Source organism: Scomber japonicus, chromosome 2 (assembly GCF_027409825.1).
Source record: "Scomber japonicus isolate fScoJap1 chromosome 2, fScoJap1.pri, whole genome shotgun sequence".
In the NCBI taxonomy this organism is placed as follows: Eukaryota; Metazoa; Chordata; class Actinopteri; order Scombriformes; family Scombridae; genus Scomber; species Scomber japonicus.
The window spans coordinates 29,206,252-29,277,467 of record NC_070579.1 but is presented as its reverse complement, the minus strand read 5'-3'; the positions used below and the strand labels follow the sequence as shown (position 1 = coordinate 29,277,467).

General features: G+C 38.9%; 6 protein-coding genes and 1 long non-coding RNA gene across 7 annotated transcripts in view; 1 reads left to right on the top strand and 6 right to left on the bottom strand.

The window, feature by feature from the left end:
* crtac1a (cartilage acidic protein 1a) overlaps positions 1–4,219 on the bottom strand; it is a 5,856-nt gene extending 1,637 nt beyond the window's left edge. Inside the window, exons 1-11 of the mRNA XM_053332777.1 lie at positions 4,193–4,219; positions 2,373–2,578; positions 2,069–2,265; positions 1,808–1,944; positions 1,531–1,687; positions 1,314–1,448; positions 828–964; positions 616–752; positions 393–475; positions 113–213; positions 1–23 (exon numbers count right to left, since the gene is read on the bottom strand). The exon at positions 1–23 is cut by the window's left edge and continues 146 nt beyond it. Coding sequence (XP_053188752.1) covers positions 1–23; positions 113–213; positions 393–475; positions 616–752; positions 828–964; positions 1,314–1,448; positions 1,531–1,687; positions 1,808–1,944; positions 2,069–2,265; positions 2,373–2,569 — 1,304 coding nt within the window. The 5' untranslated portion in view covers positions 2,570–2,578; positions 4,193–4,219. The remainder of the gene's footprint in view (positions 24–112; positions 214–392; positions 476–615; positions 753–827; positions 965–1,313; positions 1,449–1,530; positions 1,688–1,807; positions 1,945–2,068; positions 2,266–2,372; positions 2,579–4,192) is intronic.
* r3hcc1l (R3H domain and coiled-coil containing 1-like) lies at positions 3,530–8,108 on the top strand. The gene is made up of 8 exons (XM_053332788.1): positions 3,530–3,754; positions 4,244–4,726; positions 5,184–5,371; positions 5,535–5,605; positions 5,911–6,006; positions 6,106–6,246; positions 6,855–7,911; positions 7,942–8,108. Exons 2-7 carry the CDS (start codon positions 4,268–4,270, stop codon positions 6,905–6,907), a joined length of 1,008 nt encoding a protein of 335 aa, XP_053188763.1. The 5' UTR covers positions 3,530–3,754; positions 4,244–4,267; the 3' UTR covers positions 6,908–7,911; positions 7,942–8,108.
* A 3,954-nt stretch (positions 8,109–12,062) lies between these two features.
* LOC128370439 (lysyl oxidase homolog 4-like) lies at positions 12,063–30,486 on the bottom strand. Its single transcript, XM_053330967.1, has 14 exons — positions 30,219–30,486; positions 29,497–30,119; positions 28,584–28,795; positions 22,474–22,512; positions 22,150–22,357; positions 21,025–21,205; positions 19,332–19,486; positions 19,002–19,169; positions 18,282–18,444; positions 17,952–18,195; positions 16,899–17,014; positions 16,376–16,512; positions 12,248–12,359; positions 12,063–12,133 (listed from the first exon to the last, which is right to left on the bottom strand). The coding sequence occupies exons 1-14, from the start codon at positions 30,484–30,486 to the stop codon at positions 12,063–12,065; spliced, it is 2,697 nt and encodes an 898-aa protein (XP_053186942.1).
* A 13,165-nt stretch (positions 30,487–43,651) lies between these two features.
* On the bottom strand, positions 43,652–46,427 carry tekt4 (tektin 4). The gene is made up of 7 exons (XM_053332109.1): positions 45,894–46,427; positions 45,006–45,076; positions 44,733–44,876; positions 44,515–44,601; positions 44,269–44,404; positions 44,027–44,181; positions 43,652–43,865 (listed from the first exon to the last, which is right to left on the bottom strand). Exons 1-7 carry the CDS (start codon positions 46,425–46,427, stop codon positions 43,652–43,654), a joined length of 1,341 nt encoding a protein of 446 aa, XP_053188084.1.
* Positions 46,428–58,433: 12,006 nt separating this feature from the next.
* Positions 58,434–62,536, bottom strand: LOC128366305 (polymeric immunoglobulin receptor-like). The gene is made up of 6 exons (XM_053326991.1): positions 62,448–62,536; positions 62,103–62,161; positions 61,801–61,890; positions 61,630–61,686; positions 59,379–59,705; positions 58,434–58,799 (listed from the first exon to the last, which is right to left on the bottom strand). The coding sequence occupies exons 1-6, from the start codon at positions 62,534–62,536 to the stop codon at positions 58,459–58,461; spliced, it is 963 nt and encodes a 320-aa protein (XP_053182966.1). The 3' UTR covers positions 58,434–58,458.
* A 1,874-nt stretch (positions 62,537–64,410) lies between these two features.
* Positions 64,411–65,445, bottom strand: LOC128371737 (uncharacterized). The gene is made up of 3 exons (XR_008322819.1): positions 65,361–65,445; positions 65,199–65,260; positions 64,411–64,931 (listed from the first exon to the last, which is right to left on the bottom strand). It is a non-coding gene; the product is annotated as an uncharacterized LOC128371737 (long non-coding RNA).
* Positions 65,446–65,609: 164 nt separating this feature from the next.
* Positions 65,610–68,808, bottom strand: LOC128366294 (polymeric immunoglobulin receptor-like). Its single transcript, XM_053326980.1, has 6 exons — positions 68,772–68,808; positions 68,124–68,450; positions 67,191–67,511; positions 66,642–66,962; positions 66,149–66,469; positions 65,610–65,758 (listed from the first exon to the last, which is right to left on the bottom strand). The coding sequence occupies exons 1-6, from the start codon at positions 68,806–68,808 to the stop codon at positions 65,610–65,612; spliced, it is 1,476 nt and encodes a 491-aa protein (XP_053182955.1).
* Positions 68,809–71,216: the final 2,408 nt, after the last annotated feature.

Below are 71,216 nucleotides of genomic sequence, written 5' to 3'. Positions count from 1 at the left end.
CGCAGCCAGTTATTGGACGAGCCCTGCAAACACGGGTGACAGGTTACGTTGTGGATAGTCAGAGGTTGTTTATCATCAACAAACACACACGTATGTAAGCACATGCGCACACCTGCGTGACCTTGAAGACAGAGATCGGCTGCTGGGCGCTCTCGCCGTGAGCCAACAGCAGGTCCAGCTGTCCGTCCCCATCCAAGTCTGTCACAGTGCCACCTGTTCAAAACAGGCAGAGAGCTTCACTGCACTGACCTACATAAGAGCTGTGTCACTGTAAATCTCATCCAAATACAGAGGCAGCTCAACATCAGAATATTTTGTTAAGATTACAACATTTTGACAATGAAATTGATGAAAATATGTACTCCAAAGTCTTCTAGTCTGAGATATCTGACCTGTTCCTCTTCCTTGTGGCTCTGCAGCATCTCCCACATTAAGCTCCTGGATCACAGGGTCTGCATCAGCTCTCCTCGACACCCTGCAATCAAACACATAAGATTCTTTTTAAAAAACTGATAATGTACTCAATAATCCAGGATATGTGCTTCTTACAGTTATTGCTTATATGTAGGATGTCTCTCTTTTGAGTTTGGGTTCACATAATAATTGAAATCTCACCTGAACAGCCTGTTGGGGGCGTTGCCTCTGTAGGCAATATTGTTGAAAAACACCTCCAGCTCCTTGTCATTATCAAAGTCTGCAGCGATGACCGTGCGAATAGGGGAGGGGGTGGCAAATCCTCCAGTAGCAATATTCTGCACATGATAACATAGTGTCAGGCTTGATCAAATCTCATCATTTACAGACATTTACTTGTTCTCTTTACTTACCCGGAATTTAAAGTCGCTGCCCTGCAGGAAAAGTCTGTGTGGGCCATTCCAGTTGCCGTAGACGATGTCCGTCTTTCCATCACCATTGAAGTCAGCTAGTGCTATTCCTCTGCCATGCTGGTATCGGTCCTCCACACCTTTACAGGTTAACACAGTATTGAAGTAATAACGCTGCTGGAGCTGGAATACTGTATACTGTTTTCAGATATGATGTCTTTTCAAGTAAAATACACAACAGCTGTACTTATGCACACTATATATGGGCATTCAGTACAGTGGACTAAAAAAATCCTTTGTTTAAAGAAATGTTAGCTGTATTTCTGTACTTAAACAAAATAAAAAATAGAATTTTTGCTATAAAATATATTAGATAAAAAGGACACACTTTGACAGGCATACAGTTATCTTGTATAATAATTGCACTGAAATGCTACTGTTAAAAAAAATCTATACCTGCTTTCAGCTTCTTTCCTTTCTAATTCTCACCTGCCTTTCTGGCCATATCAACAAAAGTCCCATCTCCATTGTTCTTAAACAGGAAGTTGGGTCCGTTCTCATTGTCACAGAACACATCCGATCTTGACTGGCTTAGGATTGGTCCAACCACCACGCCACGGCCGCCTGCACAACAACCAAAGTTTGAATGCAGGAGCCAATTTGGCCAACTCCAAAACATCACAAGCTTTATTTTTCTCTAACTGACCAGTGTACTTGTTCACTCCAGCTTCAGCAGCTACGTCAGACAGAGCAATGATGCCCTTGGTCAAATCACTGCCAGCCTCATCCATTTCTAAGAGGGCGTGGGGGCCGATGTTGCCACTGGCATAGTTGGCCACGTAGATGGAGTAGCGGCCAGTTCCCTGCAGAGAAACAACACGCAAAAGAGTCACAGACGGAATTGACAGAATTATCAAAGAAAGGCAAAATAAAGAGGCTGAGGTGTGGAGAACCAAGCCATCAGACAAAGTGGGTATACTGACCTTTCTGTCGACACATGCCACAGAGCGTCCTGCCATGCGATTAGCAACGCCACGACGCACATTGAGCTCGTCACTGAGCAGATCCTCAAATCGGCCATTACGAAACTTGAAGAGCTTGTCTGAGTAAGTTGCCCGTCCTGCAAAAAAAAGAAAGATGGAATAAAAAATAAATAAATGAGGATGCAAAATCATTCATCTACCTGAAATTACCTGCTGGGGTCATGCAATTTGTATTTCTGAGGACAGATCATAAGTATTTACCAGAGTAGGCATTGTTTGTGTTGAGGAAGTAGATCTCCTCACGTCCGTCTCCATCCACATCACAGGCAGTAACTCCAATGGCGTTCCCTGCTCGGTCCCTCAGTGCATAGTATGGAGAGTTACTGTCATCAATAGCAATGTTTACCAGCCTGTTCTGGGTGCGGTCATACTTCAAAACCAGGTTGGGGCCGTCATACCTGATGGAGGACAACACAGGTTTATTTTGATAACACATTTTCATATAGCAGCTCCTACAAAGTGTAATGAACATGGAGATGTTACATTGATATATTTATACACTCACCCTGCCACCACCACTTCTAGGTCGCCGTCACCATCCACATCAGTTACCGCCATCCCATAATTGAGCTGTGTTGGATTGTGAAGGCCATCAGGTGGAAGCATAGTCTGTGTTACATCCTGAAGCATGGGGTCAGAGTTCTGAGCATGGGATTGATGCCAGAGTCCGACCAGCAGGAGCAACAGACCTGAACCCCACATCGCTCTAACCTGGTGGCACACAGGGCATTAAGTGTTTGTCTTCACAGTTCATGAGAATGTTCTTATATAGTCATGACATGTTAGAGAGCATGCATGCACATTACTTGAGCATTTTATCTCACAGTGCTGACTCAACCTCCACCATGAGTAATATGTAAAAGGAAGCTCCACCAATTTAATTGTGTCAACATTACAGGTCAGTACAACAATACTTATGCAGAACCTTCGAAATTGACAATGATAATGGTGTTCACATACAGATGATGAACATAAAATATACAAGAAATCATAACACTATGCAGAAATATAGAGGTAGAAGTTGAGAAAAGTCCAAAAAACAACGACAATCTGTGGAGAGTTAAGATTTTAAGTTTGATATTATCTGCAAAAACAGAGAAAAGAGATCATATTTGGATACCTACCTGACAATGTATATTTTTGCAGCTACAGTACAGTAGAGCGCATAAAAAGAAGGGTCTTTTCTGTATAACCGATTCCTTCTGGTTTCATTGTTAAAATGATGCATGATATTATCATTTGCTCCACAAAGTCATTCATGTACAATATAATGCATACTCTTTTACCCATGCATAAAGCCTATTTCTCATCTCCGCCTGCTCCTAAACAGAATCGGTCACATGCAAGGGATTTAATACCGTCTTACCTGACAGCTGTGTTAGTATGCAAATGATCCGACTTGGTTGCAGTCATGTGTGTGCCATCTGCATCCTTATTATATCATTTAAGACCTTACACAACGTTTTTTTTTTTTTACACAACGTTTTAAATTTTACGAAACAGCTTGTGTAACGTGAAGGCCACTTGGCCAATCAGCGACGAGCTGTCGTTGTGTTGGCCAATGGCTGATCTGTGTTTCTGTGCACGTGGATGTAAGTCGCTGAAGTGGGTTGTGTTTGTAGGAGCAGCTAGGTAAACACAGCACAGCTATAACACATAAATAATATTCTCAAGCGAAAGCACATTAATTATTTGTGTCGAAATACTAATCCTGACCCATTAAGACGATGTATATTCTGCTAAAAAACGAACTGGACGTGAAAACAAACCTACAGTAGTTTTGCCGCAGAGCCTCTAAAGAACACCAACTCCCAGAGTGCTTTGCGTTTGTCCGAATCCTGCGTCAGTAGTGCGACGAAAATCTGCTGCTAAACAAACCAAATACGGGTAAGCTGAAAGAGTGACATTTATTCTATATGTGTGGTTAAAAACTAGTCTCAGTGAAAATAAATAAAACAGAATTACATTTTGATGCAAGCCGGTGTCAACTTTAGGTTTGTGTCCTCAATAAATAATGTTTACGGCTTCAGCGAGAGGAAGCTAACTGTGGCTTAGCTAACCGTTATATATTAAATGCTTCTCTTAGAGTAATTGACTAGTTTAAGACGTTGGAATAAAAATGCAACGATGATGTCATTAAAATGATTCACGACTTTTTTGGAAATGTATTAATGTTTAAGAAATATTGAATACTCTATATCAGAATCACTATCATCTTTATAGGCCAAGTATGTTATGTTTTTAGTGGCCCTCAACGTGCTTTCACTAAATAACAACACAGCAGTCTTCAGAAATATACACAAATGGTACAAAGCTGTGGCGTACTTATTTTTATTCCTTTGCCTTTTCTCCTGTTTCCTTTCCTTGTTGGTCCAGGTGTTTTAATTACATCTCTTAATAATGGAGTCGGAACAGCCAAAGGAAGACTGCACCACTGCGCAGCCTTCATCCACACCTGCTTCTCAGTCGAAGAAACCAAGTCAGGCTCTGTATGTGCCCAAACAACGACTTCCTGCCTCCAAAGACAAAGCGCAGACTCAGGGAGAAGTTAAACCAAGACCTAGGCCTCGCTACACAGACAAGGCACGAAAGAATGCCAAAAACAAGAAGGACAAGGCTGGAGCCGGGGGAAAGACAGCACCTATTGAAGGAGAACATGGGAGTGAGGTACAGAACGGTGAAAGCAATCCTGATGTGAAGGAAGAGAGGCTACAGGATACAGAGGTGGGGAGTAATGAGCAGCCTGACTCAACCAGTGGGGTGGCGGCGTCCTCTCCTGAGGAAAAGGAGGAAGAGGAGAGTTGGGACACCTTGTTCAATGATGAGGGGGATTGTCTTGAGCCACACCTGCTTGAGGAGGTGAGAAATCAGACTAAGTTTGGATGAAAGGAACAAAAAAAACAATGTAGCAGTATAGACAGCTAAGCTGAAACTGTGCTTGCATCAGCTGCTTCATTCATGGTTCTTCATTGGTGGCTTATTCAACTACTGCTTGGCTACCAGCTGACCTGAGATATTTAATCATACTGTAAACTGTCACAGGTGTGCAGGGTAGCCTGTAACACCTCACAGGCCTCATTATAACTCTGATATACTAATGCCTATGTTCTTTACTGCTCCACCACCCCGACCACCTCCTGAGCTTTTGGTATTGTTGACTTATGTGTGTGTCAGGATGCAAGTCTTCAATATGGAGGTCATCTTTGACTGAGCTTTGACACCTAAAAGCAGAAATATAAATCAGACTCTATCTTTTTCTTTTTAGTTTAAATTCTTTATTTACTCATCTGCTCACATTCCCTCCTCACTCCTCCAGCTGGCTCTGAAAGAAGGAGGAAAAAAGAAGTCCATCCAGGAAGCCAGATTTGATTACTACAACATGGACCAAGATGACGATGAGGACATCGACCTCACAGACGACGAACTCTCTCACATCGTAGAGATCTATGATTTTCCTACTGAGTTTAAGACCGAGGATCTTGTCAAACTGTTTCAGTGCTACCAGTAGGTGAAATTCAAAGTACTACTTACTTTATTTTAAAATCTCATAGTTCAAATCCATTAATATCTTTCCGGTTTCTTGTAACCCTTTTATATTAAGATCTTTAAGTATAAGTTTTATTTACCTTCATTCTTTCAGTAACCTTTTCTTCTTTTATATTTTCAGACAGAGAGGGTTTGACATTCAGTGGATTGATGACAAACATGCCCTGGGTCTCTTCTCAAGTCCCATACCAGGTTAGTGAAATGCTGCTCCATATAAAAGGCTGTTGAGGGGGGGCTTATAATATTCTTTCCCTTGTCATAATGTGAAGAAACCTGTTTTAATAAAGAGGATCAGAGGACCTTTAGTAGTCTGTAACCTCTGACTGAGAAACTCAACATTATAAGTATGCACTGACTGCTGAGGTATTATATGATATTATAAGTTGTTTCTTTTACTTTGTCTGAGGGAAACACATTCTTCCACATAATCTTACACAATTGATTTTTTCATTGTATAAAAAATATCAAACGACCTGTTGTTTCTTTTCCCTTTTCAGCCCGTGAGGCTCTGAGGTCCAAACATCCCCTCATGAAGTTGCGACCACTATCCAAATCCTCCCCTGCCGTAAAGGCCAAAGCCCGTAGCTGCTCAGGTACAAGTTGGCCGTCTTCTTGGTTTTCTATTTGTTTGTCTTCTTTATTTCACACATATTTGAGGACTAATATTATCTTAATCCACCGTCCATCCCAAGACTACCTCCTGCCTGCTAAGGAGAGACCTCAGACGAGTGCAGCACTGGCTCGCCAGCTTGTGATCGGTGCCCTCGGTGTAAAGAGCAACGTGACAAAGGAGCAGCGGGAGGCAGAGAGGAAGAAGCTCCAGGAAGCAAGAGGTAGAGATGAGCTGTGGTCAATAGAACATTTTAGCCCTCATTTGACAGTCTCTTTGCCTCAGTGCTTGCGTCATAAGCTTTTCACCACAAGAGGTAGCTGTTGTCATACTTTATAAGGAAACTGCAGTTGAAAGTGTAGTTGCAAGTTGATGCCAAGAGAAGTTGCTCTCCGTCCATTCCTGTGTAGATAATAACAGGTCTATAATCAGTACAGCAGCCATTTCCCCTCACAGATGGAACATAAGTATATAAGCACAGAAAACCACAAATGGCCGTCCACTGAATAGCTAGTCAGGAAGTCAGAGCCTTGAGTATAGTGAGCTAAAAAAAGCTTCTTTTGTTCTTAGCATGATGCACTGCTGTGCTCGTCATTTAAGATCACAACACCAGAGTAAATGTCAGTGCAGACGTGCATCTTGTGCTGAACATTGTGTCCTTGGACTGGATGCCACGTTTGGTCATATCCACGGTCTGCCACAGCTCCTCAGACTCCTGCATGTGGCAGACGGTGATATAAATTTAGAGCAACAAATCATAAAATGTTGTTTAGTTAAGGGCTTTTGCTGATTGATATATGATGAACTGTCTGTCTCTGTAATTTCTTTCAGAAAATAAGCGCCTGGCAGTCAAACAGAAGGAGGATGCTTGGGAGGGGAAGTGACTGGACAGAATACTACACCCCCCCTACTGTTGTTTGGTTTTATTTTTTTTGGATTCCTTGATTCAGCAGAGGCTAAAACCTTCTATTACCTCTTCACACTCGATAAATACTGTCCTTCTCCTGCTCTGTTTTTCTTAAGCAGACACTCCTTCCTACCACCATACTTCCCAGAAATGGATTCCCACCACTTTCTCCTTCTTTCGGACACAACAGTCCTTCACCAACTGCTACCGAACATTTAATCCTCTTCTGTCTGTTAGCCTGTAGTGTTACATCACATGAGAGCGCCCACCTCTGTTCCTTAACCTTTATCTTCATATTTAATTTGTGCAGGGTGTGAAACACAATAGACTCACGTACTGTGATATCTCTAATATTGTAACGACGGCTGAGCCTAATCATGTTTAAAGGATAACTAATTAAATTATGTTATTCATTTTTGTCTTTAAATGGACATTTTATGTTTGTAAAGATGATCCAAATAAGTCTACCTGTAAATGTGAGGGTTAAATTCAGTCTTCTGAAATAGTACATTGTTAAGAGTATGTTGACAGTTGTATTAAAAGTTGTCATTTTAAAAAACGCAGTGTTGCTTACAGGCAGTTTGAGACTCGTTTCAGTAAATGGATTCCAACAGGGCGCGTCTTATTAAACTTCTTCTAAAAACCTTCGAGTCAGTTCAGTTTCCAGCTCACACCCATTGAAAGGCCTCTACTCAGCAGGTTGATTTTAATTCAATGTTTGTATTTTGTGCTGATGATATGTCATCTGTTCTGAAGGACAAATCTCAACCAGAAGAGCTTTTAGTGGATAGACATAATTTGTCTTCATCTTTTGAGCCAGTTACAATTTAAGCATTTCTTGGTTTAAATGTTTGGCAGAGAAAATATGTGAACAATGAGACATGAGCAAATCAGTTATGTGTCTTATATTCTGTTCATGTTCAGATTCATCTGTGTGACTACCTCCCGACTCTTTAAACCCATTTTTAAAAATCTGACATAGTTTTTTATTTAAAAAAACATTATGAATAGCATTATTATTATTATACAGAACTAGTATGATTGGAGGAGAAATCCCAAAAAACTAGCAGTATGATGTTTTAATGTGCCTGTACGGCTGTAGCAGAGATGTCTAGCTGGTAAATTGAATAAGCAGATATTGTATTTCAGTTGCATGTTGTTATTATTATTATCATTATTATTATTATTATTATTATTATTATTATAATCTGTCACACTTGATACTGTACAAGTATTATAGCAAAATAAGTTGTTAAATAATTTATGTTTGATAATTTAGGGCACTATTTTAACTCCAGGTTCTGTAACATGTTTCCACTCCAGTTAAAGTATATCTGTGTTGATAGAGAAACATTAAAACAATAATGTTCATGAAGTCTTTTCAAACTGCTATCTGATGGATTTTAAGGTTTAACTTCCACCTCAAACTTCAGAGTAAGTTTTCATAATTAGGATGAGCTCCTTCAGGCACTCTCATCGAGGCTCAAGAGACTTTTTTTTTTTTGACAGCTTGAGTCAGCTGCCTCTGAGACTTCACCCCAAACAACCCCAGGCCCTGTGGCACTCACCTCATTCACCTTGAGAGCTGCATAGTTGTTACTTGTTTCCAGTCAGTGAGCTTTGTGTTCAATCTGAAACGTACTGTTAACATTTGGCCTCATTGGCTCCTATATGTTGGAGGAAATGTTGAAAAGACACATGATAAATGGCCGTACACTTCAATGTTTGAAAAAAGGATCATTCATATTAAAACATGTTACCTTTAGACACCGTTCAGTCATACATTATGTGCTTAATATTCAAAACTATAGCTACTTAATATCTTAAATCTCTACAATCCAGTGCTGCTGGAACAAAGAGTTCATATCTACATCATTGGCTGAGGGCGACAGAGACGCTGTGCCACGTGGCTCATCGTGGGCTAATTAAAGTGTTTCAGCTTCAGAGGAGGCACCATTGCACGCTCAGTTTCTGTGTTCACATCTTTTTAAATTAACAGCCATCCAAATACAATCTCTGCAGGAACAAATCCCATTTCATAGACCCCTCATCTCTAAAGATTATTTCTGTTTACATACAGCGGGATCAGTGGATTAGGAATCACAAATGAGCCCAGCACATTTAAGTTGATGAAAATGTATCTGAGAGCATTTGTGTTTTTATGGACCAAACAGGGGAACAAAAATGAGTGAGGAAAATGCTGTTTTATTTAGTGGAGGGGTAATTAAAAATCAGAATAGTGATGTTTTATTTATGCCTGCTGGAACATCATAATTCATTTAAAACTGACCAGGAACCATAAGTGATGCTATTTAAAGGTATAGTCAAAGAGCATTGTGTATTTTAGTGTCTTAGTTCTCACTTTGACTACTATACTTACTATACTGAATGAAGAGTGTGGTCAGTTTATTTATGGGGGGAAAATACATTAAAAAACTATTTTATGATCCAGGAGAGCATTTTTTAGAATATATATAGAACACAGCATGTTTGAATTGTGATTTTCATACACAAAAATTAAAAAAAAAGAAAAATGCGTTTTATCTCCATTTCTTATATTCAGGGTCACATTAGGAAAAGTCCACCTAGGTGAAATAAGTATTGAGTGTTTACAGCTCTTAAATGTAAAAAATGGTCAGATTTGACCCTGAACAGTATGCAAGGGTTAATGTCACGTAAATCTCTTTAAGACTCAAAAATAAACAACATATAACTTTTACCACAATTTTATGAGACTTTTTGAAGTGTGTCTTGAGTGACGAGATCATGCTTCTAATTTGTAACTAATTAAATTATCTTCTTGTTATTGATGGTTACATTTTTATTAAAACAGTTGCAGGGAGGCCTTTGCTGGTCTCAATGCACACATGATCTTTTTCTTACATAATTTACCTTCCAAAAATGACTACCAGTGTGGAATAAAAGCAAATGTGGACACATATATTCAGAACAGCAGTGGACCTACCTCTGCGCTGTTGTTCTTGCAGCTGAACTACACTCTGCCTGCAGCTGCTCATCTTTACCATCATCTTGTGAGATCTGAGCCCTGGCCATAATCTCATGCTTTACTGTGGCTTCATGAGGAGGAGATGCACCGCAGAGCAGCCCCGTGGGTGTCTCACACACACTCATTAGGTTAACTACACAAACACAAACCACTACTGAGCCATCAGTGGTCCCAAGAAGCAGAGAAACACTGTTATGTCATGGAGCAAATGAAATGTGGGGCTTGGTCCAAATGAAGGAGCAATCTAATATCCAACCACAACAAAGCACTCTGGTGTTGTCGGGTGGCACGTTTCTTAGCACCAAACACTGTCAGCAAACACGCCTTACATCACCCTCCTCCCCTCCACAAATTCTACACTTTGCTACTAATGACACAGTCAGAGTGATTGCCACCTGAGAGTCTGGGCATTAGCACAGCAGCATGCTTTTTTTAAAGATGACAGTGCACACTTAAAATGAGATTATGAAACTTTTGAGAGAAGAAATGACAGTGTTCCTTTTTCAAATAAAAAATTGAATTCATATGCAAAATTGCACTGTCCCTAGTCAATACACCTGCTGATACACTCACTTAGTAAGTAACACTGTGCTGCAACTGTCACTAACAAAATGATTGATTTACAGTATATCTCTCAGTAGTAACTTTCTTTATGTAAATCACTTGATATTTATTGTCTTTTTTACTGAATGTGAAAGTGATATTCTTTTCTGAATCATAAGTCCCATACTTAAAGTATAGCCTATGTAATATGACAGTGGGAATACTTACCACTGTGTGGTGTGTGTGGGTGTGTGTGGGTATGTGTGTGTGTGTGTGTATGTACGTGTTCATCAGTGGGAATGAGGTTGGAAACAACCATAAAGCACCGGTTAGGTCAGGCTCCCTGGGAGAGGATGGGAAACCCAGTCGCTCTTTTTAAACCTTTACACAATCTGCTAAACAGGGCAATGGAGTCTGTGGTGCTGTGATCAGAGTCTCACATTTGCACACAGCACTGTATAAACAGCATGAACTGCTGTTACATGTGATTTTATTTATCTTCACTATATAGCCAGTTTAAAAAGAGGAATATTAGTGAATTAGCATTCTGTAAACTGTAACGTTAATCTTATTTCTTTTTTATTTTCTGTTTTACATTACCAACTCTGCAGTAAAATAACATGCCTCAAATAACCATAAAGTTTGTCAATCTGATGTTTATTCTTTCACTATCATTAAGTACTGTTGATGGTGCAATACCGTGATACAAGCAGATCTCATCTGATATTACCGATGTTATACAGATAAAGAACAAACACGTTAAAATATTTCTCATAATAAAATTAACAAATACAAAAAACAGCCACACAGGGACAAGGTTCAACTTAAAAGTACATTAAAATTCTGCATAAATTAGAGACCTAAAGAACAATATTTCAGAGAGGTAATATAAAACTGTACATGACAATACATTTGCAATACATTACAATATTTATTCAAATACGGCAAAATAGCACCATGAAATAAAAAAAACAAAAATCAATTCTCATCCAAAACCAAGAACCACATTGTTGGAACAGTAAATGCATTTGTAATGTGAACAGAGAAAGCACAGGAAGCATACAGGGTTTTGTAGACAGTCTGTTACCTGGTTCGACATTATCTGGACAACAGTTTACTAAAGTATTGTGAAAGTACTCATGTGCGTTCATGCCCTTACTTTCTTAACTGTGGTTCTAATTTGATCAGGGGAATTAAATTTAGTAATAAAGTCTACATATGTTTTTAAAATTGTAAACTGCATTTATTATGGTGAAATGAAGCTTGTGTCTTACTTTGGTAAATTTTCTTTTTCCTACTTTTCTGTCTTTTTTTTCTTTCTGCATATCTCCTCTTATCGCGTTGACTTTCTTAGATGAACAGTCACTCTGATGATGATCAGTCATGGGATGCTAATTAGTCATTTTTGCATAAATTCCCACCCTCCCAAACCATCCCAAACCCCCCCACCCTCCTCCCTCTGACCCTCATGTCTCTGTTTACTGGCATGTTTTTTTTAAATTCAACCTCCTTCCCCTGATATGTTGAGGTGCGGTGAGGAGTTGTACAGTTTTTCTATCCTTATATCTGCGTGTTCCTTTATTCACAGGAAGTTGTTGGAGATCTGACGTTGGTGGTCGAACAAGTCCTCGAACTCAGCACTGTAAGCATCACCTGAATGAAACAAACAAAGAAGAGAAGTGAAATACGCAGCAGGGAATAGGAGGAGCATTGAGGTGTTGGATTAAGGTGGGATTTATGTGCACTGAAAACACTTTCACACTCTACCTGCGTGGCATCCAAACATGTAAACCCGTGCTCCATCATATTTGCACCGACAGCGCATTATGTTGTTCTGGAAATCAGACTCAGCCATGTCCAAAGAAGGGTTGACCTCCACCTGTAAAAAAGAAAAAGACCAGTGTTACAATGCTGGAAAATTTAGGTCAATCATACTCCTTCACTGTAATGCATCAGACAGGATTTATTTACTTATTAACCCCATTTCCATTAAGAGTCTTGTGCAGACAGACCCCCAGTCTCCACAGCCCCTCACCCTGGCAATTGGACCACTAGTGCAAGCAGTTTGAGGATCTCAGTTTTCTCCATACCATTGTGATAAGAGTAATTGCCCTATGTGCAGATGACATTTTACACTCATGCCCTTCAATACAGCAGTCAAAAGTATCCCCTGTCTAGTGGAACTGACCCATCAATGATTCCTGTACCTATTAATTAATACAGATTCACTCCACAACACTGAAAACCATTAAAGACAATCCTGAATATACTATCTCTATTATCAACAGGTATCTTTACAGGGTGCATAAAGATGAATCTTTAACACAGTTCAGTTCTCTAGTTTTCTAACAGAATTAATTTAGATTGGGAAATTATACTGAACATCAGATTAAGTACACTGTTGTTAACATTGTACAACATATAGATGCATGTTTTAGGAGTGTATTTTAGGATTTCCACTATGAAGGATTTAATACAATTTGATTATGTTAAATTTTAAGCTACAGTCAGCAGCAGCCAGTTAGCTTAGCCTTGCATACATGACAGAGGGGGAACCAGCTAGTGTGGCTGACCAAAAGTCTAAAAAAATCTGTTTACCAATACCTCTAAAGCACACTGAATATGTTATATGTAACAATATGTTTGTTAAAGCTGCACAAAATACACAAAAAGCACAAAAAGTCTAAACATTATTAGGTTCAGGACTATTTTTTGTCCAGGAGCAGTGACTTCCTGGGGTTCCCACTGGTTTCTTGGCAAAGTATCTTTCCGTAGTGTAGATTAAGGAAAGGAGTGTCTTTTTATAAAGTAAGGGAATAATTGAGAAAGTAACACTTTACTTCAGAAAGTGACTGAAACAACTGACTTTCACAGGGGGACTGAAAAGCCCTTTTCTATATGGCTCATGATGTATAAATTGGAGGTTGAGGCATTGCATGACATCACTTTCCACTGTTATCTGTATCTGTCTAGAGGAGAAAAAAAGGCCCTGAGATGGAGATGACAGTTTTGGTTTTTTAAGTTGCAGCCTATCATTAGGCTGTAGCCATGGTTAGTTGCTATGGTTTGTTGTTTTCCACCCTGTCTGTCTGCCTGCCATATATATAAGAAAAGCGCACAAATGAATTTTCCTGATGCACACATCAAACAGATAACCTGACCACACATTCAATAAAGTAACCCAGTTTCATTTTTTTTTACATACAGTATTATTTTTGTGGTTCCAATTATATTTATACAGAGCATGATTTAAGATGTAAACTATTCATAATTATGATTCTTTTTCATTACATTCTCAACCGAATATGCTGTCAAGCACTTCATATATTTTTAATATTGCATGTTGAGATGAGAGCAGCCAATGATTTCAGCATATATTTTATAGTCACGGTGTAAAACATTATATTAACTTGGTGGCAGTTGATGCCCTTTTAAAAGCTCTTGTAATAATGTGAAACAAAAAGCCCACAGCCTGTTTTACAGAACAATGAAGGTTGTCAATGTCATGTAAAAGACAGTGAGGTTGAGCAGCTGATTTTTAAATGACAGAGCAATCAGGAGCAATCAAGCTGATGTGACTCACCGGCTTTAATGTATGGTCCTAAAAATGGCTGCCACCCTGTCATTCTTGGTAAAGACTTAAAGAAACACCCAGCAGCATGAAAGATCTGCCCTTAATCTCTCACTTCTTACACAAATTTATGAGCAGCACAACTACTGTTGAACCACAATCACAGCCACAAAGTGCTGCTGGGTCACGTAGTCGTGGCAACAGTGGATCTCTGCTTTATGACATACATGTGGTTTGATCTCTTGAGATGTGGCTCATCACATGTACAGGATCATATAGTACAGAAGGACCACTCCTGCATATAGTTTACAGTCCACACATACAAACACACACACACACACACACATATGCAGCCAAGACTTAAACTTTTTTTTTTTTACGTAAACACTGAAAATAATTAGAAACTATAAACATAATCACTTTACTGAAAGTGAGCTATCAAGGAAAAAATAGAACAAATGACAGAGAGGGATGACAGATGAATAGGTCACCACAGCAGAGTGCATGTCAAGATGCAGGCGAGACACGTGCAGTCAAACCAACAAGCTCAGCTTTCAAACATAAACCTAGCTCTGTATGTAAAGTGCTGACAAAGCCTTTCCACCACCAATAAGCCCGTACTTTCTAAGGACCACAACTAACTACAGTGTCGAGTTTCCAGGTTCTAAATGTGAAGAGTTTGTTGGCTACACTAGGGAGAAAACGAACATCATTAAATATGGTATCTGCCAGCAAGGCAAGCACACTACACATTTGCTTATATCCTGTACTGACTGATGTCAAGGGGCCAGCCCTATAACCATGAAAGTCTGTCACTGACTGAGTGATGAAGTTACATCATTGGTTGGCTGAAGCAAAATATCCCAGAATGAGGCTCTGTAACGTTTCAAACACAGTCCAGCCATATACTAGGTGTTGATCTAGTCTTGTTAAAACTATTTTTAATTCTGTAGCTTCCTTGCCATAATAAACCATTCCATACAGCTGGATATTTTTACACCTAGCAATTTTAGAACAATTTCAAATTTTCCACTTTTAAGCAAACTTTTAGAGAAACTAGTTTTTAATCAGCTAAGTACCTTTTTAAACTCAAACACTAAATGGAAAAGTTTTAATCAGGTTTTAGGACACATCACAGCACAGAGTCAGACCTGCTAAAAATACAAAACTTGACAGAAACAAGTCTTCAGTTCTTTTGCCACTTGAGTGCTGTCTTTGGACCACTAGGTTTCTTTGTAATAGACTGAGTGAGCATATTGGCCTGTCTGGAGATGTGTTTAACTGGTTTACCTAATATCTCTGCTAAATCATTTTTAAAATACATATATGTAGATGACCACTCCTCCAAACATAATGAGATTATCTGTGAGGTACCACAAGGATCAGTTTTAGGACGATTCCATTTCATTCTGTACATGCTACCTTTGGGTAAGGTCATGAGCCATCTCTTTCCACTATATTATGCTGATCACATTCAGCTCTATGTATCTGAGTCTCCAGATGACAGCGGCCAATTGACTCAATTGAACTCAATCCAAGCCAAGAAGCAAGAAATCTAGGTGTGATTTTTGATTCTGATTTTAATTTCAAGGGTCGTGTGCAGGGTTTCACATAATTTTATCATTTGGCCTTGCACCAGAACTGCTTTTGGTGTATAAAGCAGGAAGGCTTTTGGTGATGCTTATTTTATTCTATTCTGTATTATCACCATTTTACTGTTGATGATTATGACTTATTTTATTCTGCTTTATATCATTAACATTTTACTGTTTTACTATAATTGATTTGTTTTTTATTCCATTAACCTTTATGTCCTTTTTAGTTGGTTTGGTGTGCATTTGTCTCTAAATCCATTTTTAACGTCATCCTATGTTTTCTCAATAGCTTCTAAAGCACTTTAAATTGCATTTGATTTGTTTGAAAGGTGCTGTGTAAATAAAGTTTGATTTACTGATAATAGTAGGTCTACTTTCTATATAAATACAGACTAAATTCATTTTCTTAAAATACCCACACACCCTAAAACTACATACATTTGTACACCTGAATGGCTGTAAACACAGCCAAGAACAATTTAGCTGAAATTATAGTCTTTTATCACAGCTTTCATCTTATGTGTGCCTTTAGATGTTGAAACCCTTGTGCTTGCTCTGTTTTTTCATTTTCTTCACTTTTGTTCGTGATGATCTAAGCTGCAGAGATCATTGATGCAATTTCACCATGGAGATTGAGGTGTCTCTACAGACAGCTAAACATACTGTATAAAAAATTAGGTGACATTTTACTTTGGGAGAATTTTTTCCATAATAAAGAAGCTTCCTTACCTGGAAGATGTATTCACCAGGTCGTATGTCTGTGATGTCGACCCACTGGCAGTCAATGTCATGACGGTAGGTGTCCCAGCAGCCAACTGAGATACCCTGCTCTCCCATGTTATAGCAGGCATACCGCTTGTGGATGCCTGGGAGTCCAAACAGAATGAGGAGAGTTAAAGAGAGAAACGTATGATTTGTACATGCTCTTTGCTGCCAGTCATTGTGGATTTGAATTTGTCTCTTGTACTTAAGACAGAAAAAAACAAAATGATTTAAATAACATATTTTTCCGTGACTTTAAAATGAATAGAGAGGATTTAAACTGCACAAAGCTTCATGAAGCCAAGATCAATTTGGGCCTGGCCTCTGATCTTAAAGTCTGCCACTGTCTTTGAAGGCTTATTATAGGATTTCAATTTTGCACTTTTATGTATCCGTAATTGTTGTCCTCTTGTCTGTCATGATGCTACATCGTTTCCAGATTCCCCCAAAAAGGCAGGTTTGTGTGTCATTAATCTGCAATCTATCTCACCATCAGGGCAGTAGGTGTCCTCCAGACAGAAGCTGGCTTTGTGACCTTCAGCTACCTTGGTCCCATTGAGGGTCAGTAGATCGTAGTGGGTGAACACCTCAATGCTGTGGTAGTGCCTGAGAAGTAGATTGGGATAGCATGATTAATTCATGAAGAAAGTGAAGAAAAAAGGACAAAAAGTAATAGAAAGAAACCAGATATCTGCTTTGAATTTGCTGCTGTTTTGTCTGTTGTTACTGCTGGAAAAAAACATTTATTTGAAATATAGCAACTATAAATCCTGTTATGTTGTTGAGAAGGTGTGAAAAAACACAAGTGGGCAGATGGATATCGAAAGTATCACTCTTTCTCTCATTAGAGAACCGTTCACAGAGCAGGTTCTACCATAACTTAGAGTCAAACCGTGTTTTTCCTGGTTGGGGAAGTAGTGATTGGCTTGTGGCTGAGAAAGACACTGAGCAGTGCCTCTAGTCTTGGGACACACAAACCACAACCGCTGAGATAAGAGGCCAAGCTACTGCAGGCCTCGTCATGGCTCTGACTGTAACAACTGGGTGACCAATGAGGAGGATGTTTATTGTAAACATCATTTTGCAGAATAAAGAATTGTGTTTATTGCGCTAAATAACAGACTTTTATAAGTTGTGTGTTATTTATAGTCCAGATCACTGCATTGTGCTGCACCCAGTGATCCCGTTTCACTTGCCAAATCTTTAATTCCCATTCATCGTTTGCTGCAGATGTTTAATTCTTTGACCTCTGGTAGCGACTGTGTTTTGTTTTCTAAAAGGCTGGTCCTTCTTTTACTTGTGCCATCTCATAATGATCCCCAGTCTTCTGCCATGGAGAAGGTTATGTAAGTTTTCTTTCCAACCAAGCTAAAATCACCACATTGTTACCCCTATCCGGTTGAAGGCGTAAAATGAGCAGTTGTTGGTTCAAATTAAAACTTGAAAGCTCCTCTAGGTGACACAGTTGCTCATAGTTCACACTGCAAGTTATGCAGCCTCTAATGTCTCCTATTCCCTCATTTAATCCTCCCTAGAGTCTTACCTGTGACACTGGTGCCATGTCCAACTTTCTCTGGTGGCCCGGGGTCGGAAATCAGCACGACCCATGTTCATGATGCGTGAGGAGAAGCGCAGTAGGCGGCGGTGTCCATAGGGCCAGTTCATCCTGGCAGCGGAGGAGGACAGACAGTTTTCCTCATTGGCACAGGTCAGCAGGTGGAGGGGTCTGTCCTCCAGGTAGGCTGTCTCTTGTACGAGCTGGGCATCCAATACAAGGTCAGGAGCGGCTGTCGAAGTAAATATGCAGAGTTTACTTCACAGTCATTGCCCAGCAAACACAAACAAGTGTGTGTGTTTCATTTTTTTGGCTCACTCTCTACACAGGTGACTCCTGCGGCCCTTCCATCTCCTCCTCTGGGACAGTACACGTTTGTGTTTCTGCGACACTGCTGGATAGACATCTCAGTGCCGATGCAGTGAGTTCCACTGAGAACCACATCACCAGCATCTGAAGAACCAGGCCAGTACCAAGTCTCCTGCATAGAGACACAAGGAGAGAATGTGCACATATAAAAAAGTTAGGGCTCATTTTTGTGCTGTAATGTTAAATACTTCTGGTAACACGTGAGCTCTGTCAGACCTAAAGGCAAATAGCAGCCTGTGAAATAAACATTATAACCCCACCCCACCCCCTGACTTTTTTATAGAAACTATCAGTACACATTATCACATTTTCCACTCTTTTTCACAATTTTAAAACTGCCTGTTAAATGTTCCCAGCAGCCCCCCCCAAAACACACTCACACTGCCCTTTCCATGCACAGTTCTATTTTCAGTTTGTTTGCTCTGTGAATTTCTCCCGAACTTTCTTCGCCTCTCTTTCCCACTTTTATTTTCAGCGTGCTGGAAGTGGACGTTTGAGAAGCCTGTAATTAGCCTACCTCAGGCCTCGGTAATAACACAGCAGCACAGACACACAAACAGCAGGACAGAGAAAACGACAGAAAGAGAAATATAGAAGCACAACCTTTTAGCCAGAAAAGGAGAGAAAAACAGCAAAGATTGAACATTTGTATTCCTTTTTGTCACTCACCTGGTGAGCTCTAGAGGCAAAGCCCAAACCCAGCTGTCGACAGACCACCATGGCCTCGTTGATGCCCCAGTTCTCACTGCAGACAGAGCCCCAGCGCTTCACTCCTCCGACCTCAATCAGCACCTCTACACGGCCCTCGGCTGGCTCTCTGCCTCCTGACAGACGCACCTGGAATTGGATGGAGGGCAAGACTGTTTGCTTGTGTATCCTGGAACATTGCCATATATCAGTGTGTATGCCTGTATGTGAACATGTACATTTGTTTTTGTGTTTGTGTGTGTGTGTGTGTGTGTGTGTGTGTGTGTGTGTGTGTGTGTGTGTGTTTCTCACCGTGGTCTGCACGCCAGTGTTGGGGACATTGCAGCGAACTGCTACATCACTGGTGTGTTTGCAGGAGTAAAGCGGCACCGGTCTGTGGTGACAGTCTGTAACGGACTGCTCCCTGCCTGTGCACTGCACACTGTTCATGTGGATGGGACCAGTACCTACAGAAGAAGGCACGGAGTAGCAGTTGATTGAATCACATGTCTTGCCAACCAAAGGCCAGATGCAAAAAGACACACTCACTCTAAAGCACACGCACACAGTTAAACATTAACATTAAAGTCTCTAAAACCTGATGGCTCTGCAGCCATAGATGTCCACAGAGAGGGATTAAAAGCCCAGACATGATCGGGAACTCTGATGTGGCTCTGAAACTGAGCTTAGCCAGAGAGCTTTCTGTCCAAATTACTGTACACTCCACCAGGGCCATGCTTTATAACCCAAAATAGTTACCAAAATGCCAAAATGGAGGAAAATCTTTGAACACATCTATGTTTGCGTAGGTGTGTGAGGCCTAGGCTGAAGCCCTATAAAAGCCTATAATTTGGCCTTAAATAGCTAAAGATGTCATCAAGTCTCGATTCAAGTTGCTCTTCTCTGACTGTGCTACCACGAGCTTTAACATGGACTCTGCACTGAAAAGATCCGTCTCTTACATATATTGTCACAAGACTGGTAAACTGGCCTGAGATTTGACATCGTCAATGCTCCATATTGACTTTTAATCCTGTTCATTATTTAGACATACTGTAACACAACCATAGCACCTACTTTAATAGAGCCCTAAAAGTAAGACTCAGCTGTTTTTTCCATGAATTACTTCATTAAGTCAAGCAGAGAGGAGGAAATGCACCCATCATTATAGGACATGCTATGTGCTCATTTGGGCAGAAAGATAATGGCAGGAAATGAACGTGATTACAGAGCTACTGCAGAGGTATGGCAACAATAAGTAGCGAGTGTGTGAAAGCAGGGTCTATTTCCGAGGAAAATGTTTAAATTTGTTTTTGTTAGACACTTTCGTGGCCATATTTCCGTGGCCACAACAAACGCAGCGCCAAAATAATCACAGTGGTTCTGAATGTTTGGTCCTGCTCAATGCTGATTGCCTGACATCCTGATTTCAAAGCTTTGCTAGCTGTTCACATATAACAGATTTATTTTGACAACAACACACTGCATTGTTTTTGCTGCTGGAACTTCGTAGTGTAGTTTACACTTGTATAATTGGTCATGGGTAGAACTCCTCAACAATCAGCTTCTCGGATTGAAGTAGACATTTTTGCAGGGTTTATTTATCTGCTTGGGTTCAAGCTTCTTGGAGTGCTGCATCGCTCCGTTAAGAAACACACATTTTCACTGAGAAGTGTTTAGTCTAAAGGATTGCTGAGTTAAACTGATCATGCTCAGGGGTGCATGTTGAACTCAGGCACTGATTCAAAGCCAGTCAGGTCATAACTGGTTATCACATCAGTAGCCAGGGGTCTTTGTGATATCCTTTATGATTTTATGAATGAAGTCACCTGATCATGCGGGACAACAGGGCAGATAAAGACCCAGTTAGAATTGTGTTCAAATATACAAACATCTCTCACCATAACCTCCTTAGTGACGGTGAGTAATGCATCACTGGAAAGCAACAGAAAGTGTGACCTAATGTGCACTACGTGTGTGGCTTTGTTTATGTGTTCCGTGTTACCTTGTCCCAGCTGAGCCTTGTTGAGGGCTTCCTTGGCCGTTCCAAAGCCCAGCTCCCTGCAGACCACGCTGGCTGCAGAGATGTCCCACAAGTGGTCACACACGGTGCCCCACTTCCCCTCCCTCAGCACCTCGACGCGGCCCTCTCCGAGGCGAGGCCCCGCCTTCAGACGCACTACGGGCTGGAAAGAAAAAGGGAAGTGAAAAACTGAACTTTGTGAATTGACAATTGAATACTTTAATTGATCTTGTTCATAATTGTTTTATCATAATCTTTTTAATCTAATTTTTTTTCATGTATCTGTTCTGGCACCTCCATCTAAAGACGTTTGCATTTGCATTGAGGATTTTTTCTGAACCAGAAACTAAGATCTTTATGGAAAGCTCTTTTCTTTCGGCTAAACTGAAGACAAAATAATATTTTCTTGACACGCTGGAACAGCCGGAGAAAATTAAAATAGCAAAATTACTAAAATTACTTAAATTACCCCTTGGGACAGACCATGGACGTATTATAGGAGGAAATAGTGCCTGGTGCATAAGCCAAAGAAAAGTTTCTGGCTTCTGCATTGTGTGGGCTCACTGAATATGGACAGAATTGTTTCTCCAACTCAGCCCTCCCTCCGCCACAGGGAATTTTTTTGTTGCAGTACTGCAAGTGGCCACTAGGAAAAATTGACAGCAAGGCTGAGTGGCGGTGCCATATTCAGCTCCCTGAATACATCCATGGGACAGACCGTTTATCTGATGCTGCTGGTTTTTTGCATATATTGTAATTCAGCTACTTCAAAGAGATTATTTGACTTTTCGGGTAAGAATCTCATTCGTGTTCTAATTTATGCACTACATATCAAGCAAGAGCCAACAGGCAACTACAACTTGTCTCATTCACGTTTCTGTTTGTGTCCAGATTAAAAAACACAGTGGGTTATTTGTGAACTTCAAAGGTGCTGGTAAGCAGATATATTTAACCTTTGGACAGAGCGAGTCTAGCTGTTTCTCCCCATTACCAGTTTTTATGCTTCGCTAAACTAGCCTGCAGGGTCTTGCTTCTGCTATTTAACTGACATACAGTTTAATTCTAACTCTTCAATCTATATTTTTTGGCTTCTCCATCCATACTGACCGCGACAGGGGGTGGTGCAGGTGCTCTGCCATTGCGTGTGAACTGGGATCCGGGGACACAGCGAACCACAGCGTGCATGCCTGCCCTGCATGGAACATCATTCCTGGGGAGGGACAACTGGGCCTGGCACTGTGACAAAGAGGGCTCCACTCCCTGACACTGCACCTTCTCCACCCAATAGCCCTTTTTACTGATCTGTGTCCTCAGCCTGGAAGGGGAATGGAGTGGTGAGGCAATAAAAAAACATAGATAGAGAGATTTGTGATTTTCCACATTCATGATTACTGATACAAGAGTGCTGCCAAGAGCAGATGTTGATTTTACCTGGAGGATGGATCTGCTAACTTAGAGTCCCACTGTTTCCTGAAAGACAAAGAACAAGATAATTAGATTTGTGTAGACATGCCAGCAACATAACTCTATGGATGGCAATGATGGTCCATCAGTCAGTCCAACATTTTTGAATTACTGAATGGATTTGTTGTGATATTTTGAACAAAGATTCATGGTTCCCAGAGGATGGGATGGCTGATTGTCCACGGTGACTTTTACTATAGCACCGCCATGAGGTTGACATTCATAATTAGGGTGAAATGTCTTGACAACTACTTGCTGTTATTGCCATGAAATTTGCTACACACATCCATGTTTCCTTTATAATGAATTGTATTAAAGATGGTGATCCCCCAACTTCTCTTCTAGTAGCAAAATCAAGCCAATATTCATTTTTTAGGTATACTTTGTGCTTACTGCTATGTTAGCATGATAACAAGATAAACTAAGATGGTGAACATGGTAAACATTAGGCCTAAACATGCCTCTAGACACCTGATAAGTGTTCGGCTTTACATCCAGTAGACAAAACAATCAGCTGTGCCACTGTCTGCTCTGGTGCTCCTCCCTCCTGCCCACTCTCCTCTTTTCTACACAATCATCCTCATCTCTCCCCCTTGACATCTCCTCTATCCTATCCATCAAACCTTATATAGACAAACTAGAAACTGTAAATATGAAGGAGACAAAACATGCTGGAAAGGGCGTGTGTTCTTTTGGATAAACATAGCTCTCACGCGCGAGACAGGGAGTGAAAAATTTACAATAATGGATCACATAATTCCCTCTGTCTTTCTTTCTGTTCTCTGAAACCACCACCTTCTTGTCATGTCTTTTTTTAGATCTCAGACTTCTACATTCATTGGTATTTCAGATTCAGTGTTTGTCTATATGTCTACAGTGGATGTCTGCTTTTGGGCATCAGAGTGGAAAAAATACTAAAGATTTGAATAAGCCTCTATACATTAATCCCTGCAAGAAGTCTTATTGAGGTCTGCCAACTCCAACAAAGTTTTCAAAACTGTGTCTAGTTTCATGGATATTACCTTAAACTAGAGTCAAAACCCAAGGGAAACAGTGTGTAACCTATACACATAATGAGGCCCTCTTTGCCTGGGCACACACACGACACACAGACACACAAACACACAAACACATACAGTACACACACACACACACACACACACACCATGCTACTGAAGAATAAAAAGGGAGAACTCAATAAAAAGAATGATTCACAAACCAGGCAGAGTCTGGGAAGTGTCCTTCTGACACACACACACACACACACACACACACACACACACACACACACAAATTACAACTAACCATTTGCATAAACCAGTGAAACCACAGACAGGTGCAGTGTGACTGACGCCCTTGAACGTGCCTGAATTAAATGAGTCAGAACACTAAGTATAGACAGGAGGAGATTACCATACATCCAGATTCATGATGCAATTAAATATTTTGCAGACTAAAAAGAGAGATGTTTCCCCTCCAGGAGAACCCCAGTATCCTGGTAATTCACAAGTTGTTATGCACGCTCTCAACATTAGATGAAGAAATGTGTGTGGAGCCGAAAGAAACCCACAATAGGCAAACAACTGCATGGAACATGTGCACCACATTCAATCCAACAACAGGCCCGACACTGAAGGGAAAACTGTATGTATGATTTCTTTCACAGTAAAAGTTTCCAACCTCAGATAAACTGTTACATAGTGTTATTTTGTGATGTTTGCTGCAGTCAATGAATGGAGAACAATGGAGACAACCAGTCTCATCACAGCTGGCCTCCTCTGGTGGATATATGTGTTTATCCTCTTCTGCAATGAACCCATTCAAAGTGGTATAACCTTCCTTTGACTCTCCCTCACATCTTGAAATCACAGCACATCCAATTGTGGAGTTTGAGAGGTGGAAGTACTCATATGCTTTTGGCCTATCTGGCTTCTTAGCTGCTATGTGCTCCACTATTTTCACCAGTGTTTAGTGTTGTGCAGGTAGTCTGGAGTGGGTTTATCTGAGCATTTCACTGAAAAAATACTGCCCATTGCATCTGGAAATGAACTTACTCAGGATAATGAGACTGAAAAAAAACGAAATATGCTAAAAACTGTCCGTTCATATTACACACAGTGATTTAAGTCATTATCAATCTAAGAATATTGATTAGTGTAGTTTAAAGTATAATTTTAAGCATGAAGTACTTCTTATTTAGTGAACCTTTATACATTCTACATTCATTCTACATTTTAGAGAAAACATATTTTTCCTTCCTTCTGTTTTTTTCTCTTCTCCTTTGTTTCATTACATCTTACTTTTTCTCCTACCCTCCGCTTTCATTTTTACACCAACTTTTTCCTCTTTTACTCTCTTTCTTTTTCTCCTCCTTCTTCACTTTTTTCATTTCTATTCCTTACTTTGCTCCTTTTCTTTTCTGTCTCCTCCTTTTTTTAATTATTTTGCCCATCTTTCTTCTTTCTTCTTCTTTTCTCTTTTATAGAGAAATGCTTGTCTGAAAGCATGGAAATTCCTAAAAGGTGATAAGTAAATAAGGTGGATATAGACTGAACAATAAAGGCAATCTTGAAATACAGATCTCTCTTGATGTGTGACTTTTTTTGTAAATGGGTTCTGTATGTATGTTCTGTGTGTGTGTTTGCATTTGTCTATTTGTGTGTGAATGTGTGTGTGTTTGTGTGTCTGTGTGTGTGTGTCTGCACAGTTTAAAATGTTTCATAACTTGGTGGTAATTCAAAAAGCGAGAAACAGACTGTAAGGGGGTGGTGTTAGTTCATGGGGTGGAGGAGGGTGAAGTTGGGGGAGGGTGAGTGTTACCCGTATAATTGCCTGCTCTGCTTGGCAGTGTCTGGTGTGCGGTCGAGCAGTAGCATGTCGGTTCACACACACCAGACATGGAAATATGCACATACATATCAACTTTCCTTGCCTTGCCTCTGTAAAAACAAAGCCCTTTAAAACCCCATGTGTCGTTTACACAGTGTTAGGGTCAGCATGCTGGGAAACAAGGAGCGAGTGATGTAAGACTGAAATCTCTGTTGACTGGGCAACATTTTTAAGCATTGCCTGACTTCAAAGCAAGAGAAAAAACAGGTTTGGGTTTTCAGAGCCATTTCAGCTTTCTTATTGAGAGCTAAAAGCACTGCCAATGATGTTCCTCATCACGTTGGAACAAAGCTGAAGCTCAGTCACTCGTACATTTACAGGAATTGAACCACAGCATCAAGCCTTAGGCTCAACAAACATGTTCTGATAAATCCTTTTTACCAGGAGAAGACTCTCTTACTTCTCAGGATCTTCAGCTGGATGCCACTTTTTTGTGCAACCCAGACTGCACAATACCATAAGCCACACTGAAAAGAGAAGCTGACTGTCAGGCAAGGAGACATAACCTGTCATTATACTGCATGAGTGCAAAGCTGCCTGACTGGAACAATCAGCTCACTCAAGAAACAGCAGGTTGCCACACTGACTCCACAACAGCCCTTAGACAGCCCCATCAACCTCCATGGAACGAAAACTCAAAGGGGTCATAATGATGTACTTTCCATGAAATGTGGCTTTTAGCATAATTGCCACAAAGGCATAAAAAGTCTTTAAAAAAAGCCGTAATTGAGGAGGGGAGCAACAAGGAGCAGGGGGTAAGAGTGAGTAAATTAGTGGAACTGAAGAAGTTACTGTCAGCCTCAAAGAGAGTGTGGATGTGATGAAACAAGGGAGCTGGAAAATGGCTTTAGCACTTGCCTTTTGTTAGCACAGCTAAATGGGGGAGTGTTTAAAACATCTGTAAAAATGCGCTGAGCAACTTAACAGGCAGAGACAAAGGCAGTCACACCAAAAAAACAACCACATGGCCACAGAGAGAAGTGCTGACACAGCGAAGGGTGTGCAGCAGGTTCAGTTGGAAGAATATTCTAGATTAGAGGATCTCTCAGACCATAATTACAGCTGTTCAAGTGGACACAAACCCCAGAGAAGAGCAGGCACGGACCACAGCCAGGACAGTGGGCAGCACCAGGAGGATATGATGTGACTGTTATCATAGAGATAAACAGAAACAGAGACGCTGGCCGCTCTGTGAATCACCATGTTGGTTTTTCTCCTTTGGAGACCATAAACATCTGTACAACATTTTATGACAATCCTTGTAGAGATATTTCAGTCTGGACCAAAGTGGTGGACCATCCCACTGACAGACAATACCCCGGTTAAAATATTTATTGTAACTAAACAATCACAGTTTCAAGCTGGAATACCTTGGAATACATGAACAGACGTGGCACCAGATGCCAATGATCCACCTTGCATGGTTTGTTAAAAAAAACAAACAAAAAAAAAAAACTTTCATTCCCCCCCTCAGCTGTTTACTGTTGGACAAAAATGGCCGCTCCATTCATCTCCCACGTAGCTGGGTGGAGGTTGACAAAAAACAAATACTCTGTCCCAGTCCAGTCTTTAAACAAGCTGCTGGTTGGGTTTTTGCCATAGAAATATGATACCTCTCCAGTCAACTAAAGGTGTTTTTCAGCATTTTTGTCTACAGTAGTGACATATTTACAAAGTTAGCATAAAGCCAGTCTGGCTTTTGATAACATATTTGTTCCATTTGTGACTTGAATGAAGCATCCACTGAAGTAATGTGAGGACAAGTTGGTAAAAGTTGAGTTTAGTGTTTTTCATGTAACTGAACCTCACAGCACTGAAGAAGCCCTGAGTAATAATTAAGCAAAAGTTGAGGAAAAATGAGGAGAAACAGCCTGCATCCTAATGCCAAGCAGAGTGCAGGACACAAGGCGTAATTTTTGGCGACATGGAGAGACAGATGGTGCAGGGCAGGCCAGTGGTCAGTACAGTCGTCCTGTTAGCCAAGCCATAAAAAGACCTCTGTGGGCAGACAGACAGACACACAGAGGGCTGTGTTTGCATGTGCAAAGGCATGTGTTTGCGTGTTTATTTGTGTGTGCACGTGGATTTTGGACATAGTTGATGTAAGGCCTTGTAGGGATATATTAGCATGTGTGTAAATGAGGTATTGGGGTTTTGATGGTATGTGTGTAAGGGCTTTGAAGGTTCATGTAGGTGCCTCTGGGGATATTTATGGCTGAAGGATAAGTAAGATTAGACATAGACATACAAATCAGCATGACAGCCTTGACATTATTGGTTTAGCAAATTGTTTGTCTTATTTCTGAGGTTTTCTGTATGCTCTACTAAATGTGTATCTATGACTGGACTACCCAGGCAATGTCAGCACATTGTAAGTTTAAGAAAAGAAGGAACAAAAGAAAACATGTTAGTGTACAGTACAGTGAAAGGAACCTCTAATAAGGGAAACAAACAATTGACCTTTCAAGTTGACATGGCAAACTTGTTAGCACATCAAGCTGATATTGAAGACCTTTAACATTAATTTGGATTGAATTTAGATCTGACAATAATAATAATAATAAGATAATGCTGTGAATGTAAATTGTGATTTGACTCCTCAGTGATTTTAATAATACATACATAGAAATCAAATTGTTTCGATGGTGAATCAAAGTACTACTGATTAATTATGAGTTTACCAAACTATGTTGGAGAGGTTTCATGTGAAGACACCATGATAATGATGATGATAATCTTGTAGTCTTGTAGTGTAGACATTAATAATATGCTCTCTAGGACTATTTTAAAGATCTGTGTTGAGGCCCACTCAACCAATGGGGCAGACTGACCTGGCAGGCGGCCGGGCTCGGCTAATGTGACAGTGGACATGCCAACTGTGGTTGTACTAATGAAAGCAGTTGTGGTTAACCTCTACTACAGGGGGGATGGAACAGCAATCCAGGCATGGGGCCGCCTAATCCGCAAAGGGATGTGTCCACCACACTTTTCCATCCCTTTCATAACCATACACACACACACACAAACACACACACACACACACACACACACACACACACACACACACACACACACACACACACACACACACACACACACACACACACAACACACATACACACACAGACACCCTTATGCACATCTACTCTTTTTCTGTCTCCTTCCTCCGTCCAATGTCCCATACTCACCTGTAGGCATTTTGGTCAAACGCTTCTGCAGCAGGGAATCCTAACATGCCACAGACGACACGGCTGCTGCTGAGGTCCCAGCCCTGGCTACATACATGACGCCATCTCCCAGCATGCTTCACTTCCAGCACTCCCTCTGTCACCAGACCGCCATGGTTGCCGGACAGCACAGGTCGAAGACGAGCTTCTTCTAAGTGAACCCTTGAAGATCCCTGTCCACCATAAAACAAGCAATTTGTTGAAAGAAGATTCATAATTGAGCATGGCAGTGCTTTATCCTAGAAAAAGTTTTATACCAGAGGATAGAAACAGATCTTTTTGTCTTGCTTTAAAGGCCGTGCACTAACCTCAACCCACATCGACTAAGCTTTTGTCATGCACATTAAAACAGGATTCATCTGAGTTAATAGACATGACTTCATCTTTGCTCAAACAGCAGTTGTTTCACTTAATTAACTGCAAACAGCACACAATTTAGAGAAGAATAACATGATAAGATGCTATCCTATGTCTCTAATCATCATACCCTTTAATCATCCACATTACATAGGCAGCAGGAAGGAAACTACCAGAGAACAGAGACTTTGTTTAATGTGTAGGGATACGTGGTGAAGACAGTGTGAACTCTGGCAGGTTGAAATGAAATGCAAACAAAAGCAATAAATGTCTTGTCATTTCCTTGCAAAGAGTTGGAGCTGTCCGGCTACTGGTTGTTGGCTTCTGAACTTCAGGCACTGTGCTTAAGAACTGGATCTGGAAAAGGTCTGGTTTTAGGTTAGTCTCTAATTACATATGTCCACTGGCCTGTGGCTCCACAAATGACATTTATGCATGGGAGCCTGAATAAAGTTTGAGTGGGCTACTTTGGTGTGTACTAAAAGTTGTGTGTGGGTCTGTGTTTGTGTGTTTTTACCTGTGTGTTGTGTGTATCTGTCTCCAGTCCCATGTCTGGATAAACAGGCTCTGGTTCAACATGGTTCCCACTGAGCTGCTGCTGCCGCTCAGACTGTGACTGCCTGTTCGCCTGCCCCGCTGCCCGTCTCGTTGTTTGTGGAGCGCTCCTCGTGTCCTGTCTCTGCCTGTAGGTGGTGCCACTTGCCAGATGTGTAGGTAGGTCGTGTCCTTGAGGCGAAGCTGAGCTGACCTGCTGGTCTGCTCTGGCACGATTCCGACGCAAAATCTGGATCTCATGGCCATTCTCCTGTGGTGAGATGCTGCTGCGACGTGAAGATGGGTTACGATGGAGAGCGATCTCATGGCCTCTTGCATTCGAAGAGGAGGTTTGGGCTCGGGCTGCAGGTGGTGCTGGGGGTGACACAGATTGTGATGGGCTTCTTTGTCTTGCTTGGCTTGGCTGCTGCCTGGAGGATGAATGGGCCTCCTCCAAAGCGGGGGAGTCAGGTCTCCTTTCTGGGCTGCAAATGACCCCCAGGTCTTCAGCGTGGGAGCAGTCATTGACCCCCCAACCATTGGAGCGACAGTCTGCAATAGAGAGCTCTGAGCCTCTGCAGCGCACATTGTCCAACCAGATCAGACCTAACAGCAAAAAAGGGCAGTAAGTCATTGAATCAAATAAATAAATACATCAGTAAGCAGTTTAGGCATTTAAAATAAAATGTTCTTGGCAGGACATACCTTGCCCCTGGCCAAACTTGGCACTGTGTGCCCACGTAAAGCTGCGTTGAAAGCCCAACTGTCGGCAGACCACATTGGCCAGATTCAGATCCACCTCGTCATCACACACTGTGCCCCAAGCACCATTGTAGAACACCTCCACACGTCCCTCATTTGCACCGCGCCGTCCTACACCTGCAAGACGTACAAGCACTTCCTGGGAAGCCAGTGGAGGGGGGTAGAGAAGAAGGAGGAGGAGGAGTGTGGACAGGGAGCTGAGGCACAGCATCCTGGAGGGGGAAAAAAGGACATTGAAAAAAAGCTGGTGGGAATGAAACAGAAGTTGTGTGACATCAGGTGAAGATGATGGGAGTGATACAGAAACCAGAGAATGTGAATATAAAGTAGTAACCCCTACATAATAATGCACACAGTACCACAAAAATCCCCCAAAATCACGCATTCCTTTCTCTGACAAAACATATAATTAGAAACTCTTCTTACTCTTGTGGGACGTTCCACTGTAAAACGAAAGATTGATGGATGTTTTTATCCTTTACAATAATCAGAGTCATTTAAAGGACAGGCAGACGACTGAGAAGTGCAGCCCTCAGTCTGAACCAGTCAAGGCAAGGGGGTAATAACCAAAGCTAAAAGTAGCCTCTCCATCCAGCCAACGGAAACTTTGGCTTTCCGCAAACCCTCAAGCTTAGTTGCATGCATTTAGCCAACAGACACAAAAGCAAATAAACACAGTCATAAAAATGTTCTCACACATAAATAAAGCACCGGGTCTGTGCCTGTCAGAGACATTTTGGTTAACGAGCAATGATTAATTCATCCTCAGCCCACCTTTAAAACTTTTTTCTCCTAATAGAGAGGAAGAAACTGGAGAAAAGGAGCAATCTGAGGAAGAGGGGAGGATGAGAGAGGCACCTTAAAGTAGGGTCAGAGGTCAGTACAATAATGCTCTACATATGAGTAACACACCAACATCCATAATACATCAAACAGTACAAATAAATATCTGTAAATAAAAGAGGTAACTCAGACTAAGGTGAGTGTGGATGAATTCAAACAGCTGCAGGAATGAAATCTTATATCATGGATAGATGTAAAAAAAATAAATAAAATAAAAATAGGGGAAAACCTGAAACAAAAGGTGAAGTGAAGATAAGAGAGAAAAGTCCTGAAGTTGAACTCACCTATCTGTTGATCTCAGCCTGGAGTCACTGGGAGAAAGAAGGGAGAGAGCACTGGAGGAAAAGAAGGCAGCGAGTTTGGTCCTGATGGCTCTCTATTCTCCTCTTTTCCCTCCCTCTTTATTTTTTCTGTCACTCCCTCCAATCTGCTGCTTCATCCATCCCTCCCATTTCCTTAATTTATGCAACTTTTCTCTCCTTTTCATCTGGTCACGTTTATCCTTTACATCACCTATCACCCATGAAAGGAATACTGACCACAGAAATCAAGTAAACAATCCAAAACATAGTAAATAAGTTGTTTTTTTTGGTACTTCAGCTGTCATATTTGAATATTAATATTTAGCTAACCCAAAAACAGATTTGTTAACACTTGTTTTAAGTGCATATATGCTGCCACCCTGCATCAGGTAGTTCAACCCAAGCCAACTACTCTGCCCCAGGCTGGTCACGTGGTTTTGACATACGGCCCACGTGAGTTCAACTTACAAAACACTGTGATTTTATAAGCATCTCTTGCCTTCTTCCTCTCTCCTTATTTTGCAATGTGCTCAAATGCATAGACTTAGATCTATAAGTAAATATTTGTTTTAATTATTTGTGTTTGAGAGTCTCCCCCAACCCTGACTTTTAATCTCATTATAATGCTTAATGTAAAAATAGAGAAAAAAGTCACTTTCCCATCTGATGTCTAACCCGCACAATGGTAAAATCATATGCGCGCACGCACACGCACGCACACACACACACACACACACACACACACACACACACACACACACACACACACACACATAAACACACAGTACTTGGCAGTATCCCTTGCCCACAGTTCGTGGTGTCATGAAATAAATACTATGTGTGCTACAGCAGTAAGAATGGAGCTGCCTGTCTGAATGTTTTTTCTCTTTGCATGAAGTTAAGTTTCATAACATCCTCAGTCGTGGCACCTTCTCACTTGAAGGAAGCTCTCTCTAAGAATAGAGATGGATGGTGGCTCACATTTACGTAAATGCACAGATATTCCCAAAGATGAGCTATGAGATGACCCAAAAGTAATCAAACATGAAACAGAAACACATTAAATCTACAGTGATTTATGTCATTTTTAGAAAAAAAATTCCTTTAAAAAGTTATTGCTGGAAGTTTTTTGATTAACTTGAGTGCAGCTTTACAAAGAAAATGTGATTAGTTTTAAAGTGATAGTTTTTAGTCTTTGTAACTGATTTAATCAATATCTAAAACATAATGTGTGGATATTTTTATATAAAGATGGTGAAGTAGTCCTACAATACGTTTTTTAGGTTGCTTGTGTGTTAGAGGAGTAATAGATGAGATGTGACAGGACAGGAGATAGTGAGGCCAAGAGCTCACTCTAGTGGAGTAAATCATTATTAGTATAGTGGAACATCAGTCTCAAATGTGACAATACTACAGTAGGTCAGTGTAGAGAAATGCTTGTTACATCCTGTTTTATTGTGGTGTTTCCTGTCTACAGCTCTGGGGTGATCATCTGACTTCTGGGTTGAACCCTGCAGCTCTCTCTCTCCCCCTTGCTGTGGTGCCAAGTATATACTTTATTTATTCTAATAAACTTTCATCCAGTAAACGTCTATCCGCGTAGTGTGTTCATTTTGTTTGGTGTTTGAGCCAGCGACTACTTAATAATGGGAGCTCCTCCGGGATCTAAACATAGTTCTTTAAGTTTGTGGTTAGTTAGTGAAGTCATTTATGTATTGCCACATGAGGCAGCATCTCTTTGTTGTGTTTGTGTTGTGTGTGGTAACTTCAAGGTGGCCATTCGCGTGAAGACAAGTAACCCTAACCCTAACCACTTCAGGTAGGTGGGCAACTGGGTTACTACCACATTAGGGAATTATTAAGCATCTAAAACAAACTGTTTTAAGAACAGAAAGTGGTAACACATGAACTATGTGAGGCCTGCTATGCAAGTGTACCTACCTTAACATGCTCAACCAACAGAGCACCAGTCTATAAAGGCTGTTCATAACAGCTTAAATAAAAAGTGTCTTTTATAGTTAGCTCTAAAATACAGTATATTTGTTTATAGAGAATGACACAGTTAATGAACTATTTTATTGGACAACAACTAAACATAAACCCAGAGAGAGTGTTCACTTTGACAGAATTATTAAAATCTGTTTATTTTTAATCTAGTTTTACACCCAGGTTTCCACATTTAAGCCATTTATGAATTGATTTTACACAGCAGTGTTTGGTTAACAACTGATATCATAGTTTTAATCACCTGCAGTCTTTATAAGAAGCTCTGGATGACTCTCGTTTTAAGAACTTTTAGCAAAAGTGATAAATAATAAATCAGTACCAAAAGTAAATCAGTTTTTAAATATTTGATGAACTGAAATACAACTAAATATGTTTTTGACTCCATTTTCAGGCTTATTGATTGAAACAACACATCAAACTCCACACAAAAACTGAGAGTTGTAATTTTTAGTATCCTGACAGTGTGGAGATTGTTGGGTAGCGTTTACGATGAGTCATACATTTGTCTCTCTCGATGAACAGCGAGTTGGTTTTACACGTTATGTCCTTCTCTAGGGCCATGCGAGACTCTTCCAGGTGGGACAGGGAACTTCTGGCCTCGCTCAGCTGTTGGTGCAGAGATGCCAGGGTGGCATCAATCTGCCTCACCTCCCCTTCCAAACTACAGACACAGGTGGCAAATGAGGAGATGGAGAGAGAAAGAAGATAAATAGATCAATAGAATAAGCTGGAACACTTACATGTGTGTGTGTGTGTGTGTGTGTGTGTGTGTGTGTGTGTGTGTGTCTACCTGAGCTGGGGTTCGTCTCTGCAGAGCTCCTCTCACATACACATATGAAACCAAACATACTCACATACCACACTGAAATTCACACACACATACAAGTGAAATGCTTTCACATACACAACTGAAACACTCTCACACACACACTATTGAAACACTCTCACACACACTACTGAATAACTCTAATAATATTGTGAAATATAACAATTCTGTAGTGAATATGACAATTATAGTTAAAAAGGAAGGCTTTCCTGTTGTGAAGGAAACAGGAAGAATTCATACTATGATGTGCATGTGCTCATGATGAATTTGATATTCTTAACCCTCTTGTCATTTTTGACCTACAGTAGGATGATAACAGCCATTAACTCAAAAATGAGGTATAGTTTCATTTAAATGAGGTCTATTGACCATCATTTCCAAAAATATGTGTGAAACCTTTGGTAATAAGTTAGAATGAAGTTGGCTAAAAAGGTCTTGGGTAACGTATACTGCCAACGAGTGCACTATGTCAATGCTCCTAACAATGATAGAAGAACCAACCAAAGTGTGTGTGCATGTGTGAGTGTGTGTGTATGTGCATAAAATGTAAAATTGAAATGTGTGTTTTGCAGTCAGTGATGCAAAAATATCACTGGTGACCTCCGCCCAACTTTGACAACTTTGCAAAGTAAAAGATATTAGTTGTGTTGAACATTTGAACATTTTGAATACAGACACATTAAAGCATTTCTTGTTCCTCTTGGTTTTGTTTATTAATTCACTTTTTAAAAAGGTGCATATACATGTATAAAAGTAACTTATATTTGGGGCATTTGCCTGAAATGGTTATTCACAATTTCTTATACGGAGTGCAGGTGTGTTGAACTGTTTCTCATTTTAAAACAAAGCAATCATGATGAACGCAAAAGTAACGACTACAGCGTAAAATCAGAGTTCAGACATCAAACATATACACACTAACGATAAATCAAATAATACAAATAATCACAACACAACATGCTATAGGTTTTCATTCAGAAAGACAGAAAGCTAAACCACGGTGGCACATGAAAATGTTTTTGTATGAAGACAATACAAAAACAGGATCATTTGAGCACAAATGCAGATTTGACCAAAGTCATGTATACTATTCATCTCTTACTGGCTTTAATATAAACTTCATTACAGTAGATGTCATCTTCTGTTGCAAAGTTTTGGTACAAAGAATCTTGTTGATCTTCACCTGCATCCTCATCACGTCGGTGCCAGGTGCTGTGCTGCTCAGAAGTCCCCCGCTTTGATCTCACCATTACATCTTGATTTTCATAAACCTAAAAGCAATGAACAAAAATATACAGATAAAAAGGAAAGGGGAAAAGGGGAAAGGGAAAAATATGATGAGAATTCATGCTGTATTCACATATTTCAAATCTATTAATTTTGCAAACTAATGTGTACTAACCTGAAATTATATACTATATTAGTTTTACACCTCTAGAAGTAGAGTCTAAGAATGACAATGTCGGTCAGTTGGTCAATTTGTCTGTTCAACTCTTTGTTCAAGAGCAAAACATCTTAGAAATTCAGTGTGACTCTTCATGGGTCAAGAAATATCATTCCTAATAGTTTTGTTGAGCCTTGAGACCTTTGAGCACCAATGTCTGATCAAAAAGTTTTCATACTTGCCAAAGAACTTTCATGTTTTTGTGACTCTTTGGCCTATATTGTTTTAGTGCAATCAAGTAAAATCTTATCGGAATTGAATGGGTAGCTCGCCATGAAATTATCTACAGTACATTAATGCTCCGAAGAGGATGAAACTCCATCAGTTTTAGTGCCTGATGTTGCTCAACACATTCATGGTTTAAAGAGCATAAAGTCCTATGATTTTGATAATCCTACCACCTCTTCGGTAGATTTTGCAGTAGTCCTATCCTCAATACAAACAACTTCATATATTCGCCTACACTAACAGTTGAAATCATCAGTATGCTATTTCTGTTCCACATGTGTGTAATGTTGACTGTAATGAACACCACAGTATTTTTTTGTCCACTCGCAAAGCTTTAGACTGTAAGTTTTGTTTTCTCACATCGTCCTCACTCTTCACTTCCTCTGCTTCTGCTGTACCAATGGTTCTGTTCACGTTGGTTCCTGAAAACACACAGAAAATAAATAGTTACACAGTTTGTTTATATGCAAATGTGTGTTTTCCAGTTAACTTTGTGTGCATGTATTTTGTGTAACTCATACCTTGCACTTTGGCACATTTGTATTTATAAAGTACGACCAAGGCAAATATCAGAATGAGCAGCACGGCAGGCACAATGAAAACCACAATGTGAAAGGGCGCTGCATCTAGCAAGAAAAAAAGCACAACATGAAAATATACACTTCCTGAACACACCATTAACACCACACTCAATTTTAGCTCTATCAACTGTGACAATAATCACTACATGCATAACCCCAACTATAAACACACCTTTGATAGGTCCACCATAGATTTGTGTGACTTGTGATCTGACTGTTTCCACAGTGCTGGTCTGCTGTGGAAAGACTGTAAGAGGAAACGATTATAAGGACAATAATCAATAATCAATGCATCAACTTATTCTGCATAATAAATAAGCATTAGAAAAAACACAAAAAATGGCTTTCAACTAAGACTTAAACAATCACTAATTACAGTTTATCTGTTAATGACTTTTCATTGAACGAGAGACACACTTGTGTACCATATTGTACCATATATTCTACTGCAATAATAAAAAATGATTGCATGGTCTATAGTATTAGGAGAATAGAAGGAAGGAGTAGAGATGAAAATGAAGGTTATGATATTGTAACTGCACAGGTGGAGTCCTACACATATGGACTCTGTGGCTCCTTTGCTGTCTGATGAAATGGTTTTGGGATGAGAGCTAATAATATTATTCTGATGAGTATTTGCCCTGTTGTCACCTGTCATCAGACTGTCTCACTTTAATTTCAGCCACTTAAGTGAAGCAGGAAGGGGCCCAATCCAACCCAGCCCTTATGAATGGACAAAGATAGAACTTTACTGTCCTCTCCTGTCCATCTTCATAGCACACAAAACTGCTCAGTTTGTTGAGAGGGGCGAGGTGTGCATTCAGCATAACATGCCAACGCAGTTTTGCCTCCCTTGTCTCCCACCATGGGGGTGGAGGACAAATATCCCTGGCTGAATAGTTCTTAACTTAAATTAACACCATATGTAACAAAGGAGGAGTTTGGTCTGACCACCACTGTGGTCATCATTGCTTTATATAGGCTACTGTATTTGACACAACACAAAACAGTAGGCACATCTGATTTGCCGCCTGTGTACATGTAAATGTATATCTGATTGGAGGAGAGTATTACAAAGGGAGTGTGAAATAGAATCAGGAGGTCATGGTGACATGATGCAGACCTGAGCTTCTTCACTGAGACATCCAGGTTTGTAAAGTGCGGATTAAACCTAGACATACCTTACAGAGTTAGGCTTCGGGCTACACTCATATATTCAGCTGTATTGTCTGTTGGTCATTTCATGATCTTACCTACAGACAGTTGAATCTTGGCGTAGTTACCAGCACTCCACTGTCGGTCTGAACCACACCAGTATGTCCCAGCATCACTTGAGTTCAGCTCTTTAATGGTGACCAGGAACGAGCTGGAAGCAGCATCATCTTGCAGTGTGAACCTGTGGTCAGTCTGGTAAGAGCTGCTTTGACTCGTCACCATGTCCCTACAGTTTTTACGTTGGTCTCCCTTACAGAGGAACTTCATGTTTGTCCTGTGCTGTGGTGGATAGGAACACTCCATGGTTACTGCGACTCCCACCGTGCCACTCAGACTGTATGATTCCACACAGCACCACTCTGTCAATGAAAGCGAGGTTTAAACAAAATAATTTAAGAACTGAATAACACTGCAGCCTGCAATCAGGTCAGATTAGAAATGGATGAGGTGCGCCCCACATTCGAATGTTAAATCTATTTAGACCAGTTAGACATAGGAGAAAACTCAAATCTTTCAGACACCATTTTTTTTCTCAATATCTAGTTGAATTAAAACCATACTTTCTTCAGGCTGAATCATATACTGTAAAATGTAATGTTTTACTGCAATGTGATGAGTCAGAGCCATGACCTCTCACCTTTGACTTCTAGTTTAAAACCAGAGAAAACATCCAGGCCGGTGTTTCTATGGACACCGCAAAGGTACATCCCAGAATCCTTTTGGGTCAAACTTGTAATGGTCACTGTAAAATTCCCCAAAGTTTTGTCCTCGTTAAGGCTGAACTGTCCATTTTGTTTGATGTTAGAGGCGACTTCTGCCTTCTGCAGACATGTGGAGGGCTTGTTTCCTCTGCAGATGTACTTCAGGTTGTCCCTGTCCTCAGACTCATATGGACAACTGATGGACACTGAACTGTCCTCATAACCTTGGACTTTGGTGAAATGTTCACAGCAGTGGTCTGCCAGTAAGACAAACAACATCACAGATTGTCACAAGTGCAGACTAAAATATTCACATTCTTTACTTAAGTAAAAGTAGTAATATCACAGTGTTAAAATACTGTCACTTAGAAGTAAAAGACCCTCATTTAAAATATTATTTACAGTATGTTAAAGTTTGCAAGTATTATTAGCTAAATGTCTTGTGTGTCAGTGTGGAGCTACAGTATTTTCTAACCAACTAACATATTGTTGGACAGTTAAATCTATGGCACTGCTTCATATTTAACACACTAATGATATATTTTGTATACAAAACATGAGTCTTTAAAGTAACTAATAACTATATCTGTCAATAAATAGACCGATGTCAAAAAAGTGCAATTTTCTCCTCAGAAATATAGGGGATAAAGTAACAGAAAAGTTCAAATAAAGTACAAGTGCCTCAAAACTCGACAACAATTAATTAAATATGTGCTTTAAATTCCACCACAGACTTCTGATTCAGCACAGAGTTTATTTATTCACCTGGTTTTACATCCAGCTTTACTTCAGTGAAGATATCCTTTCCAGTCCTGGTCACCCCACACCAATATTTCCCTGCATCCGTAGAACTGAGATCAGAAATGATCGTTGTGAAGACTCTTATATTTGTGTCATCAGAGATGGAGTATCTGCTTTTCGTTCTGTTTGTGGTCATAATCAGGACATCAGCGTCACCACAGTCATTCCTGCACAGGTATTTTTCATAAGACTCATAACCCTCTTCATAGTGACAAGAAACTTTAGCTTCTCTCCCTTCATATCCAGACACATGGATCAACCCTGCTGCACTGGTGACATGACTCAGAACAACTGTAAAGAGAAAAAAACATGAAATGTAAAAAAAACACCAGAAACAGATGATGTAGAAGACGTAAGGCTTAGTTAACTTCTTATCCATTTATAAACATTTGAATACATTTTTATGCGTTACTGCTGTATAATGAATTAATCAATACCAAGATCAAGACAGACATCTTGTATTTGCACCAAAACAAACATATTTAGTTACTTCATATTACTTACTACACAGGGTGAACAGCTGATTTTGAAGGCTCCACATCTTCGTGCTGTTGCAAAGAAATAGAAACCACAAGAGAAGTGTGTGTTATACTGGTAACAGTGAGGGTGGCATTAAAAGGCTGAAAACTTTCACTTCTGCATTTAGATCACCACTGTTTTATTATATCTTTGAAGTCATTTGAGGTTAAGTCATGTCCGTTTTATTTGTACAGCCCAGTATCACAGACCCCACATTTCCCTGAGCGGGCTTTTCAATCTGTATTTCACACTGTTTATTCCCCATCTTCTGAAAACTAAAGAGAGAAAGAGATGTTCCTATGACTGCATAGAGAGGCCCAGTCTGTGATTTATTCATTTAGTTGAAACAGTAATTAATGCTCTTGCAATTCTTCAAGGATGTGTTGCTACGATCTGATTTAAGTTGATGCTGTGAACACTACATATCACTGGATGGCCCACAATGCTGCTCAATTTATGGGACTAAACACAGCATCACTCTGTCAAACATAAGCAGGTTTAAGCAAAATTATTTAAAGATTAAAAATTCTGCTGCTCATTCAGTCTGAATATGCATGTAAGACTTTTTATTTCAGGTAGCTGAGGGCCAATCTGGTAGGTAGATGCTATGAGAGAGAATGGGTGGTGGTAGTCCTGGAGAGACGGTCACCACTAGAGGGAGCCTTGTTCATATATACTAGGAACTGAAATTTTTCTTAAGATGCTGATTCCATCATGTCCTGAAAATGTTAAAAATGGCTATTCATTTTCCACCCTGCTGTGTGACTGTGACTTTCTTATTTAGGGTTAGTATAACTTTTAACTGCTGACAACTAGTATTCAACATTACATTAGACCGACTGTATACAGAAAGAAAGGTTCATTCATACAGAGCTTTTAGATAACAAACTCATTACATTCTTAAAACAAATCAGATGATATGCTCTGTTTTAACTATTTGTCAAAAAATACAAATCGTTTACATTTAAATAAAGTTTGATTTTAATGATTTAATAAAATGCAATATGATTTAACATTTTTGTTTCATATAAAAGTAGATTCAAGCGGTTACTTTAAAAGGTTTTTAAATTTTACTGTTTATTATTATTTACCAATGATGTCTAATTTTTAATGCAAAGTGTAAACACTGAAACAGAAGACAAATAATGATTACCTCATCCTTTTCGACCACAGTCTCTTTAGTCCTTATGCATTCAATGTATTCATATTTATACATCATTTAAAGACAAACAACACAATCATTAATCAGTTCCTTTAATGATAATTGCTATATTGTATTATTGTTTTCTGAATTCACTTGAGCACTGAAGAATAAACATTTATGTTCTCTTCTGACGGACTGACTGAAAACATTTATTGCAGTGGATACAGCTTCCATACATAGTCAATAGAGTTGTAGCATAAATTAGAAGATAAATAATTACTGTCAGTATTATGATAATGAATCATATTTTCTTTGTTTTAGTCTATGTAAACTTCATTGCCTTTATCAGTCTTTGTGCCATATTTGCTACAGACACCAAGAAACCAGCCAGACTAACAAACTAAAATATTAAGCCACCTTTTAAAACTACTGACCCCACCTTGGCCAGTGCATTATAAAATGCCAGTGTACATGTATGTGGACGAGAGCATGCGTGTATGTTTTCCCTGAGATCAGCCATTCCCTCCACTCGCATACTGCAGCACAGACTGTTTGCATGTCTCACACACTCTTACACAGAAAAGCTAACATTAAGACCCCAGTGCAGAGGGTTAACTGCGTCCTGAATTAGCAAGGATGCCAAGAGGAGCTGGGCTGTTGCCAGGTTGGGTTGCCAAGGGGTGTTGGGTGTTTGCATGTTGGCAGCGTGCAGGACGTCTGTGTTGTGGTCTTCTCAAACTACACGCACACACACACACAAATACACACACACACATTTACTTGATAGTATCCCTTGCCCACAGTTTGTGGTATCATGAAATAAATACTATGTGTGCGACAGCAGTAAGAATGGACCTGCCTGTCTGAATGTTTTTTCTCTTTGCAGATCGATGGTGGCTCACATTTACGTAAATGCACAGATATTCCCAAAGATGAGCTATGAGATGACCCAAAAGTAATCACACATGAAACAGAAATATATTAAATCTACAGTGATGTATGTCATTTATGTCAAAATACCTTTAAAAAGTTATGAATCCCTTTTGCTGGATGTTTACTGTCTCACATATAAAGTTTTTTTTATTAACTTGAGTGCAGCTTTACAAAGAGAAAATGTGATTAGTTTTAAAGTGATTAGAATGAATAGTTCAAGTCTTTGTAACTGATTTAATCAATATCTAAAACATAATGTGTGGATATTTCTTTATAAAGATGGTGAAGTAGTCCTACAATACGTTTTTTAGGTTGCTTGTGTGTTAGAGGGTAATGATGATATGTGACAGGACAGGAGATAGTGAGGCCAAGAGCTCACTCTAGTGGAGTAAATCATTATTAGTATAGTGGAACATTAGTCTCAAATGTGACAATACTACAGTAGGTCATTCCTCTTATCATATTACTTCCTCTGCTTCTTTATTACTTCTGTAACATACTGTAAGGCAGCATAATCCATGTAGGAAAGAAGCAGCATTTTTGTTGTAGTCTTTGTGGGGAGAAATACAGAAGTTGATTCTAATGTGTTTGAAATGTTTTGGTTGCATAGTGCATTTTGGATGATAGAGTAACTGTTGTGGCTGCATGTAAAGAGAACTGTGTGAATAGTTTTGAATGAGTGATGTGAGCTCAGTGTAGAGAAATGCTTGTTACATCCTGTTTTATTGTGGTGTTTCCTGTCTACAGCTCTGGGTTGATCATCTGACTTCTGGGCTGAACCCTGCAGCTCTCTCTCTCCCCCTTGCTGTAGTGCCAGATGAGTTTTAGGCCTTTCATCCAGTAAAATTCTATCCAGGTAGTGTGTGTTTGGTGTTTGAGCCAGCCACTACTTAATAATGGGGGCTCCTCTGGGATCTAAACATAGTTGTTTAGGTTTTAAGTCATTTTTGTGTTGCCACATGAGAAAGTTTGTTGAAGTTGCTGAGTTGAGTAAGCTGGCAGGTGTTGGACAGACCAGCATCACTTTGTTGTGTTTGTGTTGTGTGTGGTAGCTTCAAGTTGGCTGTTGGTGTGTCCAGCTGCACCACTGAAACCAAGTATGTAAAGTACTGTAGTAACTCCTTCAGGTAGGAGGAGAACTGGGTTAATACCACATTAGGTGATTAAGAATCTAAAAAACAACAACCTGATTTAAGAATGGAAAGTGGTAACACATGAACTATGTGAGGCCTGCTTTGGGTGTGTATAAATTCTATTTTGGGTGGGCTAATACAAACATGAGTGGGTCATTTTCCCCCAGAAAAACTGACTTATGAAAAGTTAGAAGAAGAAAAAAAGAACAAACAAACAAAAGTTGTTCATAACAGCATAGATTAAAAGTGTCTTTTATAGCATGTCCAGTCTAAAATACAGTATATTTGTTTATAGAGAATGACACTGTTAATGAACTATTTTATTGGACAACAACTAAACATAAACCCAGAGAGAGTGTTCACTTTGACAGAATTATTAAAATCAGTTTATTTTTAATCTAGTTTTACACCCAGGTTTCCACATTTAAGCCATTTATGAATTGATTTTACACAGCAGTGTTTGGTTAACAACTGATATCATAGTTTTAATCACCTGCAGTCTTTATAAGAAGCTCTGGATGACTCTCGTTTTAAGAACCTTTAGCAAAAGTGATAAATAATAAATCAGTACCAAAAGTAAATCAGTTTTTAAATATTTGATGAACTGAAATACAACTAAATATGTTTTTGACTCCATTTTCATGCTTATTGATTGAAACAACACATCAAACTCCACACAAAAACTGAGAGTTGTAATTTTTAGTATCCTGATAGTGTGGAGATTGTTGGGTAGCGTTTACGATGAGTCATACATTTGTCTCTCTCGATGAACAGCGAGTTGGTTTTACACGTTATGTCCTTCTCTAGGGCCATGCGAGACTCCTCCAGGTGGGACAGGGAACTTCTGGCCTCGCTCAGCTGCTGGTGCAGAGATGCCAGGGTGGCATCAATCTGCCTCACCTCCCCTTCCAAACTACAGACACGGGTGGCAAATGAGGAGATGGAGAGAGAAAGAAGATAAACAGATCAATAGAATGAGCTTACGTGTGTGTGTGTGTGTGTGTGTGTGTGTGTGTGTGTGTGTGTAGGTGTGTGTGTGTGTGTGTAGGTGTGTGTGTGTGTGTGTGTGTCTACCTGAGCTGGGGTTCGTCTCTGCAGAGCTCCATGTTGGGTCTGAGAGAGCGAAGGTACAGTCTGGACTGAGCTACTCGAAGTGGAGCTTCTTTGTTGTGGATGGCCTGCTGCAGAACTACAATGTTCCTCTCCTGGGCCCCAATCTGCTCCAAGGTCTACACACATATGATCATACAGTATCAATTAAAGTCGATCAGTCAATGTCTTTGTCTGCCTGTCTGCCTGTCTGTCTGTCTGTCTACCTGTGTGAGCCTCATCTCTAGCTGGATCTTGGCCTCTGTCAGCTCCACGCAGCGCTGGCTGAAGGCTTGGTCCACATTGGAGCACTGGACTCTCAGATCATCAGTGGTGTCCAGCAGCACTCGCTCCACCAGCACTCTGACACGCACAAACAGAAGCCCAGTTTTTTACTGGACATGTTAAAACAATGTACCACAGTGTCACTTTCAGCTCCTTTTACACTGAGGCTAATCTGTCTGAGCTCTGACCTGAGACTGTTAGTGGCCTGTTCCTCCTGAAAGGCCTTAAACAGGTTGTCCTGTGTGAACTTTGTCCATGACGTACGGTTACACATCCTGCAGCAGACCAGAAGTTAGATTGGACATTATAAATGACACAATTCCTCATTTTTATTCACCATTTATAATCCCTTAAATGAGAAACGTTTGACTGGTACTACATGTCATGTATTAATACACAGACTCACTGGTCCTGCATAGCGGCTGAGCTGGGCTGGTGCCGTGTATCTGGACTCATGTTAGTGTATCTCCCACTGTGCTCATCAAAGTTGTAGGCCTGGAACTTATCAGACCAGTCCAACTCGAGCATCTGCTTAGCCTCTCGATTCATTCTGATATACACACACACACACACACACACAAACACACACACACACACATCAAAAGAGGACCAGTGATGACATTTTATAAGTTCTCATGTCGGTCAGCTTAGCTTCCAATAAACTGGGTTTGACACTCACTTGATCTGGCTGACAACCTGAGCTGTGGTTCTCTTCAGAAGAGCCTGGATGCTCCTGATCAAGTCCACTTCCTACAAAACACGCAGTCACAGTCATGGTTCATGTGTCATATGGAGCCCTCTGCTGGAGCTGTTTCACTGTTACACTGAATCCAGGAGATATTTGGCCTTAAGCCAGTTACTGTAAAATAAGGCTGCAACTAATGATTATTTTGATTATCAATTTATCAGACGATTATTTTCTCAATTAACTGATTAGTTGTTTGGTCTATAAAATGTCAAGAAAATATTGAAAAATGTCAATCACTGTTTCCTAAAACTCACAGTCCAGTCCACCATGCAAAGATAGTCAGTTTATTATCATAGAAGACAAAACAAATCAGAAAATTGTAGTATTTGTCACTCAAAACTATTAATTATCAAAACAGTTGCCAATTAATTCTGTATATCAACTAATTGATTAATTGTTGCAGCTCGAAACAACCATGAATGGATTATTTTATAGAGCAAGAACAATGATTCAAACACTGATTAATCAACTGATGGAAAATTAATTGACAACAATTTTGATAATTGATTGTGAATGCCAAGTTAGTTCAATCTTCTCAGTTGTCACTTTATCTTAAGTGATTGTAAACTCAGTATGTTCACACTGTGGACTGCTGGTTGAATCAGTGTTCATTTAGTCATTTTTGTTCATTCAGTGGAGATATTTGCTGCATCTTTATCACTTTTAGTTCTAAAATTGATTAATGTATTTTTAGCTCCAAATTCCTATTTTACATATTTTCATAATTTCTTTCTTTTTTCAGTGACAGTGATCATAATGATCTTCAGTGATGTTTCAGTTTGACGAACATCTCCAGTTCACATTGACCTCCATGTTCACCTTTAACAGCTCCTCCTCCACGGTGTCTGTGACCAGGTCTGGTCCAAGTCTTCTTGTCCTGCAATTCAGATTATCGGTGGCGATGGCGTACGGAGTCTCGGTGGCGTCCAGCGCCCTCTCCAGCCGCGTCTTCAGCGCCAGCAGTGACTCAGTAGCGGCCTGCAACTGGTCGATGTGCCGCTGCAGCTCAGACTTCCAGTGGTGGATCTCTTGGAGTCTCTCTCCCAGATGACTTGTTCCTTCGGCCTGAGTCCTCAAAGTGGCAGCTTCAGTTTCCTGGTTCAGAGTTTTGGACCCCCGCTGGATTCTCCGGGCTTCGTGTTGGTCGGACTCTGCCTGCTGGAGGATACTGTAGTATTTGGAGTACCACTCAGCCGGGGTGTATTTAGCGGAGCGGTACCCCGCGGTGGCTGAGCCCAAGGACGGCTGTGGGACCTCCGGTTGTACTGGAGGCTCCTTCTCCAGGTCCAGGACCCCCAGGGCCACAGCTCTGCTGTCAATGTGCGGCCGTGACACTAAAACCTCCGAGCTCATGTTCTTACAGTTATGGGATACTTAATAGGATATAGAAAAACAAATCAAACTGAAACAAACCAGAGGTTAAATTGGCATCAGTGGTGAGCGGTTTTCACAGTCCTGAGGCCTTTTATGTTTGTTTGGTGTTGCCTGGTTACAGGCGCTGGCAGGAGCAGCTTTGGCTCAGGTGATTAATTATCAAATGAACTGATGGTGACAGAAGCAGAATATCACAATGTACATAATCACTAAAAAATCTAGTTCATACTCTTCTTTAGGTTTCATGCTATAATGGATTAAAAAAAACAATCACTGACAATAACTATAACAAGCTACATTGTGACCTCATGATACATAAACTAGGAGAACATAATACACAGAATGATTTCAATGAATGTTATTAAATGTGGAGAAAGCATAAGTAGTTTTGAATGGTGATTTTTGAATTTTGAGTATTTGTCAAATTGAAGACAAAACATATTTATCAGCTGCACAAAACAGTTGAAATATTTCCATTTTCTCATATTCTGGGCAACTTCATGAAATGCCATAACATTTCAGAACAATGACATTTAGAACATTTTTACTGCTCTCAAACATAAAAGTTGGTTGAATTTGACCTGAATTGTGTAAAGGTTAAACTGGAATGATGATGTCTAAATCTCTATATGAACTTGTTTGGTTGCCATGTAAACATATCTTCAGTATAAAGAAGAGAAATATGTTCATGTTTGCGTGTTGAACATAAAGTAAACATGCAGTTACACACACACACAGGTTTTTTCTTTAACATATAAAACAGGCACTTCTATTTTGGACATGTATGAATAGATGGTCAGAGAGATGGTGACAGTGAAGATGTGTTTCTCTTTGGTATCACAGGTTGAGTTTTTCCTCTTATTTTCTGTTGTCTTAATTGCAACACCATAATGATTTCCACAGTCATTCCTACACATACTTCTCATGAGACTCATGTCTCTCCTCAGGGTCAAACTCATTCCTCATACATCCAACTGCATGGATCACATGTGCTGCACTGCTGAACTGCAACCTTCTTTATTAGGCCAAAAACACTGAATTTGTTTTAGTGTAGAGAATTTACTGCAGAAGATGAAGCACAGCTTTTGATAGTAAAAACAACAAAAGGAGAAAACATCAAAATAAAACAGGAACTAAAACACAGAAAGCTAAGGCAGGATGTGACAAGAATGTGTGAACTGACCATTTTGCAGAAACAGTTTAAATTTGTTAAGTGTTGAGAATATTGCACCTCACGATATGTGTTAAATCTCTCAGTCCTTTATTTAGATCAACAACTTTAACAGCCTCAAGCTATCAAAGTCTTTCTGCCGAAATATGGCTGCATGATGGCATACCAAATGAATCTATAGTCAGTCTGGTCTGAACTGCTTTGACCCATCACCATGTCTGTACAGTTGTTATGTTGGTTCCCCTTAGAGGGGTTGTTGAAGGTAGGAACAATCTATGCTTACTGGGAGTCCCATAATACAGTAATGCTCAAGTTGTAGGATTTCACAAAGCGCCACTCTGTCAAAGAAAAGAATGTTTGAGCAAAATTATTTAGGAATTTAACAACACTGCAGTGTACAGTCATGATAGTTTGCATTACCAGGACAAAGCTGGCTGACATTGCATTTGCAACCATTGCATTGCAGTGCTTATACAATACAAATACCTTCCTGCAGAGAATAAAGCAGCAAATTTGAAGGGTCCACATCTTTGTGTTATTACAAAGAAACAGGAACTGCAGTAGATGTGGTTATTCACAGCACTTATGAACTGTGATACGGTGTGAGGTGTTTTCACACTCTATAATGTTGAGAACATTGTGTTTAAATGTTGTAATGTCTTTTCCGCAATCTTACCAACAGTATTTTAATCAAAAAATTATCATATAAGTACATCCATTTGTGATTTTTTTTTCATAATTTCTTTTAAATATATCATAGTATAACTTTATCTCCAATGGTCACGAATTCAACGTCAGAGTGATTGAAATGTATTCTTCCAAATGTTTTTAGTGTCACCTTCAAACTATTTATGGCAATATGAGGTACAAATGTGAAAGGGACACACAAAAAATATGCTTAACTATACTTCCTCTAAGGTGAAAAAGTAATGAAGCTTAAATCTGTTGAACATCATATTTTTGGCTGATGACAGTATTAAGTAAAATGTAGATTGATAGCCAGAGGAAGAAAACATGGGGCCCAACTTAAATTTCTTCTTAGGGTCCCTAAAAGGTCATCATAGAAACAGTCTGAAAGTTTGAACATAATAAAATTGTTGATGTAAATGCTGGACTGAGCGATTTAACACATATTGTGAGGTGCAATAACACATATAACACACAGCTGTTGCTTATTCTCACAGTGCATACAGTTACATCAGCTGAAATAAGATGAAGCACACATTATATACTTATTAGTTTGTCTGGCACTTTCTACAGATACTATTTATGCAGTTCAATAAGTGCACAGGTACTCCATTTCCCTCCTGTTACCTTCAATCAATCAATCAACACACCTGTGACCCATTGTTGTTAACATTGTGACAGACCATCAGGAAAATTTGTGACTTGGGTTTAGAGTTAAGTTTAGAAATGGGTTTAGGTTCAGTTTAGAGCAAGGAACAGGACCAGGCATTTCATTGTGATGGTTAACATTTGGTACCAATAAAGTGCCCTCTGTCAATGGTCCTCACAAGGATAGAAGAACCAACACAATTATACATTTTATTTAACAGGTACAATAAACAATAATGTATTAGACTGAGCTAAAAGTTATTTTCATCTGTAATCCCCAGGCAGAGGCAATCAGTGATGCAAAAATATCACTGGTGACCTCCTTCCAACTCTTTTAATTTTATTACAATACAGTTTTATGTTGTATTGCAACCACTCCCCAGTCAGCCACTAAATGTCTGCAATCCTCACTTGAATTACTCCAACTTCAACCACATAACTGTCAGTTAGTGTTAAACTAGAGGACAAGAACACTGACACTGAATCCATGATCTTAACTTCAAGCATCAGTAACAGTAATGCACTAATTGGTAAGAACAATACTTGATTTTCTGTATAGAAATAAGATTTGCTTCCGTATTCACCAGAGAAAAGGAATAGTTGAATCATTAATTTTATGTGTTTTTGATTATGAGGATTGTATTCATAGAATAGCTTCTGCATCTACATTGAAACCACTGGATGCTCTCTACCACTCAGCCTTTAGGTTTATAACTAACGATCCCTACAGTACCCACCACTGTCCTCTTTACCAAAAAGTTGGCTGGCCATCCCTGATGGTAAGGCAAAATCAGCACCGGTTTTCATCCATCTATAAAGCCTTATTACAGACACTGCCACGTTATATTTAATCTCTTTTAACTCACACAATATAGGTACTTGCTCACAGAATTTTGGTTCACAGGTTTTTTGCTATACGCTCTGTTAATCAGAACTGGAACAGGAAAAATGTAATTCACTTACTATGCACCTTATGCTTGGAACAAACTGCAAAAGGCCTTAAACTTGAATCCTCTGCAGCCACTACAGCTGATCAAAAGCCTCAGACCTTTTTTTAAATTGATTGTAAATGTTTTGAACTTGCTTGTAGTCTTATCCATTTTTCTTATTTTGTATTAATTCGTTGTTATTTTCTTCTATTCACTTACCAAATGTTGTTTTGTGTTGTTGGTGTATATTCTAAATCTGGACATCATTGTAAATACAGATTCCTCCTCTATGGCCTTTTGAATTAAAATAAGGTTATTAAAATAAAATAAATACATCATATACAGTACATTTAACAGTGCCATATTCTGCTTTGACTCTGAAATACCTGATGGCATACAATGTAACCTCTACCTGCTTTTATCTGTTAAAATCTATGTAATAGCCACGACTCCACTGCACTGCTTTCTCTTTCTTTGAACATCTCTGGAATATATTCTCTCGTTGTAATATAATAAGAATAATCACTTATTTGTTTCAGTACATCAAATCTTTGGAACTGAAAATCGATGGCAATGGTGATATTGTTTTCATATACCCATTTAAAGAGTGCAAACAACAATGATGACTGCTCTGTGATGGCAGGTTTCTCTTGGTTTTGTTTATTTATTCACTTCTTTAAAGCTACATATCTGTATATAAAGATATAACTTACATTTGGCGTATTTGCTTGAAATGGTTATCCACAGCGTCTTATAAGGAGTACAGGTGTGTTAAACAGTTCCTCATATTAAAACTAAACAATCATGGTGAGTACAAAAGTAAAGACTACAGCGTAAAATACGAGTTATAGCAAAAAAGATGTACATAAGAATGATGAATAAAATCTGTACAAATAAGCACAAAACAACATACTGTAGGTCAGAAAGTTAAATTGCAGTGGCACATAAAAAATGTCTTGTCTGAAGACAATACAAAAAGGATAATTTGGTGCAAATGCAGATTTGACCAAGTATACCATTAGGCTGCTATTAGTTTCAATGTAAATTTGATTACAGTAGATGAGATGTTTTCATGAAGTCTTCGTACAAAGCATCTCATTGACCTTCACCTACATCCTCATCATGTTGGTGCCAGGTGCTGTGCTGATTAGAAGTCCTCTGCTGTGAGCTCACCATTACTTCCTGATATTCATAATCCTAAAAGCAATCAACAGAAATAAACATATAAGAACGAAAAGTATGATAATAATTCATGTTGTAGATGTAATAGTTATCATGCACATATTTTGAAGTGTATTATTTCTGTACTTATATGTATAATAACCTAAATGTATAAACTATATTCGTTTTACACCTTTAGCAGCAGAGCCTAAGAATGATGATGTCAGTCAGTAGGTCAGTTTGTCTGTTCAACTCTTTGTTCAATAGCAAAACAGAAATTCAGTGTAAACCTTCATGGTCCAAGAAAGATCATTCCTAATAGTTTTGTTGATCTTTGTGACATTTGAGTCAGCACCAATATCTGATGAAAGTTTTCATGCTTACCAAAGAACTTCCATGTTTTTTGTGACTCTCTAACCTTTGTTCTTTTAGAGCAATTAAATCAAATCTCATCAAAGTTCAATAGATAGGTTGCCATGACATTATCTACAGTACATTAATGCTCCATAAAAGGATGAAACTCAATCAGTTTTAGTTCCTGATGTCACCACTAACACCAACTAACTTAGAAATGAAATCTAATAGTCTAACAGGAAGACAGTAATGAAATTTGCTCAGCATATTCATGGTTTAAAGGGTATATACCCCTATGATTGTATGACCCCCTTTCCAATAGTCCCATCCTAAACACAAACACTTTAATCTATTCAGCGTTACTAACACTTGAAATAATCAGTATGCTGTGTCTATCTGTATAATGCTGACTTTAATTTTCTCACATTGCCCTCACTCTTCACTTCCTCCGCTTCTGCAGTCTGAGTGGTTCTGTTAATGTAGATTCCTGAAAACACACAGAACAATAATTAGTTGCACAGTTTGTTTGTATGTATATGTGTGTGTTTGCTGTTTGACTTTGTGCACATGGTCAAGTGTGTAAGTTTTGTGTGAATCATACCTAGCACTTTATAACATTTATCTTTAAGAAGTACGACCAGGGCAAGTGTCAGAAAGAGTAGCACAACCACAGTTCGAATGAGCGCTGCGTCTGGCAAAAAAAAGAAAAGAAAAAAGAACAATGAAAATATACATTTCCTGAACACATATCATCATTTAGAAAAATATTGACCACAATCTTTACGAGAAATCCAGCAATACCATGAACATACATTGGTGGTCATAATGTGACTGTGTGAACAGATATTTGTCTCCACAAGGTGTTTAAAAGAAGTTCACACACCTTTGATAGGTCCACCAGAGATTTGTGTAACTTGTGATCCGACTGGTTCCAAAGTGCTGGTCTGCTGTGGAAAGACTGTAAGAGGAAAATATTTTAAGGAAATCAATGAATCAGCTTTTTCTGAAAAGCAAATGAACTTAAACCCTTTGAAAAAAGACAAAAAAAATCACTTTCACCTTAAACTTCAACTAAAACTTAAACAAGCACTAATTACTGATGAGTTTTTAATTTTGTGGTCAATAATGTGAGGAGAATAGAAGAAAGGACAACAGAAGAAAACCAGGATGTTGTGGTGACATGATGCAGATCTGAGCTTCCTGTATCACTGAGACACCATGGTTTATAAATCGGGGATTAATCTAGACGTAGTTTATAGCTATACTCACACATTCAAATGTCTTGTCTATTGTAATGGTTTACCTTGTATAGACTATAATTTGATCATAATGTGACCGTGTGAACATATATTTTTCTCCACAAGGTGATTAAAAGAAGTTCACGCACCTTTGATAGGTCCACCAGAGATTTGTGTGACTTGTGATCTGACTGGTTCCACAGTGCTGGTCTGCTGTGGAAGGACTGTAAGAGGAAAAGCTTATGCACAATCAATGAATAAGCTGAATAACACTGCAGCCTGCAATCAGGTCAGATTAGAAATGGATGAGAATATGTTTCATGGTATGCCCAATATTTCAATATTTAATATATTTAGACCAGTTAGATGTAAGACACAACTCTCAGTTTTTTCTCAATATCTATTTTAAATAAAATGTTTAACAACAACATGATGAGTCAGAGCCATGACCTCTCACCTTTGACTTCTAGCTTAATACCAGAGAAGACATCCAGGCCGGTGTTTCTTTGGACACCACAAAGGTACATCCCAGAATCCTTTTGGGCCAAACTTGTAATGGTCACTGTGAACTTCCTCGAGGTCTTGTCATCCTTAAAACTAAACTGTCCATTTGGTTTGATATCAGAGGCGACTACTGCCTCCTGCAAACATGTGGAGGGCTTGTTTCCTCTGCAGATATACTTTAGGTTGTCCTTGTCCTCAGACTCGTATGGACAACTGACGGACACTGAACTGTCCTCATAACCTTGGACTTTGGTGAAATGTTCACAGCAGTGGTCTGCCAGTAAGACAAACAACATAATTACATTACTTAAGTTAAATTAACAATATCACAGTGTTAAAATACTGCCAGTTAGAAGTCAAAGACCTGCATTTAAAAATTATATACAGTATGTTAAACTACATAATTATTATTATTAGCTTAATGTCCTTAAAGCATCTAAAGTAAAAGTGATCATTAATGACCCTTGTAAGTGTTATTAATTGTTATTGTATTAATACTGGATTATTGTTGCTAATATATCAACATATAAATAATTATTAAACACTAAAGCTAGTCAGTATGTATCTACGCTATTTTCTAAACGATGAACATATTATTGGACAGTTTAATCTATGGCACTGCTTTATATTTAACATACTGATCATATATTGTGTATACAAAACAAAAATCTTCAAAGTAACTAGTAACTATATCTGTCGGATAAATGGAGGGTTGTCAAAAAAACAACACGCTCCTCAAAAATACATGAAAAAGTGAAAAACTGGACAACAATTAATCAAATATCAGAGTTTATTTATTTACCTTGTTTTACATTCAGCTTTACTTCAGTGAAGATATCGATTCCGATAATTTCCACCCCACACCAGTATTTCCCAGCATCTGTAAAACTAAGATCAGAAATGATCACTGTGAAGACTCTTTTCCTTTTGTCATCAGAGATGGAGTATCTGCTTCTCTTTCCTATTGTGGTCTTAATCAGAACATCATCGTCACCACAGTCATTCCTGCACAGGTATTTTACATGAGACTTAATATCTTCCTTATAGTGACAAGAAACTTTAGCTTCTCTCCCTTCATATCCAGACACATGGATCACCTCTGCTGCACTGGTGACATGACTCAGAACAACTGTAAAGAGAAAAAAACATGAAATGTAAAACAACACTTGGAAAAAGATGTAAAACGTAAGGTTTGCATGCCTTCTTATCCATTTTTTACTAAACATTTGAACACATTTGCATTTGCATAAAAGTAGATATATTTAGTTACTTAAAATGACTTACTGCACAGGGTGAACAGCAGGTTTTGAAAGCTCCACATCTTTGAAGAAACAGAAACCAAAAGATAAGTGTGTCTTATATCGACCTTGCTACACCCACAAAGAATGTAATTGAAATGCTGAACACTCTCACATCTGCATTTAGATCATCAATGTTTTATTGTTGCTAATATATCAACATATAAGTAGTTATTAAGTAGTAAAACTAGTCAATGTGGAGCTACACTGTTTTCTAAACAATTAACATATTGTTGGGTAGTTTAATATATGGCACTGCTTGATATTATTATATAAGTTAATTGTATTTATATTGCCCAATATCATGAATCAGAAATGTTGTCTGTATCGTATATAACATCCTCTAATCTTAAACCCCCAATTCACATAAGGAAACACTCTCTAAAAATTTTTAATCTGTTAAAAAATGAAAGTAACCTGTGGAGGTGCAACAGAGGAGGAATACCTCTCCCAGAGTGAACAGATGTGTAATCGATGGTTTGTGTACAAAATAGAACAAGGCAGCAAAATTGCAGAAACACAGCATGGAAAACCAGGATGACAAATGTATAGATGGACTGATCACATATATGAAGAATTAAATCTAACTACTTTTAACACTGTTCATTTCCTGTTCTGTGAAAACTAATGACTGAGTTGTTTTGAGGAGACATTACAGCCTCTTCTTTAATTTCATGGATAAAACAAATTGATTAGATTGTTGATGTAAATGCTGGATTGAGAGATTTAACACATGTGGTGAGGTGCAATTAAAAATATAACAAACTGCTGTTTGCTTGAAACTGCCAGATCCCTTATTCTCACAGTGCATACTACATCAAAAGTGTATAATACAGAATTCAGTGTAACAGTAAAACAGGACCAGCAGAGGGCTGTCTAACTATACTTGTAGATTGTCTTTGTCAAGACTAACTTGAGTCTTAGAACTTGGAAGTAGGGCATTTGTTTTCAAGTGAGGACATTGTGACAGGTTCTCACTTTAGGACAGATTATCAAGGCTACATAATCTATTATTTTGAAGGTGTGCCCCGGGTCCCTTCTTCCTTCTCTGTTGGGGTGTGACGCAATTACCCCCAGTGTAGTGGTTAGCCTAGCAGCCTACAGCAGAGTGGACAGACTGTTTGACACCTTGCTACACCTGTGGGACTTCTTTTGTATTTCGCCTGGGATTAAGGTTGTTTTTTGTTTGGAGACGCTTTTATTTGGACACTCCGAGTGTTAAGAGGATGCACGAAGTAAGTGTTGTTCTGTATATAGGCCTATATATTGTGTTTTTTACGACGCACCTGGTTAACTCCCGTATGTGTATTCCTCCGCCGGGAGGTAATTGATGTCCGTTGTTTAACATTGTGTATGTGGTGTTTGAAAGAAATGGAAGTTAAAGGTAGAACTTGTCCTGCCCTGTTGTTCTGGGGTCACGTGGCTATGACCTCTCTCCCTCGCTAGAGGGCGCTAACAGTATTAGAGTAAATCAGTGTGAGCTAAGAGCTGCTCAGGAGCAGATGTGTTTTCCCTGCTTGCTGCTAATAAGCTGTTCGCCAGCAACTCCGCTTGTCGTTTTTACCAAAAAGGCATATTTCCCACACAGTCTGTCGACACAACAGTGTATGAGTATAATATGAATTCTGCTGGTTTGAGTTGTTTGTGTGTACTGTTAGATAACAGTCTGTAACATATCAGCAGTTCAGGTGGTTATTGCTCGCGGGGTGTGTGTGGGTGTGTGGCAACATGTGCGTTGTGTGCAAGTGTTATTTTATATTCGGTTTAACCAGTAGATGGTGCTATTGGATCAGGTAACCCAGTAATATGGTTAAATGTATTGCTAGTGGTTTCTTTATGTTATTATTATTGCTGTATATGCACAGAAGATAATTGTGTCTATTTTTTTGTTTATGTAAACCATTATATTATTATTAAGAGGATGATATGTATAATATGATTTGTTATTATTATTTTAAGAACTGTCACAACAGTGTCTAATAAAGCACAGCAGCCATCAGATCTGCTGGGAAAGAAGAGGTCTCCCTGTCCTTATTTCTGGGTCCTTACCGACCCAGCATCTTGTTTCCTGTATAACTGGAAATGGACTAGCATCACCACCTTCCCTCGTTTACAAAGGCGTTTTGAGACTCGGTTTAACAATTAATGTTAGAATTAGATTTACTTTGTACTTAGGGTAAGGGTCAGGCATTTCATTGTGATGGTTAAGATTTGGTACTAATGAGGGAGTGCCCTATGTCAATAGTCCTCATGAGGATTGAAGAACCAACATGTGTTTGTATGTACATTTCAATTATACATTTAATTTATTAGTTATTTAATACAAGGTATAATGTACAATACATTTATTGTATCAGATAGAGCTAAAAGTTATTTTCGTCTGTGGTCACTGTGCTGATGCAGTCAGTGATGCAAAAATATCACTAGTGACCTCTACCCAACATTGACAACTTTGCAAAGTAAAAGATATTAGATGTGTTGAACATTTGAATATTTTTAATACAGACACATTAAAGCATTTCTTGTTCTTCTTGGTTTTGTTTATTAATTTCACTCTTTAAAAAGGTGCATATACATGTATAAAAGTAACTTATATTTGGGGCATTTGCCTGAAATGGTTATTCACAATTTCTTATACGGAGTGCAGGTGTGTTGAACTGTTTCTCATTTTAAAACAAAGCAATCATGACGAGCGCAAAAGTAACGACTACAGCGTAAAATCAGAGTTCAAACAACAAGCATTTACACACTGACGAATAAATCAACTCTGTACAAATAATCACAACATAACATGCTATAGGTTTTAATTCAGACAGACAGAAAGCTAAACCACGGTGGCAAATGAAAATGTTTTTGTATGAAGACAATACAAAAACAGGATCATTTGAGCACAAATGCAGATTTGACCAAAGTCATGTATACTATTCATCTGTTACTGGCTTTAATATAAACTTCATTACAGTAGATGTCATCTTCTGTTGTGAAGTTTTGGTACAAAGAATCTTGTTGATCTTCACCTGCATCCTCATCACGTCGGTGCCAGGTGCTGTGCTGCTCAGAAGTCCCCCGCTTTGATCTCACCATTACATCTTGATTTTCATAATCCTAAAAACAATGAACAAAACTCCATCAGTTTTAGTCCCTGAGGTTGCTCAGCACATTCTACCACCTCTCCCATAGATTTTGATGATCCCATCACTTTAGTCTTATCCTCAATACAAACAATTTCATATACTCGCCTATACTAACAGTTTGTTATGATATCATCAGTATGATCTTTCTGTCCCATATCTGTGTGATGTTGACTGTAATAAAGACTGCAGTCTTTTGTTTTCACTAGAAAGTCTGTAAGTTTCGTTTTCTCACATTGTCCTCACTCTTCACTTCCTTTCCGTCTGCTGTCTCAGTGATTCTGTTCATGTTGGTTCCTGAAAACACAGAACAATAAGTAGTTACAGTTTGTTTATATGCATTTGTGTATGTTTGCTAGTTAACTTTGTGTGCATGTATTTTGTGTAACTCATACCTTGCACTTTGGAACATTTGTATTTATAAAGTGCAACCAAGGCAAATATCAGAATGAGTAGCACGGCAGGCACAATGAAAACCACCATGTGAAAGGGCGCTGCATCTAGCATGAAAAACAGAGCACAATGACAATATACACTTCTTGAACACATCCTAAACAGCCTACTCATTATTTAGCTTTGTTCACTGTGACTATAACTCCAACCATAATCTTAACCAGAAGTCAAGCCATACCCTTAACATTGGTTTACCTTGTATGGACTATAATGTGATCACAATGAGACTGTGTGAACAGTTATTTATCTCCAGAAGGTGATTATAAGAAGTACACACACCTTTGATAGGTCTAGCACGAAAAAAAGTCAATTCAGATTAGAGATGGATGAGGTACCCCCACATTTGAATGTTTATCATATTTAGATCAACTAGTATAAGAGAAAACTCAAAGCTTGTGTGTAATGTAAATGTAATGTTTCACTGCAATGTGATGAATTAGAGCCATGACCTCTCACCTTTGACTTCCAGCTTAAAACCAGAGAAGACATCCAGGCCGGTGTTTCTTTGGATACCACAAAGGTACATCCCAGAATCCTTTTGGGTCAAACTTCTAATGGTCACTGTAAAATTCCTCGAAGTTTTGTCCTCGTTAATGCTGAACTGTCCATTTTGTTTGAGGTTAGAAGTGACTACTGCCTCCTGCAGACATGTGGAGGGCTTGTTTCCTCTGCAGATGTACTTCAGGTTGTTCCTGTCCTCAGACTCGTATGGACAACTGATGGACACTGAACTGTCCTCATAACCTTGGACTTTGGTGAAATGTTCACAGCAGTGGTCTGCCAGTAAGACAAACAACATCACAGACAAATGCAGACTGAAATATTAATATTCTTTACTTAAGTAAAAGTAGTAATATCACAGTGTTAAAATACTGTCAGTTAGAAGTAAAAGACACTCATTTAAAATATTATTTACAGTATGTTAAAGTTTGCAAGTATTATTAGCTAAATGTCTTTAAAGCATCTAAAGTAAAAGTGCTCATTATGCAACATAATGTTATATTACTACTGGATTGTTATTATTGATGTATTAATATATGAGGACCATTTAAATGCTAAAGCTAGTCAGTGTGGAGCTACAGTATTTTCTAACCAACTAACATATTGTTGGACAGTTTAATCTATGGCACTACTTTATATTTAACAAACTAATGATATATTTTGTATACAAAACATGAATCTTTAAAGTAACTAGTAACTATATCTGTCAATAAATAGACCGATTCCAAAAAAGTGCAATATTATCCTCAGAAATATATAAAGTACAAGAGCCTTAAAACTGGACAACAATTAATTAAATATGTGCTTTAAATCCCACCACAGACTTCTAATTCAGCACAGAGTTTATTTATTTACCTGGTTTTACATCCAGCTTTACTTCAGTGTAGATATCCTTTCCAGTCCTGGTCACCCCACACCAATATTTCCCTGCATCCGTAGAACTGAGATCAGAAATGATCGTTGTGAAGACTCTTGAATTTTTGTCATCAGAGATGGAGTATCTGCTTCTCTTTCCTATTGTGGTCGTAATCAGAACATCATCGTCACCACAGTCATTCCTGCACAGGTACTTTTCATAAGACTCATAACCTTTTCCATAGCGGCAAGAAACTTTAGCTTCTCTCCCTTCATATCCAGACACATGGATTAACCCTGCTGCACTCGTGACATGACTCAGAACAACTGTAAAGAGAAAAAAAAAGAAATGTAAAAAAACCCCACCAGATGTTGTAGTTGTTTCTTAAAGTAAAGTTTATACATTTTATCCATTTGTCACTAAACTAAAAAATTGTAAAGGGAAATCAACATGAAATCTAAAAAAAAACACCCAGAAACAGATAAGTACGTAAGGAATATGTAAGGCTTAGCTACCTTCTTATCCATTCATAAACATTTGAATACATTTTTATGCGTTACTACTGTATAATGAATTAATCAGTACCAAGATCAAGACAGACATCTTGTATTTGCATAAAAACAGATATATTTAGTTACTTCATATTACTTACTACACAGGGTGAACAGCTGGTTTTGAAGGCTCCACATCTTTGTGCTGTTGCAAAGAAATAGAAACCACAAGAGAAGTGTGTGTTATACTGGTAACAGTGAGCGTGGCATTAAAAGGCTGAAAACTTTCACTTCTGCATTTAGATCACCAGTGTTATTATTATATCTTTGACGTCACTTAAGGTTAAGTCATGTCCGTTTTATTGGTACAGCCCAGTATCACAGACCCCACATTTCCCTTAGGGAGCTTTACAATCTGGATTTCATACTGTTTATTCCCCATCTTGTGAAAACTAAAGAATGCCAGAGATGTTCCTATGACTGCACAGAAAGGCCCAGTCTGTGATTTATTTATTTAGTTGAAACAGTAATTAATGCTCTTGCAATTCTTCAAGGATGTGTTGCTACGATCTGATTTAAGTTGATGCTGTGAACACTACATATCACTGGATGGCCCACAATGCTGCTCAATTTATGGGACTAAACACAGCATCACTCGGGCAAACATAAGCAGGTTTAAGCTAAATTATTTAAAGATTAAAAATTCTGCTGCTCATTCAGTCTGAATATGCATGTAAGACTTTTTATTTCAGGTAGCAGAGGGCCAATCTGGTACGTAGAGGCTATGAGAGAGAATGGGTGGTGGTCGTCCTGGAGAGACGGTCACCACTAGAGGGAGCCTTGTTCATATATACTAGGGAAAATATACCATGTATGCCAACTTCTAATGTGTGTCAATGTTGAGTGTCTGAACTACTTCAGAAGATGCTGATTCCATCATGTCCTCAAAATGTTAAAAATGGCTATTCATTTTCCACCCTGCTGTGTGACTGTGACTTTCTTGTTTAGGGTTAGTATAACTTCTAACTGCTGACAACTAGTATTCAACATTACATTAGACCGACTGTATACAGAAAGAAAGGTTTATTCATACAGAGCTTTTAGATAACAAACTCATTTCAGATGATACACTCTTTTTCAACTGTTAAATAACGTTTCATCAAATTTGAATTTCAGTGATTTAATTTGATTTAATTGGTTTATTAAAATGCAATGTGACTTATTGTAACATTTTTGTTTCATATAAAAGTAACAAACTAATACATTTTAAATTGGATTCAAGTGGTTACTTTAAGAGGTTTTTAATTCTTCATACTTACCAAAGAACTTCCATGTTTTTTGTGACTCTCTAACCTTTATTTTTTTAGAGCAATTAAATCAAATCTCATCAAAGTTGAATAGATAGGTAGCCATGAAATGATCTACAGTACATTAATGCTCCATAAGAGGATGAAACTCAATCAGTTTTAGTTCCTGATGTCACCATTAACACCAACTAACTTAGAAATGAAATCTAATAGTCTAACAGGCAGTCAGTAATGGAATTTGCTCAGCATATTCATGGTTTAAAGAGTATAAACCCGTATGATGATTTTGATGATCCCCTTTCCAAAAGTCCCAACCTAAACACAAACAGCTTCATCTATTCAGCCCTACTAACAGTTGAAATAATCAGTATGCTGTGTCTGTATAATGCTGACTATAATTAACACTGCAGACTTTTGTGTACACTGGCAAGGCTTTAATTTTCTCACATCACCCTCACTCTTCACTTCCTCCGCTTCTGCAGTCTGAGTGGTTCTGTTAATGTAGATTCCTGAAAACACACAGAACAATAATTAGTTGCACAGTTTGTTTGTATGTATATGTGTGTGTTTGCTGTTTGACTTTGTGCACATGGTCAAGTGTGTAAGTTTTGTGTAAATCATACCTAGCACTTTGTGACATTTATCTTTAAGAAGTATGACCAGGGCAAGTGTCAGAAAGAGTAGCACAACCACAGTTCGAATGAGCGCTGCATCTGGCAAAAAAAAAAAAGAAAAGAAAAAAGAACAATGAAAATATACATTTCCTGAACACACATCATCATTTAGAAAAATCTTGACCACAATCTTTACGATAAATCCAGCAATACCATGAACATACATTGGTGGTCATAATGTGACTGTGTGAACAGATATTTGTCTCCACAAGGTGTTTAAAAGAAGTTCACACACCTTTGATAGGTCTAACAGAGATTTGTGTGACTTGTGATCCGACTGGTTCCACAGTCCTGGTCTGCTGTGGAAAGACTGTAAGAGGAAAAGCTTATGCACAATCAATGAATCAGCTGAATAACACTGCAGCCTGCAATCAGGTCAGATTAGAAATGGATGAGAATATGTTTCATGGTATGCCCAATATTTGAATATTTAATATATTTAGACCAGTTAGATGTAAGAGACAACTCTCAGTTTTTTCTCAATATCTATTTTAAATAAAATGTTTAACAACAACATGATGAGTTCCAACTCACATTCCTGGAATGTGCAAGCAAGTCTGAGCCAAGCCTAAATTTCAGGTAAACTGAAAAGTTACCTGCACTCCATGACCAGGTCCTCCTCTAACCCTCCTCCTATGGCACTGTCAGTTTGCCCAGCAGTGCTGATTTTATGGCTATGGTCCATGCCTAGCTGTAATGTTTAGCTGCAGATATCCCTTGGAAAATGTGTCTCCATTCTTCACTCCAACCCTAATGTCAGGACATGTGGACTCTGATATCATGTGATGTGAAAATCTTTTTTCTCCCGTTTAGTGGTCTGGATCTGCTCCCAAATGAAAAAAATCTGCTTAGGGTCCCTAAAAGGTCATCATAGGATGAGTGTGACAGTTTGAAATTTGAGTAGATTGTTGATGTAAATGCTGGATTGAGAGATTTAACACATATGGTGAGGTGCAATTAAAAATATAACACACTGCTGTTTGCTTGAAACTGCCAGATCCCTTACTCTCACAGTGCATACTACATCAAAAGTGTATAATACAGAATTCAGTGTAACAGTAAAACAGGACCAGCAGAGGGCTGTCTAACTATACTTGTACATCGGTCTTTGTGAAGACTAACTTGAGTCTTAGAACTTGGAAGTAGGGCATTTGTTTTCAAGTGAGGACATTGTGACAGGTTCTCACTTTAGGACAGATTATCAAGGCTGTATAAAATCTATTATTTTGAAGGTGTGCCCCGGGTCCCTTCTTCCTTCTCTGTTGGGGTGTGACGCAATTACCCCCAGTGTAGTGGTTAGCCAAGCAGCCTACAGCCGAGTGGACAGACTTTTTGACACCTTGCTACACCTGTGGGACTTCTTTTGTATTTCTCCTGGGATTAAGGTTGTTTTTTGTTTGGAAACGCCTTTATTTGGACACTCCGAGTGTTAAGTGGATTCACGAAGTAAGAGTTGTTCTGTATATATTGTGTTTTTTACGACGCACCTTGTTAACTCCTGTAGGCCTATGTGTATTCCTCCGCCGGGAAGTAATTGATGTCCGTTGTTTAGCATTGTGTATGAGTATAATATGAATTCTGCTGGTTTGAGTTGTTTGTGTGTACTGTTAGATAACAGTCTGTAACATATCTGCAGTTCATGTGGTTAATTGCTCGCGGGGTGTGTGTGGGTGTGTGGCAACATGTGCGCTGTGTGCAAGTGTTATTTTATATTCGGTTTAACCAGTAGATGGTGCTATTGGATCAGGTAACCCAGTAATATGGTTAAATGTATTGCTAGTGGTTTGTTTATGTTATTATTATTGCTGTATATGCACAGAAGATAATTGTGTATATTTTTCTGTTTATGTAAACCATTATATTATTATTAAGAGGATGATATGTATAATATGATTTGTTATTATTATTTTCAGAACTGTCACAACACTGAGTGTCTAATAAAGCACCGCAGCCATCAGATCTGCTGGGAAAGAAGAGGTCTCCCTGTCCTTATTTCGGGGTCCTTACCGACCCAGCATCTTGTTTCCTGTATAACCCTATATGGACTAGCATCACCACCTTCCCTCATTTACAAAGGCGTTTTGAAACTCGGTTTAATAATTAATGTTAGAATTAGATTTACTTTGTACTTAGGGTAAGGGTCAAGCATTTCATTGTGATGGTTAAGATTTAGTACTAATGAGGGAGTGCCCTATGTCAATAGTCCTCATGAGGATTGAAGAACCAACGTGTGTTTTTATGTACATTTCAATTATACATTTAATTTAATAGTTATTTAATACAAGGTACAATGTACAATACATTTATTGTATCAGATAGAGCTAAAAGTTATTTTTGTCTGTGGTCACTGTGCTGATGCAGTCAGTGATGCAAAAATATCACTAGTGACCTCTACCCAACATTGACAACTTTGCAAAGCCTATTTGCCTTGCAAGTAAAAGATATTAGTTGTGTTGAACATTTGAACATTTTGAATACAGACACATTAAAGTATTTCTTGTTCTTCTTGGTTTTGTTTATTAATTTCACTTTTTAAAAAGGTGCATATACATGTATAAAAGTAACTTATATTTGGGGCATTTGCCTGAAATGGTTATTCACAATTTCTTATACGGAGTGCAGGTGTGTTGAACTGTTTCTCATTTTAAAACAAAGCAATCATGACGAGCGCAAAAGTAACGACTACAGCGTAAAATCAGAGTTCAAACAACAAGCATGTACACACTGACGAATGAATCAACTCTGTACAAATAATCACAACACAACATGCTATAGGTTTTCATTCAGACAGACAGAAAGCTAAACCACGATGGCACATGAAAATGTTTTTGTATGAAGACAATACAAAAACAGGATCATTTGAGCACAAATGCAGATTTGACCAAAGTCATGTATACTATTCATCTGTTACTGGCTTTAATATAAACTTCATTACAGTAGATGTCATCTTCTGTTGTGAAGTTTTGGTACAAAGAATCTTGTTGATCTTCACCTGCATCCTCATCACGTCGGTGCCAGGTGCTGTGCTGCTCAGAAGTCCCCCGCTTTGATCTCACCATTACATCTTGATTTTCATAATCCTAAAAACAATGAACAAAACTCCATCAGTTTTAGTCCCTGAGGTTGCTCAGCACATTCTACCACCTCTCCCATAGATTTTGATGATCCCATCACTTCTCCATTAGTCTTATCCTCAATACAAACAATTTCATATACTCGCCTATACTAACAGTTTGTTATGATATCATCAGTATGATCTTTCTGTCCTATATCTGTGTAATGTTGACTGTAATAAAGACTGCAGTCTTTTGTTTTCACTAGAAAGGCTGCAAGTTTCATTTTCTCACATTGTCCTCACTCTTCACTTCCTTTCCGTCTGCTGTCTCAGTGATTCTGTTCATGTTGGTTCCTGAAAACACACAGAACAATAAGTAGTTACAGTTTGTTTATATGCATTTGTGTGTGTTTGCCGGTTAACTTTGTGTGCATGTATTTTGTGTAACTCATACCTTGCACTTTGGAACATCTGTATTTATAAAGTACGACCAAGGCAAATATCAGAATGAGTAGCACGGCAGGCACAATGAAAACCACCATGTGAAAGGGTGTTGCATCTAGCAAGACAAAAAGAGCACAATGACAATATACACTTCCTGAACACATCCTGAACAGCCTACTCATTATTTAGCTTTGTTCACTGTGACTATAACTCCAACCATAATCTTAACCAGACGTCAAGCCATACCCTTAACATTGGTTTACCTTGTATGGACAATGTGACTGTGTGAACCGTTATTTACCTCCAGAAGGTGATTATAAGAAGTACACACACCTTTGATAGGTCCACCAGAGATTTGTGTGACCTGTGATCCGACTGGTTCCACAGTGCTGGTCTGCTGTTGAAAGTCTGTTAGAGGAAAATCGAGAAATCAGCTTATTCTGAAAAGTAAATTAAATCAAGACATTTGTAATAACACATTAAAAAATCACTTTCAACTTCAACTTAAACAAGCACTAATTACTGTTTATCTGATGATGAGTTTTGATTGAACGAAAGACATATATACTTGTGAGACAATTTTACCACATTTTCTACTGCAAAAAGGGCATTTTTACAGAATATTACCCACAGAGGTCAGTAGAGAGCGGAGCCTGTGTGAAATAGAATCAAGTTGTCGTGGTGGACGTGATGCAGACCTGAGTCTCCTGAACCACTGAGACACACAAACCTAGACGTAACTTACAGCTACACTCATATATTCAGCTGTATTGTCTGTTGCTCATTTCATGATCTTACCTACAGACAGTTGAATCTTGGTGTAGTTACCAGCACTCCACTGTCGGTCTGAACCACACCAGTATGTCCCAGCATCACTTGAGTTCAGCTCTTTAATGGTGACCAAGAACAAGCTGGAAGCAGCATCATCTTGCAGTGTGAACCTGTGGTCAGTCTGGTCAGAGCTGCTTTGACTCGTCACCATGTCTGTGCAGTTGTTACGGTGGTCTCCCTTACAGAGGAACTTCATGTTTGTCCTGTGCTGCGGTGGATAGGAACACTCCATGGTTACTGGGAGTCCCACAATGCCACTCAGATTATAGGATTTCACACAGAACCACTCTGTCAAAGAAAAGGAGGTTTGAACAAAATGTTTTAAGAACTGAATAACACTGCAGCCTACAATCAGGTCAGATTAGAAATGGACTAGAATATTTTTCATGCTGCACCCCACCTTCAAAGATTTTATTCATCTATTCAGCTATATTGTCTGTTGCTCATTTCATGATCTTACCTACAGACAGTTGAATCTTGGCGTAGTTACCAGCACTCCACTGTCGGTCTGAACCACACCAGTATGTCCCAGCATCACTTGCTTTCAGCTCTTTAATGGTGACCAGGAATGAGATGGAAGCAGTATCATCTTGCAGTGTGAACCTGTGGTCAGTCTGGTAAGAGCTGCTTTGACTCGTCACCATGTCCCTACAGTTTTTACGTTGGTCTCCCTTACAGAGGAACTTCATGTTTGTCCTGTGCTGCGGTGGATAGGAACACTCCATGGTTACTGGGAGTCCCACAATGCCACTCCGATTATAGGATTTCACACAGCACCACTCTGTCAAAGAAAAGGAGGTTTGAACAAAATGTTTTAAGAATTTAAAAAGTTAGATTAGAGATGGATGAGGTGCGCACCACATTTGAATGTTTATCATATTCAGATCAACTAGATATAAGAGAAAATTCTCAGTTTTTTCTCAATATCTATTTTAAATTAAACTATGCTTTCTTCGGGCTGTCAAAATATTTTACTGCAATGTGATGAATGAGAGCCATGACCTCTCACCTTTGACCTCTAGATTAACACCAGAGAAGACATCCAGGCCGGTGTTTCTATGGACACCACAAAGGTACATCCCAGAATCCTTTTGGGTCAAACTTGTAATGGTCACTGTAAACTTCCTCGAAGTTTTGTCCTCATTAAGGCTGAACTGTCCATTTTGTTTGATGTTAGAGGTGACTACTGCCTCCTGCAGACATGTGGAGGGCTTGTTTCCTCTGCAGATGTACTTCAGGTTGTCCCTGTCCTCAGACTCGTATGGACAACTGACGGACACTGAACTGTCCTCATAATCTTGGACTTTGGTGAAATGTTCACAGCAGTGGTCTGCCAGTAAGACAAACAACATAACAGACGGTCAAAAGTGCAGACTGAAATATTCACATTCTTTACTTAAGTAAAAGTAGTAATATCACATTGTTAAAATACTGTCAGTTATAAGTCAAAGACCTTCATTTAAAATATTATTTACAGTATAGTAAAGTATTATTAGCTAAATGCCTTTAAAACATCTAAAGTAAAAGTGCTTATTGCACAACATAACCTCTTTGTTATATTACTACTGGATTATTATTATTGATATATTAATATAAGAGGACCATTTAAATGCTAAAGCTAGTCAGTGTGGAGCTACAGTATTTTCTAACCAACTAACATATTGTTGGACAGTTAAATCTATGGCACTGCTTCATATTTAACACACTAATGATATATTTTGTATACAAAACATGAGTCTTTAAAGTAACTAGTAACTATATCTGTCAATAAATAGACCGATGTCAAAAAAGTGCAATTTTCTCCTCAGAAATATAGGGGATAAAGTAACAGAAAAGTGCTCAAATAAAGTACAAGTGCCTTAAAACTGGACAACAATTAATTAAATATGTGCTTTAAATTCCACCACAGACTTCTAATTCAGCACAGAGTTTATTTATTTACCTGGTTTTACATCCAGCTTTACTTCAGTGTAGATATCCTTTCCAGTCCTGGTCACCCCACACCAATATTTCCCTGCATCCGTAGAACTGAGATCAGAAATTATTGTTGTGAAGACTTTATTACTTTTGTCATCAGAGATGGAGTATCTGCTTTTCGTTCCTTTTGTGGTCGTAATCAGAACATCAGCGTCACCACAGTCATTCCTGCACAGGTATTTTTCATAAGACTCATATCCCTGTCCATAGCGGCAAGAAACTTTAGCTTCTCTCCCTTCATATCCAGACACATGGATCAACCCTGCTGCACTGGTGACATGACTCAGAACAACTGTAAAGAGAAAAAAACATGAAATGTAAAAAAAACACCCAGAAACAGATGTAGTTTCTTAAAGTAAGGTTTGTACATCTTCTTATCCATTTGTCACTAAACTAAAAAATTGTAAAGAGAAATCAACATGAAATGTAAAAAAACACCAGAAACAGATAATGTAGAAGACATAAGGTTTAGCTACCTTCTTATCCATTTATAAACATTTGAATACATTTGTATGCGTTACTACTGTATAATGAATTAATCAATACCAAGATCAAGACAGACATCTTGTATTTGCACCAAAACAGACATATTTAGTTACTTCATATTACTTACTACACAGGGTGAACAGCTGGTTTTGAAGGCTCCACATCTTCGTGCCGTTGCAAAGAAATAGAAACCACAAGAGATGTGTGTGTTATACTGGTAACAGTGAGGGTGGCATTAAAAGACTGAAAACTTTCACTTCCGCATTTAGATCACCAGTGTTATTATTATATCTTTGAAGTCATTTGAGGTTAAGTCATGTCCCTTTTATTTGTACAGCCCAGTATTACAGACCCCAAATTTCCCAGAGGGGGCTTTTCAATCTGTATTTCACACTGTTTATTCCCCATCTTGTGAAAACTAAAGAGAGAGAGAGATGTTCCTATGACTGCATAGAGAGGCCCAGTCTGTGTTTTATTTATTTAGTTGAAACAGTAATTAATGCTCTTGCAATTCTTCAAGGATGTGTTGCTACGATCTGATTTAAGTTGATGCTGTGAACACTACATATCACTGGATGGCCCACAATGCTGCTCAATTTATGGGACTAAACACAGCATCACTCTGTCAAACATAAGCAGGTTTAAGCAAAATTATTTAAAGATTAAAAATTCTGCTGCTCATTCAGTCTGAATATGCATGTAAGACTTTTTATTTCAGGTAGCAGAGGGCCAATCTGGTACGTAGAGGCTATGAGAGAGAATGGGTGGTGGTCGTCCTGGAGAGACGGTCACCACTAGAGGGAGCCTTGTTCATATATACTAGGGAAAATATACCATGTATGCCAACTTCTAATGTGTGTCAATGTTGAGTGTCTGAACTACTTTATAAGATGCTGATTCCATCATGTCCTCAAAATGTTAAAAATGGCTATTCATTTTCCACCCTGCTGTGTGACTGTGACTTTCTTGTTTAGGGTTAGTATAACTTTTAACTGCTGACAACTAGTATTCAACATGACATTAGACCGACTGTATACAGAAAGAAAGGTTTATTCATACAGAGCTTTTAGATAACATACGCTCTTTTTCAACTGTTAAATAAAGTTTCATCATATTTGAATTTCAGTGATTTAATTTGATTTAATTGGTTTATTAAAATACAATGTGATTTATTGTAATATGTTTGTTTCATATAAAAGTAACAAACTAATACATTTTAAATTGGATTCAAGTGGTTACTTTAAGAGGTTTTTAATTTTTACTGTTCATGATTTTTTACCAATGATGTCTAATTTTTAATGCAAAGTGTAAACACTGAAACAAGAGACAAATACTGATTACCTCATAATTTTCACCTACAGTTTCTTTAGTGCAGTCAATAGATTCACATGTATACATCATTTAAAGACAGACAACAAAATCATTAATCAGTTCATTTAATGATAATTGCTATATTGTATTATTGTTTTCTGGATTCACTTGAGCACTGAAGAATAAACATGTATGTTCTCTTCTGATGGAGTGACTGGAAACACTGAGCATTTATTGCAGTGGATACAGCTTCCATACATAGTCATAGAGTTGTAACATAAATTATAAGAGACTGTCAGTATTATGATAATGAATCATATTTTCTTATTTTTAAGTCTATGTAAACTTCATTGACTTTATCAGTCTTTGTGTCATATTTCCTACAGACACCAAGAAACCAGCCAGACTAACAAACTAAAATATTAAGCCACCTTTTAAAACTACTGACCCCACCCTGGCCAGTGCATTATAAAATGCCAGTGTATGTGGGCGAGAGCATACGTGTATGTTTTCCCTGAGCTCAGCCATTCCCTCCACTCCAGCTGACCACTCAGCTGTGCCTCTCGCATACTGCAGCACAGACTGTTTCCATGTCTCACACACTCTCACACCGAAAGGCTAACATTAAGACCCCAGTGCAGAGGGTTAACTGCGTCCTGAATTAGCAAGGATGCCAAGAGGAGCTGGGCTGTTGCCAGGTTGGGTTGCCAAGGGGTGTTGGGTGTTGCTATAGTGAGCTGGGTTTCTGCAGTGTGGCCTGTTTGCATGTCGGCAGCGTGCAGGACGCGTGTGTTGTGGTCTTCTCAAACTACAACCCAAGACAAACACACACGCGCACACACACACACACACATTACAATTTTCCTTTGAGCACCTGCTTTTCCAGTGTGTACCCAACTGATTTTGACAAACCAACTACCTTGACAGATTTTTGCCTTTTTATTTATCCAACTCATTATTATCTTATTTACTTGAAACAACACACAGCTGCTCAAGAAACACCTAGTAGTTGCACACTCCCACACAATTCTTTCTTCAGTGATACAAACCTACTTTCAGGAGGCATGGTGTTTGAAAGATGGGGGTGATTACCAAGGAGTGAGTCTGGAAACTGAGAATGAATAAAATGCAAATGAGTTGCATTATGGGAGTTTGGAATTTAACCTATATAACCCCGAAACCACACCAGAGAGCAGCAAAGTGGCAAAGTGTGTCCTGTGGTGAGCTGTCATGTAATCTCTATGGAAGACCTGCGGTGAGG

Coding starts and splice junctions, on each gene's coding strand:
- LOC128366294 (XM_053326980.1), bottom strand. CDS start 68,808: ATGTGGAGCCTTCAAAACCAGCTGTTCACCCTGTGTA. Junction 66,470..66,641: donor CAAGATTCAACTGTCTGTAG/GTAAGATCATGA, acceptor TTTCTTTGACAG/AGTGGTTCTGTGTGAAATCC. Junction 65,759..66,148: donor CAAGATTCAACTGTCTGTAG/GTAAGATCATGA, acceptor TTCCTCTAACAG/ACTTTCAACAGCAGACCAGC.
- r3hcc1l (XM_053332788.1), top strand. CDS start 4,268: ATGGAGTCGGAACAGCCAAAGGAAGACTGCACCACTGCGCAGCCTTCA. Junction 4,727..5,183: donor AGCCACACCTGCTTGAGGAG/GTGAGAAATCAG, acceptor TCACTCCTCCAG/CTGGCTCTGAAAGAAGGAGG. Junction 5,372..5,534: donor AAACTGTTTCAGTGCTACCA/GTAGGTGAAATT, acceptor TTATATTTTCAG/ACAGAGAGGGTTTGACATTC.
- LOC128366305 (XM_053326991.1), bottom strand. CDS start 62,536: ATGGACCATAGCCATAAAATCAGCACTGCTGGGCAAACTGACAGTGCC. Junction 61,687..61,800: donor TAAATGTCACAAAGTGCTAG/GTATGATTTACA, acceptor GTGTGTTTTCAG/GAATCTACATTAACAGAACC. Junction 58,800..59,378: donor AAAGCTGGATGTAAAACCAG/GTAAATAAATAA, acceptor TCTTACTGGCAG/ACCACTGCTGTGAACATTTC.
- LOC128370439 (XM_053330967.1), bottom strand. CDS start 30,486: ATGCTGTGCCTCAGCTCCCTGTCCACACTCCTCCTCCTCCTTCTTCTC. Junction 28,796..29,496: donor CAGATACACACAACACACAG/GTAAAAACACAC, acceptor TATGGTGGACAG/GGATCTTCAAGGGTTCACTT. Junction 16,513..16,898: donor GGACACCTACTGCCCTGATG/GTGAGATAGATT, acceptor TTGGACTCCCAG/GCATCCACAAGCGGTATGCC.
- tekt4 (XM_053332109.1), bottom strand. CDS start 46,427: ATGAGCTCGGAGGTTTTAGTGTCACGGCCGCACATTGACAGCAGAGCT. Junction 45,077..45,893: donor TGGAGGAGGAGCTGTTAAAG/GTGAACATGGAG, acceptor CGTGTTTTGTAG/GAAGTGGACTTGATCAGGAG. Junction 44,877..45,005: donor CAGGTTGTCAGCCAGATCAA/GTGAGTGTCAAA, acceptor TGTGTATATCAG/AATGAATCGAGAGGCTAAGC.